The sequence below is a fragment of the Aulonocara stuartgranti genome, assembly GCF_965226115.1.
Source record: "Aulonocara stuartgranti genome assembly, chromosome: 16".
Lineage (NCBI taxonomy): Eukaryota > Metazoa > Chordata > Actinopteri > Cichliformes > Cichlidae > Aulonocara > Aulonocara stuartgranti.
In genome coordinates, this window is record NC_138952.1 from 8,620,359 (window position 1) to 8,692,447 (window position 72,089).

Sequence of the window (72,089 nt, forward strand, 5' to 3'; positions counted from 1 at the left end):
TTGGGTCTATGAAGGGCCACAAAGAAAGCGCACCTGCTCATAGTTCACAGTGTCTCTCTTTATCTGCAGCATCTCGGTCAGTAGAAATTGTAAATATCCAGTGCTTACAGTTGCTCTTAAACTTTCACGATGTAGGTGGGATGCACGTACTAAAGAGTCGACTTGGAGATCTAATGAGGAATTACGCTTGTTGCCTACAGTTTGACAACAGTAACCAGTGTAAAAGTTTAGATAACAACACCAAAAGCACATAAAAATTTGTTGTTGTCTTAAAGAGGGTAAGTCATGATACTTGCTGATGGATTTGTACTGCTAACTCAAGTGTTATCAAAGGAGTGCACCATCAAAACAAAGTAGTGAAATCATCTGCACAGAAAACTGAGCCATTGTAACTACTGAGCCCTCAATAGCGAGTTCAGCTTCAATATGTGCACTAATGGGCACAGACTGATGAAGACTGCTGTGGAAACCACAAGCAGTGAACCACATGCCGTGTAGCTGCCTCTCAGGAAGCTGGAACTCCTCAGCTTCACCAGAGATATCTTAAGAAAAATTACTCTAGAAAAGTTGTTCCTGTTCTTCATCATCAGATCAGCCTTCTTATCTTCTGAATGTGAGGTGTTACATGGTACTTTGTTAGTGCAAACTATCCTTTTTGACTTTAACTTCTTCAGTAAAGATCCCTGTAAAGATCTACAGACCTGTTCCTGCTGCCTCTGATCCCTTGCTTTCTGGTTCGTTGGTTTTACATTTTATATTTGTTTTTAAATCTACATTATTTTTTGTGGAATCAATAATGAGAGGATACCCTTGCAGTGCACACTCCCAACCAGTAGGTCCTCATCTGAGAACGTTTAAACAATCTGGCAAAATTAATAAATGTGAAAGTGAGGCTCAAAGGAAGGCTTGAAACATTCACTGGGAAACTTTAGTTTTCTGGCATTCAAATAGATGTTGCTTTGACATGTAACTATTCCTGAAGACTAAACACACCCCACAATGGTACTTCATAATGGAAGCTGTCTCTCCCACATCGATGATGCATCCTGTTACACTGCAAACTGCTCAGGAATACCACAAAAAAACAAAGAGATTGAATTGTTGACCCAGCCTCAAACTATGTGGAACACACTGGAACAAGCCCGGTCCAAGAAGGGCCTACTCTGCAGCCCACAACATCCAAAAGATCTACTGCCAGCCATCTCAACACACCCCCAGAGATCCTGTGTCCACAGTATCAGGTAGGTGGTTTAAACCATAGCAATCAACCAACACATTAAGATATTAAAACAGCAACATAACACAAATTAAGTATTGCATGCATGCTAAAATTGGGTCTTCATGACCATTGGGCATGCTTCTCTTTCCAGCATACAGGATGTTGGCAGATTAATGAGGAGAAAATTGCGACACAGAAATGCCAAACCTGTGCTTGAGCTTCGAGTTTTGTATACTTTGAAGGCAAATCATTCTTTGTGCTTATAACTGGACCACCGTGCCACCAAAGCATGTGGGAATGATAAACTTAGAGTGTTCCAATGAAAGAGAAACCAGCGGTTCTGTGTATATAATAGACATACTCTTGCAATTTTCCATTTAAAATGCATCTTTAAGTGTCTAGCTCTCTGATCACAACCAAGTCAAATCAAATGTATTAAAAGAAAACAAAGAGAGGTACATTTGTAAAACAGCTACATGTGCTTTATATGTGAACTAAACCTTTGAACCAAACCCAATTTTTGCCTTGATGGCTGTGCAGCATTTAGAGCATTGTTAGAGCTCTAATCAACAGAAAATTGCTCAGTGAATTAATGTGAAATGAGGTTGAATTCAAGTCTTTGTAACTGCCTGACCTTTCACTTTTCAATCAAATTTAGACATAAAGGGGATTTCTTTTTAACAGCTACAACCAGATTTCCCTCAGAAAACATCATCCATGGATGATTGGTGTTTGGGGAGAGTTTAGCTTGCAATAATTATGCAGCAGTGATCACTTTCCAGACTTATAAAATCCTGAGTCAGAGTACTATAAACCGTTACGCTTGAGAAACCTTCAAATTCACCAGCCTGTTACTCAGACTGGACTCCCAGGTTTCATTTCATTTCTCAGTTTGCCTGAAGCATCATACCCCCCACTTACACAACCCCCCACACTGTTTAATGCACAGCGGATTTCAGTCAGAGGTAGAAAATCTTGATTTCCTATACCTTGCCGAAAGCAATAGATCAGGGTTCACTGTGATCCTTCCTGTGTGCCGTCAGTTCTGTGCCTCTGCTGTGTCTCGGATCTTTTGAGCAGCGCTGCATGCCTTTAAAGAGCAAAGTGTTGTGACTTCTATCTGTCCAATCTGCCTTTCAAAAGGACCAAAATCAGCTTCATCATGTCAGAATTATGGATGAAGCTGCTGATACTCAAGACGGTTGGTATCTAACTGGTGGGGATGTTAAACAAGGTTTTGAATTTTTGATTTTTTAGAAACAAAAGCACAGATGGCACATATGTTTGTAGCAACAAAGGACTCCTTCAAGTGAACAGGAAGTGGATGGAGGCTTGTTCTGTTTAGTGGAAAGCTTTGATGTCTGAGGAGATAAGAGCTTCAAACGGGGAACATGTCGTGAACATTGCTGAAAAACAATAAGAAACATAAACCCAAATCAGCACGCTTCATCTGCTGCCTGTACTGTATGTGTTCCTGAAGTGTTTTCATGGCCTCCAGCTTTCATTTTAACTGCGTTTCTTTTTCACTGAAGTCCCTGCACATGAGGTTCGCCCCACAAAAAAGCTGGACAACCAGAGCTTAAATGATAAATCAGCAGCACCCTCGTTCTAATGTGATGATTGCTTTGGGGAAGTATTTCTTGGCTCGCCCCCTTTGAGGAAGGTCATTACTTCACAGTCAGCCTGCAAAACAGGCAATAAAGTGATGGGATAATAGTCAAGAAAATTGTTAATTAATAGGAGTTAAACATTAATGGCAGCATGAACAAATGCTTCTAGTGAAGAGAGGTACTAATGGAAGAGGGAACATGGTAGAGGAAGGAGAAGCAGAGGGAGAACGAAGCCCCTCCCCCCAAAAAACCAAAAACTAAATGCAGCAAACAAAAGCAGATGGAGGCAGAAGACAGAATGATGGAGAAGTGGGGAGAACAGATGCTGATCAATGCCTGAGCTCCTGCAGCTTCTGGAGTCTTGGCTTACTGCTTCCTGCCTCGAGTCGCAACACCGCCAGAGCAGCGCTTTCCCTCAAAACACCATCACAGCGACAGCAACAACATGTGGCCGTCCAGACGCTGTTTCTGAGATGTACCGCAGCTTCACTGTAATCTAAGGATGGATGTGTGACGTTTATCAAAAACAGTAAAGTCTACTCTGTCCAGTCCGGCAGACGAAGGAAACTTTTTCCTCCACCATGAGCAGCAATCGGGCCAACAAGTTACTGAGATAGACCCTAAACAACACCACGCCCAAATTTCTAAAAAGCAACAATATCTGTGGCACAGTCTTCTAATTTATAACTAAATAAGTGAATATTCAAAACATACAACAAACCATTGCGTAATAAATGAATGCAAAATGAATAAAAGATCCAAAATAGAATAAAAAAAAGACAAATATGTGGAAAAATATAAATGCTAATCCACCAAAATGTCACTATAAGTATTACCTCAGTAATTCATAATCACTGGTCTTGAAAGCTGTCTGTTTCAGAGATTAAATGTGCTTCCTCTTATGGGTTTTTAAGTTGAATCCAAATATCACAATTAAAATAGTTTATTAGCTTCCAACATATTACATCTTTACCTTTCACACCACCGTACTTTGTTTAGATTAAAATTTATCATAAATTATAAACTTATGTCTTCTGATCTGTTTATGGTTGCTTCACATTTTGAAATTCAGAAAAAGGGCTACACAGAGATGGATTAATATGAAACATTATGTTAGAAACCATAACAATGTTATTCCACCTTAATTTCCCCCCAAAACTGAACTTAATCTGTTTAGATCCCAGCCTGTCAGACCAGGTCAACATCAGAACTCTGTGACATGAGGATATGCTGGTTTCTGTCCCTGGAAATATCCACAGCCAAACATATTTCATTATTATTTCAATGATGCTACCCACTAATAGAGGAAAAGGAAAGGTTATGTGCATTTCAGAGACTTACACTGCAGCGAACAGTAAAGGAAAATTAAAAATATCCCTTGGATATTTTAATATTCTTAAAAAAAACAACAACTTGCCAACTTTAAAATCTCAGCATTACAAAAGGTCAAATCCAAGGTAAAAGAAGTGGTCAAAAGGTCAAATACAAGTCACATGAGTCCTATTTTAACAAAGTTCACTGAATAATTTGAGAAGAATGGGCATAGGAAAACTATACACCCACTTCATTAGGGACACTGGTTCAACTGCTCAAAATGCAAGTATCCACCCAGCCAATTGCATGGCAGCAGGTCAATTTAGACATGATCAAGATGACCTGCTGAAATTCAAACTGAGCCTCACAACAAGGGAGAAAGTAAGGTAACCACTCATTACAACCAAGGTATGCAGAAGAGCATCTCTTAATACACTGCACATCAACCGTTGCACATTGTGACGTGGGTGTGGTCTCTGGCCCGCTGCAGAGGAGGGGTGGCACAGTGAGCTCCCAGGGCGGCGCGGAGGCGGAGTGAACAAGTGATTGATTGTGACTCTTTATGTGGCAATGACAGTCGAGGAGGGTGGTGAGCGGATGTGACAGCGGAGCGGGAGTGTTTGTGCTGAAACCACAGTGAACATTGTTAATGAAATAAAAGTGCTGTCACCACACCCGTGGACTTGTGTATGTACTACAGCACTAGAAGACCACACCTGGTGTCACTCCTGTGAGCTGGGAACAAGAAATTAAAGCTACACATCATACGGGCTCACAAAAACTGGATAATAGAAGATCTGGAAAAGTTGTTGTTCTTGTTTTAGTCTCAATTTCTGCTGCAACACTTGGATGTAATTGTGCGGCAGACATTTTTTTGCTACAATTTGGGACTGTTTGGACACAACTGAGCACTGTTTAAATGCCACAGCCCATCTGAGTATTGTTGCTGACTATGCCTTCCCCTTTATCTTCGTCTACTGATCCTCAAAAGGCCTCCACACTCATTAGATCTTAATCCAACAGAGCACCTTTGGGATGTGGTGGAATGGGAGAGTCTCATCATGGACGTGTAGCTGACAAACCTGGAACAACTGTGTGATGGTATCATGAGAGATGTTTCCAGCACCTTGCTCACTGAGCCATGAAGAACTAAAGCAGCTCTGAAGTAAAAACCTAATGAAGTAGTTAAGAAGTAACTATTTATAGATAGATTACCGTAGTTGATTTTTATTTTAAATGCCTTTTTAAAGATTATCTGATGTATACTGAGAATGAATTGGTCATAATTGACAGACAAAATGAATGAATTTCGATAAATGTTTAAAGCACTTACTCATTACTCAACCATATATCAGCTCTGATGACATGTTTTCCTTCATTTTCTTATTAATTACTCTCTATTTGCACTAAACGTCATCATTGTTTGACTCCAATCCAACCAACAGGCCCAGATATATATTTACAAACATGACACATCACTGATCTGATAATAAAGACAAATGTCAGTTTTCCTGCATTTTTCAGCCAAATTTTTTTTTTTTTAAAAAGGGCACATTTTATTCGAGCTCAGAGGCAGCAGCCAAACACACTCCAGTAAGTGCTGAATACATCACTGCGAGCCTCTTTGTGCACATGTCTCCTGATTAGAGAATCCAGCCTGGGGTTGAAAATCCTTTTTGTAGAAACCAGACTGTTTAATTGGTCACAGCGTGATTTTTTTGGGGTGGGTAGGGAGGGATGAGGAAACTGTGAAAATTCATGCTACAAACAGTAAGTAGGTGTTAATTAAGCATAGGCTGCCATGCTTTAATTAAATTGTTGTTATATCGGGGGAAAAATCAGTTGACAGCAACCCTGCGATGGGCTGCAGACGGGTCCAGCATGATTCCTCCTCATGTGTGCTGGGATGGCATCCAGCACCCCCACATGACCCTGAAGATGAGGTAGCAGGCAGAAAGAAATCCAACCCACTAAAGAAAAAAAATCCTTGTATCTTTAAAGCTTTATTTTCTGTCTGATCGCCTCTTCTCCACTTCTGGAAGTTTTTTTTCCCTTCTTCTTCATAGTAACATGTAATTTCCAGCGCCCACAGAGAGAAATGAAGCCCTGAGTAAAAAAAAAAAAAATCAGATATAGGTGGAAAAAAAATTGGAGTTATTTGATTTTCACGTCTCACACGGTGAAGAAAATGTGCGGGCTTTCTGACGTGGCATTTTCACTTGAAAGGTCACTTTGTACACTCGACTTTTTAACTGCTGCAGCGCAGTTCGCTCCTCTCCTCTTCCACTTCCATATTTCCGCTCTGCTCTTTCATTTGACCCGGCAGAGGGATAGAAACATCACAATTACAGCTGTACGACTTCCTGACAGATAAAGGGTTATTAAGGGCAAATTGTTTTAGCTGTGTAACAATCTTCGTCTCGCAACTTCAAAGGAGGAAATACAATTACAGGCTTTAGGAGGATTGGATGCAGCTGCACATCTCAGATCTGATCCGTGCTTTGCTTTACATGGTCATTAGACTGCGGGGATGTAAACAAATGCAAATACGATTTCCTGATATGAGCGGTTAATACGCGCTGAACACAAAGAAACAACAAGTATGCGCGCACCCAGCGTACATAACTACAATCGCTGATACTCAGTCTGTGAAGGCTGAGGCAGCCATGAGCTTCTTTTCTTTCTGCAGGTGGGTGGATACAGACACATGTGCTCCAAGGCTACTTTAATAATGGGCACACCTGTTGAATCTAAAGCACTGCAGTAAATACAGGGCATGAACTTGAAATTTAATAGATGATGCTAATCATTTATGAGCTGTTCATTTAATCATGTGTTAACTGGTGAGGTTTAGTTTACAAGATGGATATCATCCCCTGGTTTCAGGACTAGAAAAGTGGAAAGTCATCAGCTAATGACAGCTAGTTTGGCTAGCAAGCTGCATCCACAGCTTACACAGCCTCAGAAATACTACTTTCACTCACCAAAAGTGGAGTACATATGTTCTGGATGATCTCTGTTACATAGCAGGGCAAAAAACTACTTCATAAAAAGGCTCCAACAGCATAAACACAGTCCGGATGTCCAGTTCAGGGATATCGATTATCCCTGGTGAATCCTAGCATGCAGCTAGCAGCTAGCAGCTACCATACAGTTTTTATGAAGGTGGAAAATATCCCAAAAGACCAAAACAGGTTTTTTTGTATCAGACTGTAAATGTATTTATATATTCTAACTTGGGAACTGACTCACTTTAGGAGCCTGTCTCAAGTAGACATTGGAGGAACTGTAGCTATTGTGATTTTTCATCTTTGTAGGCATGACAGGATAACCCACTCAAGTACTCAGAATACAACAGTGTAGTATTGAAATTCGAGCTTTTGACACATTTGATTGCTTTTTCAGTATATTACCAATGAAACGTTTCCTTGTGACAACAGAATAAATAAACGAGGAGATTCCTGATGTATTTGCAATGTTTCTGTCTTGCACCAACTTCTTGGCACGCAGCTGCATGCTAATGGAAGCTATCCAATCCTCACCTGTCAGTCAGGTCAGTCAGCGCAATTGCAGAGAGGAAGGTCTTTAAAGTGTAGAAGTCTTTACATCAGGCTGTCAGCTGCTAAAGAGCTTTCCTTCACATTCCTTCTGGACTCAGTGAAGGAGGCATGCATTCACTTGTTTTATTGAATGGTATTAATTTGAATTGAGCTGATAAGCCCAGCTGACTAACCATTAGCAGACCAAATATCTTTGTAATATGAAACTATCGTCAACTGAAGGACTGATAACATTTAATAACTTGTCATGTAGTTTTTAGACAGTAGTTATAGTATTTAGTCCTATTGCCATCTGAATGTAGACTGCAGCATTTAGAATATGAAATAGGCTGCTGAACATTGACACAAGGCTGCTTTTTAACTGGATTTGAGTTTTTAATTTAATATTCAGGCATTCAGAAAGTTTCAGCAGTGCAGGTTAAAGCCGGAGTGATGATCAGTATTAGAGCCTGGTGCCTGGCTCAGTGCCACAGCGGCAAGAACTTACTGAGCTGAAGTTTGTGACCATCCTCAGACTATTTTTTTTTTCAAATGACTTTAAATTATCTGTAATTTTATCTAGAATTTCATGCAGTAAGGCCTTGGAAACTTGAAACCAGTAATTTCTAATCAGTAACTAATTTACATTCATACAGAATTAAAAATGTCAGTAAGAGGAAAATGCATTTTCGACTTTTGGCCTCGTGTTTGTCTGGGTTGGATTGCGGTGGGCGCAGGATCAGGGTATGTCCTTTCCACAGTAATGTTTTCCAGTTCCTCTGGCCAGGTGAGATATACAGTTATAGATATCTTGGTCTATACCAGGGTCTCCTCCGAGTTGAGCATGCCTAGAAAATGTCCATGGAAGCATTTTGTTAAAATACCCGATTCACATTAACCGGCTAACTTCAGTTTCTAGTTTCTAGCTTCTCTTAACACCCACCAGGTCACCAAAATCCCATCTAGGGTTAGGAATAAGGTGTGGGTTTGATAATCATCCACTCCCTTTTATAGAATTTGTGTCTATTTGGGAGAGTCAAGACTTCATCAGAAAAGCAAAACAAAAACCTAACCCTGGATGGGTCGCTGGTGGCCTGATGGAGGTGAAGAGGTTAGAGTCATTTGGCCGATATTTCTATCAGCTTCCTGTGAAATGAGGCTTGTGTTGTCATCAGAATGAAAGGTGTGAGAAAAACACACAGGCAAACAGCTTCCTCTTCACTTCATTTGACTCTCTAAAGCTTTATTGACACGCATGGGTTGTGCCGCGGGTCGACATTGGTGGGGTGAGTGACTGGCTGCCAGCGCAGAGATGAGGATTTTGGCCTTGGCAAGCCAGGGCATGCTGCCTCCAAGTGTCTCCAGGGTTCATTAGCCCCCTCCTCTCCCCTCTCAATTAAGAGTCCTTCCCCTCGTTAGGGCCATCTGCACTGGAGATAATTAAAAAGAGGCACGCTTTAATGCAAGAGTGCCCTCTTGAATCGCTCCATTGATCTTATGTCCTGGATATTTCCACAGGCAAAAATTCTCCCTCCACACAGATTCCCAACTGTATGCATAATGTGTAATGGCTTGATGTTGATTAGGAAGCTATTGGCATTTTTAATGGCCGCTGCTGGAGGGAATCGCTCGGACCAGCTCGGGCCCAGTCACACAGAGTAACGATCAGCAGCCCCGAGAGGCTCCGACTCGGGCTAAAAGTGTGTATTTGTGAGCAGTGCATTAGTCTCACAGGAAATGGGCTTCTCCTGCGTGGGAGTCCTGATGTGTATCGGCAGAACCGAACCTGACCTCTTTGTGTCCACAGGATTTGGCCATGACTGCTGGAAAACCCGTGTTCACTGTTGCTCTCCATTGATCTGCAGTCAGACTGTGATGCTCTCAATCGATGTCTTACTCTTAGCCACATCAAACTGCCATGAGGTTGTGGAGGAAGGGCGGTCAATACCACACAAAGCTCCTCAACAAAGTTTGTTTACACCGGAGGACTTTTTCCCCTTAATCACTGGTCCTTTACAAGGTGTGCTGCCGTCATTAAGTGAATTAACAGTGGGAGGCTGAGGAGGAGCGAGTAAGGACATGGTGGGGTAAACATTAGCGCTTGCCTGTACGGATATGACGGGCTTCTTATGAGGCGGCATTAGAGCTGATGGCAGGAGACGCAGATGGCGGTGGACATTAGGGGAAGGAGGGATGGTGTGTGCGGCTCGTGCTTTTTTCTCCCGTGATGAGGTGAGGACAGGGCAGATGGGATACAGGTGATGGAAATGGGCCGAATCCATGGTCCTAAGCACCACACGGTGCAGGTGGAGGAAAGAAAAATAAAGGCTGAGGTCAACACATTGGGCGTCTCTGTGGAGAAGGCAGGAGTGACAGGTGTATTATGGCCTGCTTCAGCAGCGAGGATTCGCCGTATGGTAGGCACTTATGTGGCAGAGATTATCCACGAGTCAGCGTGATTCTCCTGTGGTGTTATGCACACTTGAGACTGGTGGGAGGAGGAGGAGGGGTTACTTCTGTGCCTTTGTAGCAGCTGCTGAAAAAGTTTCTCCTCCCCAAAGTTGCTGAAGGAGAAAAAAAAGGAGTCACAACAAGCTGAAAGTACCCACATGTAGCTGCGAGGGACAAAACTTTATTAATGATGCCCGGCGTCTGTGGGCTGAATAATATCAGTCTCTTAAGAACGGCTGACTTAATCTTTGACTTTCATTAACTGTGTGAAGGCTAATGATTTTCTCTCACCGTTGACATTGTGATACTGTCTTTGGAAAAGAAAGAGACATCATTAAGTTCTGTCGTAATACTCCTTGTTCACACACACATCCAGTAGCACTCCAAAGGGGACTTTATTATGGATCATGAGGGCCTGCTCGACCCCGCATAACCAGCCATTCATTTTTCCTGCCAGGACCCAGGTGACAGGATAAAGGTGTGCAGAGGGGCGCCAGAGACCTTGGGCTGTGCAGACTAATTACCCTCAGTGGTAATTATGAGAGTGAAGCTCAGGTCTAACCTTGGAGAGGAGATTTAGTGGCATGCAGGAGGGTCCATTGCATGTAGCCCTGAACAATAAGCACGAGCGGGATGCTGCTGGTAAAAGACACTGTGAACATGTTTGTGAATACATCTGCACATCAGATTAAGACGTTAGATTAAGCAGAAAGCACACATAGGGGAAAAGTGCATGGAGATAAATCATGAAAATGACACATGTGGGACTTTGGCTACATTTGCATTGTAGCAGAAACTGTCCTAATTAGGATATTTAACCAAATGTGAAGCAAAACTCAGTACTCAGAAACATCTCTGTGGTTCAGGCCAGCCCATGAGGACACAAAAGTGGTGCCTTAGGCTTTCGAGTGCATTAGTGAAATTTGTATTTTAATGTTTAAATGAGCAGTTAGAAAAAGCTTAAATATTTTCTCTCCATTGATGTGTGACTAACTTGGTCTGATACATCCAAAAGTCATTGCACCAAGTCATTGTCCCAGCATACAAATCGGGCTTTTGGAGCAGTCTTCTTTACACAAACGCTCATAAAAGAAGCAGGGAAAACTCAACATCTCTATTTATTGGAGATTATGTATCGGAATTTCAGGAGCAGGACCACGCCTCCAAACACACTCCTTCCGGTTGTCATCCATATAGGTTTCCCCAGTTCTGCAAGCTGTTCATTCTCGTTTACGTGTCTCACCCTGTTTAGTACACGGGGATCTGCCAGGCCCAGGAGCTGCCGCCAGTCCCCTTTGAGGCCTTCACCAAACTGCAGCTCAATTCTGGTCTAAACATTCACCTTTACCTACTAAAATGCTGTTAAACCTAAAATGAGGATGTGGGCCCAGGATGTGGAAAAACGGACCCGATGCACAATTAAGACCACTACACATCCAGACTGCTGAAACATAAATAAATGCAAAACTATTCATAAGGTTGTTTATGCTGAAGAGGTTCCTGGTTTGAATCCCAGAACTTTCTTTGTGGAGTTTGGACTGTGGAATGAAGCTGGAGTACCCAAAGAGAAGCCATGCAGACACAAAGACGTGCCTGTTAATTGGTGGGTCTAAATTGGGCGTAGGTGTGAACAGAAGGTAGATAAAGTGTTTTAGGTTACAGAATAAAGTGCTGGGTGAATATGTGTGATAAAGTAAATGGGACTAAAGCTCTTTGAGTGGTCAGTAAGACCAGGCAAGTGCTCCATAAATGTCAGAACACGGCATTAGGGATCTGCTGCACAAGACTATTAAAGACGGGCTTTATGATGTATAATACAGGAAACTAAACTAATTGATAGACTCCCAGGATACTCATGTATAAGCAATGGGTATATCCTTCCTTATCTGTTCTAAAGTCCGCTTCATTTACTTACTGACATTTTTTTTGAGTGCCAAAATTCTGCACATTTATCTATTATATTTTACACTTTGTCGTGCTCACATGTTCTGCAGGCTAGAACAGGTTTCCAGTTCAGAAGCGTGTGAACCATTTTAGAACCTTCTCATCCCATCCACAGAGACCTTCTTTCAGGACTGTTTCATCTGGTCTGGGATGGCAACTTTCATCAGATGATTATCAGTTTCCACAAAACCAAACACAAAGCATCGTCCTTTGGATTAAACCTTAAACAAACCTGATAGTCATGATGCTTTTGGTTGCAAGGGAACGTTTTTATGCTCAAAGGCCTCCACAGGTGGTTTTCACGCTCTCTTGTCTCTGGTTGTACTTTAACAAGACTAAAGCTAAAAGTGATTAAAGTGCAGCTGTGCTGAGCTGGTTCTGGTGGCCATGTTTAACAAAAATGTGCAAGTTGGTTGTTGTAATGGAGCAAATTAACAATTTCTGGAAAAACAGAAGACTGAAATGAATGATTTGACCTTTCTGTTCAGAAAATACAGGAAGCAACCTTTTTAAGCTGATTTTCGAAACATTTTGCAAAATTAAGACGGCATTTTGCGGTGAATGAACTCATTTATCATGATTATCTAAAAATACCAGGCAGCTTTGATCTGTTATAAAATCTAAATACAGAACTTTTGGCTGGTCCAAAAATAACAGAAAGGGATTTATTAATTAAGTGTTTGCTGCTGTGACCCAGCATGTTCATCTGTTTCCTCTTAGGTCTTATCTGTAAATCTCAAACAAACAGGATCAGGATACAGCAGAGCAACATATCAGAAGAACACACTCAGTGGCCAAATTAGGGATCATTTATCAGTAGATAAAATAAAGATGGCATACAAGCACTGTAGAGACATTCACATCTGCAGGAGGCTATTCTGCATGGTGAAAATGGTGTGTTAATTATGACGTACACTGAGGTATGAATTCTTTTACACTGAATGAATATCCTGTATTATGCAGGCTCTTTCTGCTTAATATTCTCTGAGCACCGGGTTTGCTATAAGAGGTCACAGGTGGAGACAAGCTGTGACATCTGGCAGATGAGGAAAACAGAAAGTGGATCGCTCTTTTTGAAGCTTTATGGCTTCAGTTCAGCAGCGTGACAACACAGGAAGGAGGCTCGATATTATAAACGATTTACTGCAGAGATGCTTGCGTCAGCAGAGAGAACGGGCTCATCATCTGACGGATAAGATGATATTTTGCATTGTTTTACACAAACGGAGTAGTAGTAAGCGAGACACTTACTACTCACCCAGGAGTACCTTTGTTACCTGTTGACTTCCTGTCCAGGTGTCTCCTGCCTTAAGTGAAGCTCTCATCGCTTGTTCCCTAACATAAACGAAAAACCACTGAATCTTCAATTATCTTCAATCTTCATCCATGTGTAGCAAAAAAGTCCTGGATGCAGGGGTTAAAGTTTGTTTCTCTCTGATCTCTGATATTTATGGAAATAGCCAATCAAATTTAAGAAGATATGAGCAGATGCTTCACAAGTTATGATTTAAGACCACTCGGCACTAGTAAGTAGGTAAAACTTTATTTAAATAGCACCTTTCTAGATAAAAGATCAAGTGCTTCACACAAGGATAACAAAGTATAAAACAAAACAGACAACAGTTAACACTACACACACTAGTTTTATATACACTATAAAACTAGAACTAAAAAGCAGAATTCAGTGAGTGAATCTGATCAGCATTATCACTTTAAATAGAAGTGGATTGGTGCCCTTTATCTAACAATACATGAAACTGCTTAGTACAACATTTTCACCCAAATTTTGAATAACACAAATTAGTGTTATTAGTGTTCTTCAATTTGTTTTGCAAGGTGTTTCACTTGGTGAGCAGTCCTTCTCTTCTATCTGACTATCTTTCTCCATCTCTCAGTCTTGCATTCATATTTTTTCTTACGAGCTGAACATTTAGCGCATTCTGTTTGCAGATATTTGTTTGAAAGGTTGCATTTAAAATTACCCGCTACTCTGTTTATCCTCGTCCCATCTGTAGCTAGCTAGTTTGAGGTACTGCAACGGCAACTTTACTTTTGCACCACGAACACGTCAAAAGGAAGAGAAAGAAAAAGGATTTGTTCAATGTATAAGCGAGCTGTTGGGTGTCATTATTCTATATTTATTCTATAAATACCTCCATGCCATCATTGGAAGCAATACTAGGATGTAGGACACAGAAAATGAACTCATTCAACAGTGACTGTCGGATCAGAAGTTGCTGGATCTGGATGATTCTGACCCACTTTAACATCAGAATAGAACCATTCATTTCATTGTGTACACTAAGCTTAAGATCAACACCTTTTCATGGCGAGTAATCCAAACCACACAGTAACATATTAATGACTCATCATCTCTTGGGTGAAGTTTGATCCATTTTCAAGTTTGTCTTTTCTCTTCAGGGAGTCTCATTATGATCATTTATTGAACCCTAGCTTTGACTAAAGGAGTGTTTACTGTAACAATTAACAAGCAGATAGCTCATTATGAACTTCCAGTAACTTTAGCTGCGTGCTAACTCATCTCCTGCTTTGCCAGCTATCACTGCTAATCTTATTTACTGTGTCTGCATGACTGGCAGGACTTCAAGTGCACCAAAAAAAAAAAAAAAGATAAATTGACGAAAGAAAAAAAAATCACTTTTCAGATAAAAGCCATGTTTGGCTTTATAAACAGTGTATGATTATTGTATGGTGAGCATTTGTCCCATTCCTTTTAGTATCTGAAATCTCTGTCATTCGTGCCCTGAGAGTTGTTGACTTGTTGCTTTCAGTTTTTTGACATTTTGCACAGCTGTCAAGCATGTTGTAATAATGACAGGATGATGCCGATGGTCACGGTAAGCACAATGCTTACATTTTATTCTGGGATTTGGCTTTGGTTATCACAGAAACAGCTAATAAAGAGCTAATAAAGAGCATCATTCAACAATGTTGTGACATAACCAACTTTGCACATCTTTAAAAGGATGATTTTCCTGCATCCACTCATTCTCTCTGACTCAAGAGATAAACGGCAGATAATTATTCTAAACACAACTTCCTTTGTTTGCAGAAACTCTTAAGAGCTGCTCAGTGGTTGACCGAGGTCAGTTTAGCAATACTGATACCAGCAGCTGATCCAAACAGGGTTGCACCATAAAGAGTCCAGTCATCACGCTCTAGCATGTGATGACTGGACAGATGCACTGTAGAGTTTCACCATCTGCCCCATGACTATGACTTCGATAAATATTCACACACACAAGCAAGCAAGCAACCCACATATGGTATAGAAACACATGCAACGTAGGAGCAGATGCAATGAGTCAGAACAAAGATATGATAAAACTGCTGCTACTGCTGAACAAATCAATAGTTGAAACTTTCACTCTTATGAACTCTGTCTCACGCATGCATGCACACACACACGCGCACACACACACACACACTACCACCCTATTGCTGTCAGCCTTTGCCTCTCATAGCCGCGTTAGAGCCAGATGGGGTAAAGATTTGCCTCATTTACATTCACATCACATGGCTGAAGTCTACAGTTGGCGTTCGGCGTGTGCGCCCTCGCAGCCTCTCGCCTGCGCTGAAAGGTACCCCGGCATCCTGACTTTAAAGTGCTGAATAATGACGGAGAGGATCAGCAACCTCTCAGCCTCGACAACTCTGCTCACAGGATTTCACGGCTTTCTTTCATTTCTCCATGCATAATGCGGAGAAATGAAATGACTTCGTATTCAAACTTCTCCCTAATTACTTATTATTTTATCATTCTGCCATCCAGCTGAACTAATCAGCCGGGTAGACGCTGAACCAAAAACAGCGAACCTCTTTTGCATCTCACTTCCCGGATAGTGATGAGTGTTTGGCCTACACCTTTCACTGATGGTGCCAACTCAGAGTGAGTCCGGCTGCCATATCTCCAACACAGGTCACATCGTGTCCACATAACTCTCGGCAGTTTTGTAATTAATGAATAAGGAATGTGAATGTCTGTTTCATACAGAATAATGCATTGTTTTCAGTTGATGCTCACTCTGCACATCCTGTTTCTGTTGTAATAGTTAGTTCTTACTCCTTTGTGTTTTTTCCATGTTGGTTTCTTTTTGCAGTGTCTTCTATGTTCCCACTGTCTGTGCAATTGGGGGAACTTTCTGTGTTCCTCTTTTGGTTAATTCCTCATGCACCGTCCTGTCTTTTGAATTCCCTTCCCCTTTATCGCCGTGACTGAGTTCACCTGACCCTTTTTCTGCATTTTCATCAACAGCCCTCATCTTAAACGTTTGGAGAGTTAGCGTAGTCTTGCGGGTTGACACCCAATGACGTGCTACTTGTTGTCATACGGCATTAAGAAGACACCAAAAATGGACCAAACTTGATCCATCCACAACATGAGGTTATTGATTAATCTGGTGTTGTGTGGTTTGGATTACACACTATGACTAAGCCCTGATGCTGATCTTGAGCTTAAGGAGTTAGCTTTTTGTGTCTTCTTTGCAGCTGCACCCCCTCTGTATCGTATTTCATTCCGAGTAATGCTTTAGTCTTGTCTCTGCATATTTTCTGAGCATGGTGGCAGGAAATGTTTCATCAGCGTTGCCACACCCGGAGTGATGAAACCCCACGTGGTGCGTGGGCGGACCGCAATCATCCAGTGATGCTTTCCGAAGAATACTCCCCCCCTGCTCTCCCACTCAGGGCATTTCGAGGTCACACAAACTTACAGAAACTCACATGCTGATGTCAACATGCAGAAGTCACGGTCATTCAGCTGTTCTGGTTTTACTGAAGTTACACAACACACAAACACTCTTCTACACACTGCAGTAGTCTCTCAGGTCAAAGCAATTCATACACACACCTTTTTTCTGGGGTCAGGGTTACACACACACACACACACACACACACACACACACACACACACGGTAGAGCTGCTTTCCCCATAGAGAAAGCAGTTCTACCAATAAGGCCTCAGGTCTGCAGAAACAGCAAAACCCCCGTAGAGACCAAAGCCAATTTATTTCAGTCAGGCTGCTGGTGACAGAAACGGAAGCTTTAACAGAGGTCAAGCTGACCAACCAGCCCGCGGGGAAATACCAGCCAGACTGTATACTGCATTTATATAGTGGAGAACCGAGGCCACAGCTCAGGTAGTTTTACAGTACGTCGAATAGAGAGAATTAGGCCAGTATACAGCAGCTCACCCTCCCACGCAGCTTCTCAAATGGTCAGGTCCTCTTCACGGTGTATAAACGCTCAGAAAAAAGGGCGTCCCATTTACAGAGTTTGAGCTGTGAATTAAACGGTCTTTCTCTTAACCAACGAGCTTAATGTTCATGAGATTTAAAAAAAAAAAAAAAAAGGATTACTCTTACAAACACCAAGCAGGATGGAGAAATGTTCTCAGAAGGAGTCGTGCAAGGAGATATTCATTAACAGGCCAAATGTTTAAAGCGAACACACTAAAACATTAATTTCACAATAAAAGCGCTCCAAGCTGTTTTGTTGGCATTCGCCCACATTCTTTCACTTTGCAGATATAATGTGATAAAAGGGAACTGCATATAAATAGCACGCTGCTGCAGAATATGATCGTGGGATCCTTATATAAGACATATGGATCCTGCTCAGATCTTTACAGCAGGTAAACACACTAAAATAAAGAAATAAACACAAAATGTGTCAATTAGAACATTAAACTTAAACCACTCCTCCATAATTATCCACACCAGAAATAGGTCATGGTTCTTTTTGGAGATAGCATAATTAAAACAGACCTACTCTACTCTGTTATTTCCTGTCATACAAATCCTCTTAACAGCAGTGGCTGTTCATATTAAACATGGACGGGTTTCTAATAACGAGGTCAATGGATGTACTGTGATCTACTTTTGGATCTTTATGATGTAATAAAATGACAGACGGGATCATCTCACAGGAGCTAAAGTGGCTTGTTTCAGACAGAGAGATGTATAAGTTAACGAAGGATGATTTTGAACTATGACTCATGCAAAGCTAGTCTATATGGAATGGAGAATAGCTTGTTTTGCAGGGCAGCCAGACAGACAACATCATGCTGTAAGGTGTGTTAGTCATACGGCATTTTACGATAAAAGGATGAATAAAAAGATTTAAATAAGCTTCAAATAAAATTATAACAGATTTTTCTTTTAGAGAGCTACAAAGTTCAGGAGGTGTGGCGGTGGAAAGTCACAAGGACTGGATTTATGTCCTGTGTGGTCCTCTCCTGTTATATTTTTATATTATTTTTGGACCTAGTTGTGTGCGCTTGGTTAGGTTCCGGCACCAGATCTACTTGGTGGGGTTTAGAAAATAAATCATGGTTTGCGTTAGAGTGGAGCCTGCAACAGCGTTAACCGCACGGTATTGCAAAACTGAGCTTTCAAAAGAGCGCGCCTGCCAAAAAAACATCTGGTTAACTAAAACCAATACGTCTCATTACTTCGGTGCCTTAATGTAGATGAGTACAGACAGAAGATCCAAACTGCTATTCTGTTAAAAAAAAAATGCAATCTCACTCAAACTTTTACTCATAAACACCACCCAAACACAATAAAATCAGTGGATGAGCTGGAAACTGGTTTCATTTGATGGATTCTCTGTACAGATGTGCTTTTGTGTCCATGCCTAGTCCGCTTCACTGTCATTTATTCTGTATTTAAGCTCTTGTTAGCAAAGTTATTTTGACTCTGTGGTATTCAGATGGAAACCAGTTTATCCCCAGCGTCCTGTTTCATACCAAGTTTTTAACGAAGGCTGCCTAAACATGAGGAAATAGTGCAACTGTTAGGGACTATTTTCAGCTGTTGTTCTAAATTGAGCATTACAGCAGCAGCAGTACAGTGTACTGGGATGAATCAAAATGTGTGTGTGTTCATGGTAATGAAGGCTCATGTCACTGTGTGCAACAGTGTGCCTCACTGATGTGCTTTTAATGGGTTTTGGACCACAATGGAGCTCAGAGGAATAAGATATCAGGCTCTGGTTACACACATACACAATAGCTGTTAGTAGGATCACTTTCTTTGTTGGTTTGGGTCTGTTTTTTTTTTTTTTTTTCCCCTTGGAGGGCGTTTGTTGTCAAAAAGAAACATGCAGCAAATTCCTGTCACACAATGGGGAACATATATCTCCCTCCAAATGGTATCATTGTTTCCAAAATAAATCGCAATGCCGCCTCACTAAAATGAGCTATTTAAATTTGATCCAATCAGTCATTTTAATTTTTCCCACAGATGTCAGGAATTCATGGAATGTCATACATTTTCTGCAATAACCTGGTTCAGCCAAACAAACCCAGATAAGGAGGAAGAAAAATGGAAAAACTCTTCATGGACCAGATGCACGCATGACATCAGCCTGCTTTTATTACAACATGCTGATATCTGACCTTTGACCTAATACCATGACGCATTGTATACTAAAGTGCTGTATTTTATTATCTTATCTTATCCATATGACTGGAGCAGAACTGGCTCAAATCTTTGGCCTCTATAAGCTATAAAAACTTGAGATTTTAAGATATATTCATGCAGTGTGTAATTTTGCAAAATTATGGTGTCGCTGTTACATCATAGGGCGTTGTATTAAAAACATAAAAAGTGTGCTGGACAGCTCTCTCCATGCTCTTTTATATGATATATCACCCAATATGGTTTCTTTGACCTTGGATGCTAATAATGAAGGTCAAGGTCAAATGCTAAGCTAAACTAACTACTGATGTCCCTCGAGGTCCAGCATTTTGTTGTGGTTTTTACTGATTTTCACCCACACCCACAAATTTGAACACGATATCTTGAAAACTGTGGATGCTAGACTGCTAACAAACAAACAAACAAACAAACCCATTACATGCTGTCTCTCTTCAGAAAGAGCATTACAACAATGATGATAAAATATATTTATTATATTTATTATTAAAGCACTTTGAGCGGTTAGTAATGTTACATTTGCCATTATGTGCTAAAAGAGCAAAGATGAGCTGTAAGTGGAAACTGCCTGGCCCTGTTCTCTGCTGTTTATCTCAGTTTGACATGAACCCTCGATGAGTGCGCATTACTGCTTTAGTTTTTAAAGTGGGAAGAGTCAGCAGGCTCCTGTCTGAGGATCTCAGGCTGTGGACTGTTTTAAAAAGCAGAGCTGCTTTATATTCTGGGGCCATGAAGAGTAAAAAGTAATCACAAAAACTTAAAATCAATTCTAAAACAAATGGGGAGCCGATGTGGGGACATTAAAATTTGAGTAATGTGCTCATGTTCTTCTGTTCTTGTTAAAAGCTTTTCTGCCACATTTTAATTTGTTATTTTCTGATTGGTAGTTGTTAATGGAGCTCTGTGTGACCACACAAAACCAACGGTATTAATGACGCTCACAACCAGTATGTGAACTGCAGCGATGCTCACATTTGCATAGGAGCTCTATGGTGCCCATATTTGATCCTTCAACTCTTCGAGAGCAGCTTTGCATGACTCAGGCTTAAAACAATCCTTCTTTATATGATGCTGGGACCTGGAGCATCCCATCAGTTGATCATATATCTGCTTTAGCTCCTCCTCCTCCTTTAAGACAGCTATCTTCTGATTGCTCTTCTTGAACACAAGGTTTGAACAACAGTGTGGTGGAGCTGTGCTCTGAGCGTACAGTATTAGGTACGTCCCTCTCTGCGACATCATACGGGTTCAAGAGTAGGAAAAACTGTGATAAACAGTGTTTAGAGAGGTGTGAAGCCTCAGCTCTGGGCTTATTATTTGAAACTTTGTCCATGTTTATTGTTTAATATGAACATCACCACTGGAACAGGGGACAGGTCCAACAGTCAGTCTGATTCACCTGATTTTGTTTTGCTCTGGATGCAAAAGCATGCGAGTCCAAACTTGGTGCATTCTGAGGGTTTTATGTTTGAACGGGAAATGGGTAGGCGTATCTTTATCCCCCCTATACTACAGGAAAGATGATGAATCATTTTTATAATCCCTTCAGAAATGCAGCCATAAACATTTTTTTTTATTGTAACCACGTCAAACAAATCTAGTGTCTGTCATCACTTTTAAGACACTCCTGTCACTTTTTCCTTCTCCAGCTCACCTTTTTCCCATCGCATTCTTTTTTTTTTAATGCCTCCACTCCCTACGTCTTCATCCTCCATGGATTCCAGCTGGTTGACAGTGCAGAACAGGAGGTCACAGGGAGGAATGAACACACAGTTGTTCCACTCACCTTGCTCTCGCTCTCACTCCTCCCTTCCTTTTTAATCCACTTTTTCTCCCTAATCCTCCTCCGCTCATCCTCTGTGGTCTGTTCAGTGGCCACTCATTTGGGTAAACTTGGAGTCTGCAGTCTTTATTGCTATGATTTGTGGGTGCTCACTCCCTTTTACTCCCTTTTCCTCTACAGTATATCTGCTCTCTGCTGTGGAAACATCCCATCGACTCCTGAAAGATGATTTTGGCCTCTAGAGGAACTCCAGGGATGTTTTTAAAATTTTCTTATTGTAGATATTTCTGAGCTGTCTCGGTGTATTCCTCATTGTGTTTTAAAACAGCTGTGCCTCTTCACATATTTCCCAGCATCCACCTGTGTCAGGACACCCTCTGCTCTTTCTTTCTCTCTGGGTGAGTAAAAGCTCTCAGCACGTCCCTCTTTCTCCAGCAGCCGCCTGCAAAGTGATCAAAAGCTCAGTGGGTTGTAGCTCTCTCAGATAGCATCCATATACACCTTGCCAACACACACATCGAGCAGCAGTCGTAACTCTCTGCAGCCCCATCATCACCCTGCTTCCTCACACCTGCACTAGTCAATCAAACTGCAGCCCAAGGCTGACTGGTATCCTCCATCAAAGCCTGACCTCTGACCCCCTCCTCCGCTCACTCTCTCCTAACCCTGACCCGGGATCCGGCACCTTGAACTGCTTTCACGAGCGCCATAAAGCACAGACTTGCTGACACTGTGGCGTCCCCTGTCACTGCTCTCCCTGCGGCACTGAGGAGACTCCTCAGGAGGCTAAGTGCTTTTCCTTTCTCTGAGCAGAGGCAGCTATCACTGTCAGGCCCTCTGGGGACGCACAGGACTGTTCCAGAGATGACTAACCCACAGGGCTGAGACTCCTCCTGGGAGCGCTTTCAACATGCTGTGATTCATATTGGCGTTTTGAGAAATATTTCTACATGGAGCCATAGGATGAGTCTTTTGAGAGGCAGGATTACTGTTTGTAACAGTGGAATAATGCATTACTTTGTGTCAAGGTCTGCGGAGGCAGACCGTGCGGAACGGTGTGTGGTGGACCCAGGTGCGAACACAAACGAGGATGCAGGAGTGGGTTCCAACAAAAACGAGCCTTTTATTATGGCTGAAAAACTCATAGAAAAGAACAACAAAGTAACTGAGGGAAAACCTGAACATAGACTGGGAAACTAAGACTCTAATGAGATTTAGACAGCAAAATGCAAACTATGGCTGGGATACTACGACAAGGGGTAGGGGAGATACACAGACGACGCGACACAGGCTACATGAAACACAGAGACTAAATACACATGAGGGATGATCAGGGGAAGTGGATGCACACGGGAAACACAGGTGACACTGATAATCATAACAAGACACGGCAGGAGTGAACATAACACTGATGGGAGATGGGCAAAGTAAAGCAGGACGTACACAAAGGTTCAAACAGGAGGAGGGAGAGCACGGGGAGAACGCAGACATAACGGGCTGGGGAAAACATAGAATAAGGCACAAAGGGAGACGAGGGCTCATAAATACATAGAGGGCACACAGGGGGGAAGAGCCATGAAGGGAAAACACTTAGGGAACAACACAACAGGGCAACTCAGAAAACATGGCCTAAATAAGGAACAAAATACAAAAATGCATGAAAACTAAGAATACTGGGCCCACATGGCCCAGGACCATGACACTTTGAGCTCATCTTATACAAAAAAGAGAGAGGCAGAGAGAAAAGTCCAAAGTGAATAAATGATTAAAAGTAATATTTCTCCAGTCGCTGGTCGTTGGTTTATGAAGATGTCCACTGCTATGAGACCCTGGTGAAAACAGTGATAAAGTTCATCCAAATGTCAGATTAGTACCTACAAAAATGAAGCAACTTCATCTTTTGTTGTTGTTGTTGTTGTTAGAGGTTTATGGGCAGGAAGATGGGATGAGTAGTTTCCATGTCTGCTTGGGTCCAGGTGGCATGAATTTCACCATCAGATGGTGATCGTGCGCCTGAGTGGACATCTGCCTGTCCACCATGCAGACTTGTCTGCAGAGACAGTACACTACTGTGTGTGTGCACCCTTCATTAAAGAGTGTAACTCCCACTATAGCAGCTTGCCATTTGCTCAGAATCATTAGAAGTTTCTTCTGATTGGAATTTTATTGTGATAGGAAAAGGAAATTGGTTGTGGATGTTACTATTGGGCAATGAGAGTGATGCTGCAGGTTTTGTAACTGTTTTACTTTTAAATGTATTTAAATGTATTTTAATTTTGTGCTTTAACAATGCAGCAGATCAGCACAACTGTGCTAACCTCAGTCCATCTCTGCGTACAGGATTTGTGATGAGAGCGACAACAGGGGAGCTTAGTTCCTGCTTTCCATCTTCTTTCAGTGAGAGAGCATAACTCACAGTTAGTGTTGTCCAAATCTAGACCATCTTCATCCATCTTTAGGGAACATAAATGGACAGATATCAGCTGAACTAATAAAAGAGTGTTACATTATAACATTTTGCCTCGGTCTGTATTCCTTGTTATTTGTTCATTATTTTTATGTAGGCTCTCTTTTCTATTAAAAATAAATAAAACGAGTGATGCACAGAGCTGGTGGAAGGTCAGATTAACATCTCAGTGGTCTCACTTGAAGTAAAATGTCACAGGAATCAACTGATTTCCTAAAATGTGCTTTTTGACATTGGTTTCATCATCTCCTAGTTACTGTACATATCAGTAAGATCACAGTTGGACTTTTTTCATTGTTAAGTTATTTCCTGTTTAGTTTAGAAGTCATCCACTGTTCTCCAGCGTTTTCCTCTCACCTAAGGTCAATCAGCCAATCACTTACTTATTATATAACCTTACTAACCGTAATGCTCTACATCTCCTAGCTGCCTTGCTATCATTTTTGTTTCTGTCACAATGGACGGAACGGACTTAGGTGTAGATTTTGAGAGAAGAGTTCACAAGTTTATTCACAAAAATCACCAAAGTCCAAAATATATAGAAAGTGTTGGGCGGGGGAACCACGAAGGTGGAAAAGGGGAAACCATGAACACCTCACTCTTCCTCTGCTCACTCACGTCCTTGCTTCTTACACTACACTCTCTATACAGAGAAGAGTTTTAGGACGAGCTAGAGATTCATAGAAAGCACAAACTATGATTTGCCAGGGCTGCACCAACTCAGGTTGTTCAACTCTGAGCCACAGCCTTAAGTAGTGGCCGAGGAAACAGGAACAATCAGCAACAGGTGTTAACATTTAGAGCAGGTGGTGGGCCAAAGGTGGGAGCCCAATAATGAGCTCCGCCCAGGCAGGAAGGAGACAGCGAGGAAGAGAAACACAAGATCAAAACAATGACCTGTAGTCCAGAGTGAGCCTGCCCAAGAGACACGGGGACCATGATAGTTTCTATCTTTTCTTAATTTTTGTTAGGAAAATGGATTTGTTAATCATGTTTTAGCCCACTTCCTGCCTGAATCATGTATGAAGTTAACCGGGGGTTCTACAGATTTAATTTTGGGCCTCTGTCTGCCTCTGGTCTCTTATGTAGAAATTCCGAAATCACATTGAAACACATTTAACCTCAAATCAAACTCATGAAAGTGCGAATAGCTGAACGTTTCTTTGAAATGTTTCTTTGCACTCACAAAGCCCTGCCCACTATCACTCGATCCACTTAAAAGTGATTGATGTATCTCGTGTGTATCTCGTGTCATGCTGCCCTTCCTGTTTACTCTATTTGAAAAAGAAATCACAGTTTATAAACTAAAGAAGTTGAGTTTTCTGTTTAAACGCATATAGAAGCTGTTTTGTGCTCTGTTTTCATCTAGGCAGATAACAGATTCTTCAGATATGTGGGAAGATAGAGGATAGATGAAAACAGGTCCATATATTCTGCTCCCAGCCAGCTTCAATCAGCAGCCTTCTCAGATGATAAGCGGCGTACGTTTATGTGCATCAGAAGAGGAGGCGATGTAGGCCGTGCAGTCGTGGATGCCTGTAAACTCTGTGTGAAAAAGGATGCATCGCAGAGATAAATGGGATGACAGGACACTGCGCCCTTCTGTGGGGAGGGGGGACGTGGCCTCTGCTGCCTTTGATCAAGCTTGAAAATAATTCAGTTTATTTATCGTGCTTTGATTTACACTGGCCTCTGGAGGGGTCACATTTTATCTGTTTGCATTTCACAGCAGGCAGCGGCTTGTTGTGCACTGTACTGGTAGTGTAATGCATTCTCTTTGAATATGTGATGCCAGAAGATGACTGCAGGAGTGCAACTGTTTACACAGCCTGTATTCAGATGACTGCACATGTGGAACTGCATATAGACCAGGAGCCCTCAGCAGAACTTCTCTGCGCTGGTGGGCATCATTAGTATGAGGTATCGAAAGCCTTCTGGAAGTTTTTTTGTCTGGAAATTCATTTGGTCTACCGTGTTTCCCTCATTATGAATAATCCATATTTCCACCGCAGTTATTATTTCCTCCAAATCCCAGATCGAGATTTACCTGCCCGCAGATAACAGGCCCAAACAAGCTGCAGGTTTCACTAGCAGGTGTTTAAATCAACAGCAAAAGCCAAAAATGTTTGTGAGGCGACTCTCACAGAAAGTCTCTCTGCTTAAAGGTTTATAGATTTAATTAGGATGTAAATACCACAAAATGAATCAAGAGTTTCTCCTCTCAGATAGAAAAATGAGGGTGTTAGCCGGGACCCAACAGCTCAAACGTGTCCTGGGGCATCTCAACTCTTTTATTCTTACTATGGTGCTATGGTGTGGTATGCATTTATGTCTGAACATGACAACAACCAGCAATCAGACAGCAGCCTTGAACCCATTGGCTAAACTGCTGACTTTTGCCTCCAGGGGAAATGCAGTTTTGCATGGTGGTGCAGACAGTGGAAATCCAAGCCAAGACCCTGCACTAATCGTTGTTTATGAATGCAGACATAATTTAAAAGCTACGCTAAATAATCATCAGACAATAGACAATGGTTTCAAACTGCATTTTGGAAAATGCACAATGTCTTCTGCTCTTTATGTGAAATGTTTACTTAAATTAACGAAATGTGACTAATCAACAGACGCTTGCAACAAGCAGACTACAAATGGAAATAAGATAGCTTATGCATACAGAAGAGGTTTATTAGATGTTGAATGGAATGGCTTTCGTAAATGGACTGGTTGTTAAATGGTGCTTTTCCACCCCACATCCCATATGGAAAAGAAATAGAAAAAACTTACATCAAATTTGGCTTGCTTCATATAGTGAATCATATAAGGTTCATATGATTTACTCATTAAAGGTGCCAATTTCTCATTAATCTCATATACTGTTTTAGGAAGTATCCAAAACATACAAGTTTCATTTATATAATTTTTGAAGGGATCTTATATCTGTTTTCACTCTTGTATGCTTTTCATACAGGTTTCACACAAGACAGATACAAACTTTATAAGATTTATATATATCTTTTCCATATGGGATGAGCACTCAATGCATTTTACACACACAAACAGGTTTATCTATCTAAGACTACCACATATTTAGAGCAATTTGAGGTTCAGCATCTTGCCTGTGGATACTGGAGCAGCCAAGGATTGACCCACCAAACTTCCACTTAGGAGATGACCTGTCCTACCTCCTGAGCCACTGTGAAAAAATCTGAACATTACCTCAAAAAGAGTTGTTGACATTGACATGGGCTCCAAACCAGTGACGCTGGTAAAGTTAAACTATCTCAGAAAAATCTGACCATAAACTGGTGACAGGAAAATGACGATTGCAATGTGATGGTCCACAGTGGCTCCAACTCACAACTCGGATCTGCAACAAACATGGCAGACACCTTCTGAGGTCTTACACAGTCTGTGTTATGGCAGGTTGGGGTAGTTTTTGTGCTACATGAAGGACAAACTGCATTTTCATTGCATTCATTGCAAATCACTGCAGTTCTGTGTGACTGGAATCCAACCCTTACTTATATAGTTACAAGTTTTGGTTATAAATTGTAAGTGCAAACCACCAAAATAAGTTAGTGTGTCTCTCAGAGGCAATCTAAACACTGAGGTATTTTTAGACGAGCTTAAAGAAAAACATTAGCTTAGTTTAGTCAGGGACCAAGCCATAAAAACATTTTTCCCATAGGAATTGAGACGCATGATCCCAGATTTAGCCATGTGCTAATTTGCATCTGCACCCTGTGGGCTTGTAGGTATAACATTAAATTAAAAATTACAACTACATATCCAAAGTACTAGATACAAGCAGGGTGATAAAATCAAGTATATTTACAGAACCTGTGCCAGCACCTAAGTTGGATGCCTCCCAGAAAACACTCCCAGGAAAAACTTTAAATAATTCATCAGCCCATTACACAGGAGTCTCGATGTTTTCACGATTTCCATCCCCATCAAATTCTAAGATTCTCCTCATGACCTGCAAGACCTTCAGGTTTGGACAGAGTGAGGAGATCAGCCTTTTTGCCGCCGCTTGCCTCGGCCTCCTTTTAGTTTCCTAAAGCTTCTTTAAGCTGCATGAATCCGTTGGATGGTTAGCATTTATCTAGTGTTTTTCATCCTGCTGAATCACTGTAAAACCTCCTCTCTCGTCTTCTCGATACCTCACATACGCAGTGTGAGTTGCATGTCATTGGGAGCCATGTAAAGTTGTTAGAGGTCGTTCCGGCTGGTCGGCAGGTTGCGGGTTGGTATTTGCTGGGCGGTCACGGTGGCAAAGTAATCTGGAATCTCAGTGTGTGGGAGCAAGTGATTTATGGGCTCCGTGTTTGTCTGTGGAATTACCGTTTGATTGCTTCATTCCTTCCAGGGCCCTTGAATCCATGCTAATGAGTAAAGTGCTTATCTATCAGAGCATTAGGGGGTAAATCCAATTGAGCTTGTTAAAAAAAAGCCAAGGGGATGCACAGAAGTACAGTTTCAGCAAGTCTGCTCGACTCCTCAAAGATTCATAATTTATCTGGATATATTAGGTTACTTCTTTATTTAACCACGCTGATATATTTGACCATTTGTATTGACTTGACCTGCTGATAGAGTTAGGTAATGCTGTTGGAACAAGCTGTTTTCATTACTCTGCATGCAGAATTTGTTAGATCAACAGAGAAAGAGAGGGAAAAGAAGTAGGGAGAAAGTGAAAGAGCAGCATGGAGGACATGCATCGTTACTCCCTCAAGGAAGGGAAGCTGCCTCGATGTTTGCAAGGAGCATTACCCTTCAATTACTTTTAATCTGGTCAGCAGGACTTCAGCCTCTCACCACAGAGACAGGGTCAATATCAAGGCCAGCTGCCCAAATGAGTCTGGGACTGACCGATCGTCGGGTTCGATGCCTGGCCGTCCTGCTCTGCTTCACACCTGTCTGATAAAACAAAAGCAATAAATACATACCAGTTCTGTTTGTTTTATTTTGGACTTTAAACTCAATAGACTTTCAAACTTTCATGCGGGGTGTTTCTAATGCCTTTTTTTTCCATATTGCTTTCAAAGTTTTAAGACTGTAACAGACTAAATTACATATCCTTCTAAAATCAAAGCACAACAGAACCACATCACAGCATCACAGACTAAGGTATTAATCTTTTTTAATAAGGGATAACTAGCTCTAATCACTTGCACTAAATGGAGGATCGTCTTCAGAAGAGCCATGCCAAGAATAACTACTACTACTGAGCAGACTGCTAGTGTTCCTCGAGCAAATATCTTTTTAACCCTGGATGGTTTCCAGGAATCAAGAAGCACAATAACAAAAACAAAGAAATGCACACAGGAATGAAACTATGATGAAAATTTAACAGAGGAGTATCAAGACTTTGTTTAACTGCTCTTGTTTCACTGACATGCTCTCAGTTCTTTAGGTGTTACAGCCAAGCTGTCAGTCAGCATTAGCCACTGTTTGCCTGACAGGTACTGCTGCAGGAGCGTGGCCAAATGCTCATATTCACCCCTAACAGGCTGCTGTAAGTCTACATCAGATCTTCAGCATCCTTTCCAATTACCATTAATCTCTCACATCACATTTGGATACACTGCACACCTCTTAGTTGGGCTTGTGGGTGACTAGGCTAACGCAAAGTATTTGGTACGTTTTCAGGAGTTGCTGACAAAATTAAATGGAACTTGTTTCATATCTTAACAGAGACCCTTTGATTTTATCAACTTTTGCAAACATAGGTCCACACCAGTCCAATATTTCTTTAAAGTATAAAAAGCAACTTCTTTAAAACTAGAGAAGCACGGTCAAACGTCTGTTACTTCAGATCCACTGTAATGGTAAATAAATGCCAGAAAAAATTGCTGATACCTGAGGTTTGGTTTCAATTCAGAAGCAAATGCTTAATAATTTCTTTTATTTCAGGGAACTTTGACACGCTGAGTGCCTCTGGACATTTTAATTTGAGTGAAAATTTGAACTTTAGCTCTGACACTCGGTTCTAGCTTTTATTTAAAAAGTCCCCAAAGGGAGATAAACTCTGGTTTCCTACATGGACTAACTCACCACTTCGACTACTGCTGTTCCTCGGCTTGGACCTAGTGTCCACATATGTGGACATCGCATTTTGGGGTATTTAGTCCAAAATACTCAATTTTGCTCTACAAGGGCCTGATATCCACTTACGAGGAGATTATACTGCCACTGTTCTCTCAAAATTTTAAATGAATATCCTCATATGTGGCTCTCATTTTTCTTAAAAACAAAAATAAGGTAAAAAAAAAAGAAAATCTGGTAATTCTTTGTTTTTACATTCATCAGGCCCCAATCAGCCCAAAGACACTCCCCAACAAGGCCGTTTAAAGAGACGCTGCTAATGTTGAAAGTGTTGTGTGATTTCAGGGCTTCTACTTCTTTCTGCCAACACTTCTTACCCTGTTGCTGCAACCGTTATTGACATTAGAAGACTGTTCATGCCTGTACTGCTCTGTTTTGTCATGATGAGGGTTTGGAAAAGAAATCAGTGTATTTATAGGAAGCTATTCCAGGTAACCAGTGGCAACTGTTATAACTAAGAGAGGCAAGGATGCAGAAGTGACACCTGGGTCATACACCCAGCAGCCTCATTATAAGGCACGCGAGGACAACGAAGGTGAGGTCTGAACCTTGGAATTTGAGTGTGGAATTTGCGTGACAGCCAGAGAAAGATAAGAAAGGAAACGATTAACCTGACCTGTGAGGCTGGAGCATTTATCAGCGAGGCTATTCGCCCTGATTAAATCTCAACATTTGATCACTGTGGAAGGGAAATGGAGCACGATTCCAGCCAAGCTGTTGGGAACACACATGTGCTCAGGTGGACGGAGTGAACTTACTATCATGTTTTTCCGTCTAAATTTTTAATTTCCTGATTAAGTCCTATCTCTTGGGTGATATTTTCAACTAAACTGGTAACCCATTCTGCAATTTGGGAGCTCTGCAAAGAGCTGGATCTCCGTATGGCTGCATTAACTCAGATTCTGACACAGAGAGCTGGGGCAGATGTTTCCGTCCACAGCTGAGCAGCTCAGATAAATCACACGCTGACACTACGCCGAGCTGTTTTATGTGTGTGTGTGTGTGTGTGTGTGTGTGTGTGTGTGTGTGTGTGTGTGTGTGTGTGTGTGTGTGTGTGTGTGAGAGGGAGAGCGATAGATCCACCACAATCCTGGAGTGTGAAGAAATGAATCCTTTTAGTATTTATTACAGTGTTCGGGATTGTGCTGAGGTGACACCACAGAAATGTTCAGACTGGCACAGAAAATCTCTCAGCTCATATTACATATCGTACTTTTGCCTGCTGTTCGTGTTAAATTAACACCATATGTTTTCATAAAGGATGATATGGGATTTTGCTTCTACTGATGGATTCCCAAATGTCGGCACATTTCTAACCACCTTCTTAAAACTTTCCTGATCAATATTTCGGTCAGGACCACTAAAGTCAAAGAAGATTATTTTTTATCTGGGGTCATTTATATTTGTAGTGAGACTCTATTCCAGGAAACATTTGAAGTGCATGCAAGAAAAGCCCAAGGACCAGGAGGGGATGAACATTTTTTCTAACATATTATTAACTTAATCCCATTTAATTTACTAGATATCTCATAAGGAACATACAGACTCATCAGCACGCCTGCTTATTCATGCAACTACCCAGAAAGCCAGTATTCACCTCTAAAATGTGTCACAGTGTGATCTCAGTGACACTGACTGTGGCTTTGTAGGTGGGACGCAGCTGGTTTGAATAAATCTGAAACTGCTGATCTCCTGGATTTTCACCAGCGCTGCGTTTACTCAGAATGGTGCGAAAAACAAAAAGTATTCAGCAAGCAGCCGTTCTGCAGATGGAAACTTGTTGATGATATAAGTGAGAGTAGGATGGCGCAACTCTTTGCAGCTCAAAATGCACAAAGCAACCTGTGATGCTTTCCCAACCAACAGAGAACCAGTTAGCTCACACACCAGTTCTTTTCAGGAACCATAGGACCAGTCACCCTGGAGCAAACCAACAGAATATGAATGAAAAACAGGTCTTTAGAGAACTATGCATTCTCCAAGTGAAATTACGCACACAGTGCAAGTTCAGTTTCAGCAGATAATACAAGCATCAGATTCACAGAGTGTTAAGTCCACAGAAGTCTGAGAAACGAATGGCAAGTCTGTTGGTTCCTGGTGTGAATGCTTCTCATTGAATTCAGATTTATTCCAAAAACTGAATGTAAACCTCAGGTTTTTTGAGATGACAAATACATTGGCAGCACTTAAAGTGCAGATAAATAAAGCCTGATCACATATGACTGGTTAACTATGGTTAAAATCCACGAGTCTTCTAGTATTAAAACCCTTGTACCATGCAGATATTTATTCATAGATACCTCCCTTTGAGTCATCCTGACCCCCTGGATCCAGCTCTTGCTGCTAACAATACCTTAGTATCCAAATCAACCTGTTTAGGTTGAAATGCCCAGAAATTTGTCAGCAAACTGGAGCCAAACCATTTCTCTGACATCATCTGACCCCTCTTTAAATCTGTGCTGAGAAAAGCGCCTCAGAATTCATTCACTTGACAAACCTTGAAGTGAAGGCTCTCCAAATCAGAAGTCCACTCCTGTCCCCGAAGAACAGAAACCTAAAGACCTGAAAGAGTGGGTAACTTCAAGAATAGATCTATAATAAATCTCAATTTCTGCTGAGGCTGCAGATGGCAGGCTCAAAAACTGGCATCAAGAGCATAAATCCACAGACCCCACCTGCTTTGTGGTGTGGGGGATAGTTTTGGCACAGTTTGAGACCTTTAATGCCAACAATCAAGGTTTTAAGGCCGTAGTCGTTCCAAGTGTTGCTGCAGACCATGTTTGTCCCTTTATGTCTACCCTGTTTTAACGGGTAAGCAAACAATGAGAGGTTTCAAACTGGTTTCATTGGTTTGGGATGTGGTAGAAGAGAGGTTTTGTAGAATGCATGTGCAGAAATGATGTGATGACTTTTTCAGCATGGAGCAAAATCAGACAAGACGTAGCCCTACACCAAAACAGCTCACTGGAAGAACTCACACAGATGAATGAGTGTGTGTGTGTGTTTGTGTGCAGAACCTTTTCTTGATTTTTCCACAGGAATCTGTCTGCTCCGTTATGCTTTCCATTTTATTCAAGCTTTCATTACCATTAGCATGAACGTTTTTAGCATCAAACCCACTGTAACCTGGCACTTCAAGCCTCTTGTGAAATTCTCAGCAGATTTACGCTTCAGCTCGTGTTTTCATTGTCTCTGTGACTGACTGAAAAGTTTCCCTTTTTTGCCTGGAAACCTCTTTAGATTCAGCAGGCGTAGCAGGCAGACAGGAGGGGATATCCAACAGGTGGAAGTGAGATGGAACGGGAAACAGAGTGCCCGCAGAGACAGCCTGAGGCTCACCGACATTCCTCAGCACCAAAGGCCCACATCGGGAGGTTTTGCAGAGGAGCTGGAAGGAAGGGATCAACTTTGAAATTATTCAGTTAGACTGTCTGCTTCTCAAAGTTGCTGTAAGGGTTACTGTGATTTTTCTTCACTATTCCAGGAATTTAAAGGAGTGTCATTCATACGGACTAATGCAGTGTGACCCAGAAATTCTGGCGAGCGCTCTCACGATGTTCTGCTTTGTAAGTTTGGAAACACTGCTGAGAAGCATTTCGTCAGCTCTGTTCTGAGCCGAGACAATGGATTTAACTGTATAGAAACCAGCGCAATTGCTTCTGACAGCTGATGCAAAACACGAGCGATCATGTTTGAAATTTTGTTCTGCTTTAATACCTACTTTTAATCCCGTGTGACGCCGCTGTGCAGAGAATTCTTGCCCAAGTGCTGTTTCTCCTCCCCTGAGCTTTAACTTTCAAATTCCATTCAGGCAAAAAGCATTTTCCCGACAATTCAAATCCTCTCATAATGCCGACTCCCCGGTGTATCACCCCTAATGTAGCCATTGCCCAGACAATGCCTTTGCCTATTTATCACCAGTAATGACGAACCAAAAAAGCAAAATGGTGGTACAAAATGAACATTAGAAAAAATAAAAATGAAACGATGTGATTGATGTTGTATCCTCAGAAAGCTGGCACGCTGGGGAGCAAAATAAATGAACGTCAAAGATTCCCTTCTGGGCAAGAAGCACAGAGGGAAGAAATCTAAAGCACTTTAATGTCTCTGTCTTCATTTTTCACCAACATCTACTGTAGATACACACACACAAGCACGCGCGCGCACACACACACACACACACACACACACACACACACACACACACACGGAGAGTCCTCCGCCTCTCTGTAAAGACTTTTATGTCTGCGCTCGTCATTTGATTTGCAATTCATTCCTCTCCTTTACAATCTGCTGTAGTCTTCGCCCTCCTCCTCCTTCTCCTCCTCCTCCTCCCCCAGACTTCCCTGACATGAGCTTGCACATAGAAGCAGCTCCAGTAATGCTGTTGGCAGACATCTGGAAATGTTTTGGCCCCGTGCTGGAGGTCACTGTCTCCACCAATAGAGCCCATACCTCAACCTTCGCAATGTGACAAGTCTTCATATATCTCCGACCGCGTGCACTGTATGGAAACCCCCTCTCACCTCCACCCCCCCAAACACGTTCTTTCCTTTCTGCTTATTTCCTCCCGCCCTCGTCCTCTCACTGTGTAAAACTGTATTTTTTGTCCATCTGTCTGTGCCTCCGCCTGGATCTTCAAGCCACGTGAGGAAGAGCAGTCGACAAAAACGCACTTCAGTCCAGTCAGGACCGAGATAAAAGGGGGTTTGACTGGGGGGTCTCATCATTCCCGTCATCCCTCTCTGAAGGATGAGGACAGTTGCACCACTCTGTTGTTGCCGTGCAACAAACGAACCAGCTCTGATGTGGCGAGCCGATATGTTTTTATTGTGCGCTTGGTGCAGCTTTACAAAAAAAACCACACAGCACAATGACTCATCTCTCAGAACATTTCTGCTTTAATATACAGCACATAAATCAGCTGCTGTAATCCCAGAAAGCACAGAGAGATAATGCAAAGCTGCACCGACCGCTGTAAAAAAATGGTGCAGGGCACGTTTGTGGAGAGCTAACCCAGGTTGTTTTTTTATAGCCACAATTTACTGTTGACCCTGACAAGTCAGTGTTTTAAAAAGAGGACAGATGTAAGGATTCGCTCACTGAATGTGCGCTGATTGTGGGTTCGTCTAAACAACATCTGAGGCTGACTTAAACCATTTGTCACAGGAAACAAAAGACAATAAATAAATCACATGAACTAGAGAACATGTCCAGATGTCTTTGTGTTTTATAGTCTTCGACCATCAGAGGGACGATGTGTCTGTAGAAGTCTGAACTTTTTGGGTTGTGCTAATTTCATTTAAGTACTTTTCACAAACAGTCTCAAAGCACAAAAAGAGTTAAATAAATAAGAAAATCAAGTCCCATAACAGTCATTCAAAGTTTTAGATTACATGTTGGATATGTCCGACCTGACGTGGCGCTGTCATTTTGTCTTTATTGTCATTGCAGATGTGCAACGAAATTAAATGCAATCCACAGTGCAAAGGTCTGAGACAAAAGGCTTAAAAATATGCCCATAATAAAATGCATATAAAAAGTCTATTAAGATATATATATATATATATATATATATATATATATACATATATATATATATATATATATACATATACACATATATATATATATATATATATATATATATATATATATATATATATATATATATATATATATATATATATATATATATAATAGTCTAAAGCTCCAGAAGTAAGAGACACTTCTACAGGCGCACTTTGCTGTTGATTGCACAGTTCCAGTAGTGTTTAGTGTTCTAGCTTCTTGAAAATGAGCTAATTTATAATCCATTTGTTCTGTAAAGCCAAAACTAAATATGTTCACTTTTGTGTCACCTTTGGTTTGGAAGCCCAGCAGCACATTCTTTGTGTCTTTGTTTCTTTTTCTCACATTATTAAGAGATTTTTTTTTTTTTAACTGGCGAGAAAGAGAAACACACAAGCAACAGTTCAAATCTTTGGAATTGGGAAAATGTTCATTAGTGGGACTCAAAGTGTTTTGTTCTGCAGGGTTTATGAAATGGAATAAAAACTCTAAAATAAAATATCAAAAAAGGAAAAAAAAACATTACTTTTGTAACAGAATTATTGTGGATACATAATGAACTCAGTGTATATGATTTTATTTAATGTTAAGTTAAATAATACACATGTTCATCAAACTGAATCTCTTTAGCCTGATTTAGCTGATGAGCAGACATGCTCGTGTCTGACTTCAGAAACCGACAAAAACACAGCGGGACATCATGATGGCTACATCCATCTTACATAATGCAGATGCAAACTTTCATATTTGAACTCTTAAAAAGGACAAAAATGGCTCCAGATTCAAATTCACTGAGCCATCATCATTTATCTGCCGTGTATAGTTGATATGATGCAATTTGTTTTAAATTGCTTTTCACTTTCACTTCCGAGTAGCCCTCAGGTGACCCTGAATCCTCTTGTAGTTTTGCTGTAATAGTGCAACGGACCACGGGGTTTCCCATGATGCACACAGTATTTTTTTTCTTTTCTCACTATGTCTTTATACACCACTCAGTCGTTAGTTATCATTAATGTCTGGCTGTCTTCTACAGTTGACCTTACGCAGCCGGTCGCAGCTGATGGGTTTCTTCCTGTTAAAAGGAAGTTTTTCCTTCCTACTGTCACCAAGTCCTTGCTCACAGGGGGTCGTCTGATTGCTGGAGTTTCCTTCCAATGTAGGATCTTTACCTTACAATGTAGAGCACCATGAGGCGACTGTTGTTTTATTTTATATAATTTTATATAACTGAATTGAACAGACAGCTTTATGTCTCTGTATCAAACGCTGCTGTTGCTAAAGCTCAAGGCACGGACACCTCGCGAGTACCTCTGTGACAGAACAGCTGTATTTGACACCCTGGATGATTATGTGTTAGCTGAACAAATTTAACTGCCAAAAAGACATTTTCAGAGCATCGAGGACTAAGATATGAGGGAATTATTTGACAGTCATAAAGGTATTAAATGAGAAAATATTAAGAGGAGACCTGCACAAAGGAGAGAAGACGGACACGTGACTCGAACAAACGTCTGGACTGATCTGAAATTTCTTTCATGCCTGAGAGAAAATTAGCCTGCGAAGCTCGGGGTCTTTCCATCTTTATGGCTGCATGTGCGCTGTTAAGATTCACTCTGTCCTTTGTGATAAATTTAAAATGCTGACTTATCTTTCCTGTCTTCCTCCATCGTGGCCTCCTCCATCACCCGCCACCATGTCCAAATTCCCCTCCCTTTTTTCTCCCCCTTCCTTCCACTGAAAGCATTGCGATGTCATATTTTTAAGAGGCTGTTTGCTTTAAGCTATTTATCTGCACACTCTTGAAGGAGCGAGGCAGGGTGGCATCAGAGATTAGCGGGCAGAGGCAGTCGAATTTACTTGGCTGGATCAGCATGTGGGAAGCGGGACTGTTGGCGGCACCGCCGTTTGTCAAAAAACATTGACCTTGTGCGGGAGAAAGCGTGCGTTCTTTGTGTCGTGTATTAGATATTAGCCTTCAGTACTGTTGTCAGCTTAACCTGAGTGTGTCTGATATGCAGTGGTGTAGGCGTGTTATTTTTCACTTTCAGGGAATGACAAAATATGTATGTTCCACGTAGAGAGCGCTGGGAGAGGATGTGAGAGAGCTGCAAACCATTTCCCTCAGCTGCTGCTGTAGCAGACATATTTTTCAGGATGTAGCAGCATGTGGGCCCGAGCTCTGTTTGTCCAGGATGACACCCTTCACATCCATTCATCAACGTCCCGTCAGACCTTCACTGACCTTGGGTCTCTGCCTGTGTGGTGTGAGGAGAAAAATGAGGGAGAGACGGGTTCGGAAGAAGTGATGGAATGTGGTCGGCTCCACGTTCTTGGGTGCTATTTTAATTTCTGTCTCAGCGGGGCAGCAGGCCCTGCTAACTGCAGACACAAAAATAAATAACATCCAGTTTCAGGATTCAGGCCAGAGAACCGGACCGATCAGAGGTGACGAGAAGAGGAGCACCTCCTAAGTGATGCTTCTTTATCTCCTCAACAAGCCAACAACGTGGGGATATTCATCTCCCTGAAAGAGGCGTGAGCTGCGAACCAGTCGGTGTGATAGTGTGAGTCAGACATAACCAGGCATTTGTTATTCTAACATCTTAATGATTTCACCTTTTAAGCCGCACAAGACTGCAGCCCCTGCAGGTGCCCGGGTGACAGATGGCGAGCACGGGCGGGGGTCCCTCCTTCTGCAAGTTATAGATGGACACCTTGTCTCAGACTCTCTCTCTCTCTCTCACACACACACACACACAAGGAGAAAAAAGCAATTAGGGCCAGCGCAGAGAAAAAAAGGCTGATGATGATAGAGTTTTACGTTCCACGCCTTTCATCTTGAACACTCTCCTGCACAAAGGGACAAGCTGTGGTTTTTCCAAGGGCAAACATGAGGAAGATAAATTAGACTGACTTGTGCGTATCACCAGAAATCAGTTCGCTTAAAGGATTTGGGGCATTTGATTCAACATGCATGTAGTGTAGGTCACAGAAACACATGGTTTTCATTTATGGACGTACTGCAGGTCGAGTGCTCACAAGAGGAACACAAGAGGAAGATAAAGCCATTATTCCATGAGAAAAACAGCTGCTCGTGAGATAATGGACAGAAAGAAATGTATTTGACACATGATCATGTAGCGCCGCTGGAAAACACGTCAACAGAGAGATCATATGATACTGGAAACACCTGACACTCAGCTGACTCCCCGCTGAGGATGTTGATGCGTTTTCTTCCTTTGAGAGAAGAATTCAGAGTCTGTTTTGTTGTCACTTTCAGTCACCTTGGGGCAGCTCTTGTTGTGAATTGCCATTAAATGCATAATAATGACATGACCTGAATGCTAGCGTTTGACTAGTAAGTCAGAAGGAGCGTTTGTTTTCTAAAAGACAAGCTGTAAAATATCAATTTAAGCTCATTCATTTTTTTTCTTTCAAATGAATTAAACTCCCACGAGCACGACCTTCCTCTGATTTTTACCAAGAACTGAGAGCATATATTAAAAACCTAACTTATTTAAGATAATTGCAATAATACGGGTAATGTTCAGCAGCTATCACAGGCAGGCTAAGCTAGGCCTCCAGATTTCCTTCCATCCATCCATCATCTGCATCCAGCTCGAAGCAGAGACCTCCCCGTCCAGCCACCTACAGACCTTCCAGGGGAAAACCAACACATTTCCAAGCCAGCTGAAAGAAGCAGTCTCTGCAGCATGTCCTGGGTCTCTGCCAGGGTTTCCTCCTGAGGGGTGTGCTACGAAGGAAGTTCAACACAGCCAGAATTTCTTTGCATTAGCTGGCGTAACAAAACCTAAAACCCCAGCTGGAGATAACAGGTATCACGTTTTTTGTTAAGCCAGGGTTTTTTTTAAATAAAATAAGCAGTTCCATGTGTCATATCCCTGCAAGTGCTGGTGATATAGGTGATATAAGACAAGAAATAAATGCTGCAGAAAATTATTGATCCTGGGATTTATCACACAGAACCATAAAATAAACATTTGAATTCAAACGAATGACTTTAATGCTTTTGGTTATTCGTAAGTTGACAGCTGCACATTAGAGATCTGAAACTGTAAACTGGATCTGCTTAAATATTTGAGCTTACTGGCCCACAGCCTAATAATGGAGATGTGGAAACTGCTTCAATTTGTCAGCAGATCAAAGGGGAATTCCTAAAGAAAGATTTGCTTTCACTGACACAGAAATCTCTGACTTCAAGCTACTTAAGCCATTTATTTCGCTTCCTAGCACACCCCTCAGGTAGACACCTCACCTATGAGGGTCCAGTAGGCCTCTTCGACATCTCAGCTGGTGTATTTTGATGTAAGGTGGATTCCCCTGAAGCCCCCGACAGTTGACAGGTGAGCTAACTTAGCTAACTCGGTTCAAATCACAACATCAAACAATTTTTTATCAAAAATCAAGTCTTTTCAATTATTTTGGACACCTAATTGCTTTGTTTGCTCGTCTTTGCATAGACTTGTACCTGGCATAAACAAGTGCGAGGATGGAGGCACAAACTGGTGCCGACATTCATGTTGGTTAGATCTGCTTTTCTAGCTTAACAAGCACACAAACATGGAAATATACTAAAATATCATGGCAGCATTGTTTGTGTCCTTGCACCAAAAAGTCTCTAACAATATAGCTTGCTGCTTGAGCTCACCAGAAGAAAGAAGTGGTATATTTCTCAGAAAAATAGGGCAAGAAAAATAAAATAGTTGAACCAGAAATGGAAATTATTGCTAGCTTGGTTTGTCCAAGTAAATTAGACATAATCATTACCAAGAGGTTTGACGTATTTCAATGACAAAAATATATCTTGAAGTGGCTATCCTTGAAGTTTTCATCAATGTTCTGTCCTATCCCAGTCTCTCTTCTTCCTAATGCTTCTCTCATCTCTCTTTGTGTTTCTATGCTGAGCTGAGAGCGGCTCAGATAATGACAGATGCATTAGTCTCTGAGACTGAGCCTGATTGATTATGAGTCCCAGCCCACAAACAAATTAAAAGACTTCTATCGGGTAAATCTTGATCACGGATTCTCTTTGAATCTTTGAAGTTTAGCAACAAAGCATCCAACCTGTTTATGTAGAAGATGTATGTATTAATTGCAGAAATAAATCCACATTTCCTTCAACAAATCAAAAAAAGTCACCTCTGCAGGAAAAGTTCCTTGTGATTGTGAATAGGAGGGAAATGAAACGCTTTGATGAAGTTTTCAGGCTCCTGGGGGTGTAAATCATGCTGGTGCTGACCTGTATATTAGCTCTTTATGTCGTGTTTACGACCGTAGACAAATCAGTAAGCCTGCAGGATATTTATTCCAGGTCCCTGACAGCCTTTCTTAGGCTCAGTGGTGCTTAAGCTCACTGCGTGATGGTTAACCCTCCTCGCCCAACCCCGACTCACCCCCAAAACACACACACACACACACACACACACATATATATGCTGTCCCTGGGTCCAGTTATTTATGGTATAAGCGTACAGCCACCTTCCGTCCAATTAAAGCTGAGTGCTGGCTTTGTGCAGCGCCCCGTTCATCATGTCCCTCACCGGGGCTGTTAGAGTTCCATCTGACCTGCTCTCTGGGGGTTAGGAGCGTCTGGGTTTAAAGGAAATGCCACCAAATTTCATCCTACAACTAAGCTATCCCCATGTTGTTCCCCACGGTTCAGTTTGTACAGACTAATGTTAAAGGGAAAACCAGCTTGGTTTATTACAGGCCTTTCTTTGAGCCCCAGCAGCTCGTGTCCAAAACTCATAGAGGCATGGGCTGATATTTGGGTGGTTGTAGCTCAGTCCAAAGTATTCTTGGGCAGGATAACATCCCCAAGTTGCTCTTTGATGCGTTCATTGGACGGTGAAAGTGTTTAAATGCTGGATAGAAAGCACTTGGTAGAAAAAGCATAGACAAAACTGCTTTTGTGAATGGGTCATGTAGGTGTGCTCAAGTTGATATATGTAGCTATATAAGAACCACGCCATTTACCATATTAACAGTAACATAAATGAAGCCTCAAAAAAATACCATAGTGATTTAACCTTGGCCTTCATTTTACTTCAAAGTGGTGTCCTTGTAGAGCCAGACACCTTTTCTATCACTGCTTGGATTATCACATTAAACTTCCAGGAAGTACAATGAGCACTACGTGAGACATCCTGGATCTCCTTCACTGTTTCAAAACCGATTCTTCAAAGTAAAACTGATTTTGAGAAATAGCACAAACGCGTGACGACTCAAATCTGTGGACCAGGGTTGGTGGAGAGAGAAAAAAATTACTGGCAAACACCAACAGGAGGTTTGGGAATGTGCTAGATAACAATCTCCACCAACGTAAGATCATCAAAATGTGGTGAAGAATGCTGTTCAGGCTAATCAATGCCTAGACCAACACTTTATTAAGGAACTAGTACGCTATTCTTTTATCTGTCTGCATGCACACTATGAAGCCAACTATCATTGATCCTACTAGTTACTTCTGCAGAACAGTAACTGGCAAAAATCAGAAAAGTGATTTTCGATAACTGATCCACTGGTTGTGTCTTCACATCGATGTCCTCTCACTGTTGACCAAAGAGTAAAACAAACATTTTAACTTCCTGTTAAAAAGGATTTCTTCCAATGAAACCATCCCCCTGTGCTGCTCATAGCGTCTGTTCATCTTTACATTACCGTGTAAATCCCCTTGAGGAAGAGGAAACTGGTCAGCACTTCAACTTCTGGACGACTGAGCTTGAATAGAAACCTCTAATTTTCATGAAGGCATTCAGAAGACATTTTAAACTCAGGCTTGCATCATTTAGTTTCCAGATTAAATTAATTTAGCACGAGGAAAAAAATAGGAGAGTACTTTTAGCCTCTTAGTGTCCATCAGTTAATTGGTGACCAATCTTAGATTAGGGGTAGGGTTTCGTTAATGTTCACCCCACCTTTTAAAGAGTTGGGAACAGGCAAATGAAAAAGCTTTTAACAGAAAACTGTAATGTCAAAATATATCAGGCTTAATTCTTTAGAAACTAATATTTTCTGGTTTCTGAAAATGTGGGTATTTAGTATGTGAGTAAAACAAAACCCAACGTTAACCTTAACCTCAACCCTAGATTAGATGGGGTCTCCGGTGGAAGTTTTTACTTTGTAATACTCTTTTAGCAAAATAACTGGTTTATAATCTTGTTTTCATACATATTACATTTCATAACCTCCCGCTGAGTAAAGATGCCAAAAAGACAATAACAACTTGACAGCTGACTGAAAGCTAAATTAAAAATTTCCTCTTGTTGTAAACTTTAGGTGGTGAAAAGTTACACGTGAAAGTGAACAACCAAGCCGAGTTGGTGAGGAATTATATTTTTGTTTGGATCGTCTGTCAAAAACATCCATTCAAGGTCGCAGGAGCCTGTGAAATCTGAAGCGTCTTCCCTCAAACCTGCTTTGTTTTCTCTACAGTGCGCCCGTACACGTCAAATTTCACCGTCCTCCGTGTGTCTCTCTCACTGTCTGGAGAACAATCCCCCTCTTGTTGCAAGCAGACGGGAATTTTTAGAGGTGAACGCAGCCAGTCAAGCCTCAGATCATTAAAATCAGCATGCTGTCTGGTTTCTGCTTCAGCCACTAGAAATCCACATAAACAATGCAAAGCCTCCTTCGCCCTCACGGCCTGTAATGTCGAGTGTAACTGTCTAAACTGACAAAATTTATACACGATAATAAACATGCAGCGCAGGGAAACTGTAAGAAATAAAAAAAATCCCTGCATGATGATGGTGATGGTGATGATGCATGCTGGAGCCTGTCCGAGGCTGGAAGGGTCAGACGATGGTGGTGAAAACTTCAAGTTTTTAATGACAATTAATGGACACAGATGGCTCGTCCAATAGGCTTCCTCTCAGCGGTGAGGTGAGAGGTCGTTGCCGTTTGTGGAGTGAGCAGGGACAGTTCCCTTACCACCTGCACATACATCACGGTGAGCTGCGGAGGCCCCGGAGGGCATGACCCACACTGGGCGGATGCCTCAGAGCACCGAGCATGTCAGCACCGTAACCTTCACTCTGGAGGATTTAAATGGAGCTGCTTTCTCCCTCCCCTTTGACTCAAGGGTGACCTCCACCCCTCTTTTGCCTGCTATTTTACTTCATTTCAAGTTTTTGTTTCTCATGCTGTCTCTGTCTGTATTTTCTTCCTCGTTTTTTTTTTCTTTGCATGTACAAGCGAAGTTTAAAATAGATCCGACTCGGTGGAGCCGCATTCCCTGTTTGCTTTCTCACAAATATGGCCGCACAGTTTTGTAAATCAGGAAATAGGATAATTATCCAGAATATTAGCATTCCCCCGTGTCGCATAAATAGAGCTTTCCCGTTAATCCCCCAAACTGAAACATGCATTTACACAGACCATTAGGAAAACAGACGAGTTCACTCCATTCGCTGTTTGTCAAACAATCCTACGGTAATCTCCCCCCGAGTCCCGCAAAAGGCACCAAACATTTCTCTTCCTCCAGGGGCCACTTTAAACTTTTGTGGTCTCGGGTGTCATAGTCAGAGAAGTGATGACTGCGCGAGGGAGATGATCCCAAGCCCTTCTGCAGAGAGGCCGCGCACGACCACAAGAACTGAAAATCAAACAATAGCCCACTTCTCTGACTCCGAGTAAATACAGGAGGACAGGGGTCGAAGATCTGCTGCTGTTCCGAAGGCAAATATGTCCCCTTTGAGTAAAATGATGACCTACATGTAATAAAATCACACAAAACAAGCAAACAGATTTTAGACCTTTCGTTCCCAGCTGAAATGTAATCACAGTTCACTTTATTTATTGCTTTAATTTTCTAACATTTGCTCCATGTGAAACACAGATTAATGTACTTTTCAAAGCACTAAATCCAGTGTAGCAGCAGAGCCACACCAAATCATGACTATAAAGTAGTTTTATTAACCACTAATTAGTTTCTATTCTTTCTACTTTTCTGTAACCTTGCCCCTGGGGGCCTCAAGCCAGTGTAGCCCTCCCATCACTCTCTAGCCTGGGTAAATTGAGAGGGCTGCATCACAAAGGCCATCCGGGTGAAATCATTGCCAAATCAAACCGGCTGGAGACAGATGATCCACCTCTGCTGGATTATTTCATTAGTGTTCAGCTTGCATCCACGAGCTCTTTGCATCAGTAGGGCTTTCTGTGCATCTGCGTGGGCGCTCCAGCTTCCTCCCACAGTCCAGTGACATGCATGTTAGGGTGATGAGGGATTCAAAGTTTGCAGTAGGTGTGAACGTGACTGGTGACCTGTCCAGGGCCTGCCCCGCCTCTCTGAACTGGAAGAGCAGAAGAGAATATGTGGATGGGTGGCTTTTAATCTGAAGCATCTTTAGGAAGCACTGACACTGACATTAACTGACATTAGATCGACAAGCCGGTAAATCCAAAGCAATTCATTGTTGTAGAGCAGCCGAGTGAGTGAGTGCACCATGACAATGATGTGTGGCTAATTAAAGGTTAGATTTGGTGACGTTAACACAGCTCAGTAAACCTCTTAACATTCATCAGGTTACCAGCGACCTTTTAAAGTTTACATCAACTCCATTATCTGGAATTTCCATCTATTTGTCACACCCACATTGAAATCTGATCCAAAATTAATGAAAGAGTGATAATTTGGTCTTCTGGGCCGACATTCACAAAGCTTCCTGATATTAAAGGTAGCTCCTAATGACCAAAATGACCTGAGTGTAAGAAAATTGTCAGAATTAAGATGTTTTTAATGAATTTCCCCTTAGTGTTGAATAAAAATCAATATAAAAGGCATCCACAAAGTAGAGTCCTTAAAAGAGTTCCTAACTTTAAAAACTGAAGAGGACATTTATAGAAGCTTAAGATCTTATTTTGATACACAGTGAAGTTGAAGTTGTGATCAGTGATGACCCTAACTCTGACCCCTATTGTGTTTCTTTTAAATCCATGTCTTCCAAGTTTCTGTGTGGAGCTTGCAGGTTTTGCCTCCTCCTGGCACAATGAACTGGATAAGTGGAAGAAGGTGGAGGGATGGGTGGATGGATGTTCTCAAACGTTTTGGCAATAAGGGGATTAAAAAGCAGTCCAATTGGCAGGAAACAATTCATTCCAAAAACATACTTTTTTGCTTGTTTTCTGTTCTCACGTTCAGGGCTGAGGATGACTTCAACCTCACAGAGTTAAGAAGAGGAGGAAATGTTGGAAAAGGTGCAGCCAGTGATGGGATGACTGTAGAAAATAAGTCAGTCGAATTGTACGCATGCACAGGTCATCTGTGAATCTGGTTTTGTAAACCAAGAACACCAAACCACAGCATACTGCAGGACTCTGTTCTCTCCCATCCAATGCAATAACACAATAACTGCACAACAATGATGATCACGACACACAGACTGCTGAAAACTGGAAGAATGTATCAGTGAGCCAATTACAACACATTCACAAACTCACACTGTGATGCAGTTTGTTGCAAAAAAATGTCCAAACTCAGATATTTAACTTAAGGCAGTGGGAACGAGACGTTACTCGTGCAGTCTGCATCGTTTGACTATCAGCGTTTCCCTGAGGATTTTCACGTGTACACACTGTGTGCGCCTGGCTTTCATTTGTTTCCTTATTTGCCTGTCTAGACAAGACCACAATCAGTGTGTAACTCTGTGTGTGTGTCTGTGTGTTGAGTCAGGACAGGCTATCTGATGCCTCTCTGGGACACACACATTAGCCATCAATCATATCTGGGAAATGAAATGTCTCACTTTGCCTCTGTGGTTTAATTCGACATAGAAAGCAAACACAAACATACACACACACACACACGCGCGCACACACAGGTGACCTCAGTTTCATCATGTTATGATACCATCTCCTCTCTCATCCAGCATCCCACAATTAGTCCCTCCATTTCCTCTCCTCCTCGTTTCCTCCGTCACTCCCTTTTTCATTCCCTTCACTCACTCATCACGTCGTCTTCCTCATTCCTTCTCATCTTTCTCCCACACCTGCTTCCGCCTCCACTTTTTCCTCTCTTCTTTTCCTTCACCTCCTCTCTCCTCTGCTCTCCCTCTCCTTCTTTTTTCTCCTCTCTTCCTTTTCTTTCCATTTTTTACTCTCTCTCGCCTCCTCTTTTCAGTGAAGTGAAATCAGCTGTCAAAGCTGTAGAAGAGTGACGAGTCAAGGTGGACTGGACCCTTTCCACTATTTAGCTGTCATTCAGACTCACAGTGTGTGTGTGTGTGTGTGTGTGTGTGTGTGTGTGTGTCGGAGGGGTGGTGGGTAATAGCACTGACACAGCAGTCTGAGTATGAGAGCAGAAGCTGATGATTAGATTGCCTCGACTCAATCAAACGGCGGATGTTGTCCTCAGCAGTCGAGGAAATGATTCGGCCCCTTGTGTATCTCCGAAAGAAACTCCTTGGAACGAGAATATAAAAGGGAGCCAATAATTAATTGAGGAAGTACAGATAGAGGGGAGGTGGTGGAGGTGGTAGGAGGGAGATGGGGGGGGATTACAACCAAATGTCACTGACAATTAATTTTCCATTGCACAAAGGCAGAAAATGAAGAGAGGCATAATCTGTTCAAGTCAATCAGATCCTAAATCCCTGTGACAAGCACAATCTATGATTAAGTGGCTGCTTCGTCGCCGAGGTGCCTTAATTAATCTATTTTACCTTGTCATCACTTTTGCTTCCTGTAAGTCGCTAGCAGGGTACCTTTAATAGAATAACGAGCCGCTGTTTAAGAGACGCAGGCCTTTCCATCACCATAAATGTCAGTCACTTGGAGAGGAGGGAAGTCGCCTTGGTGCAATCTGTCTGCAGGAGCTGGAGAAACATACAGTAACTCATCTTTCACTTAACGCCACATCGCTTTTTCTCTCTGCTTCACGGTGACTTTTATAAAAGACGTATCTTTAGTCTTCTCCTTAAAACTATTACTCACCGCTAAGTTATGCGGTGCTCTTTATACGCAAGGTGTTTGCCAAAGATAAGTCATCGCATGCCCATCGCTCCCCCAGAAAGTCCCCAGACAGCCCTGATAAATGCTCCATTGTGACTGCGTGTCATCGCGCTCATGCTTTACATGCAAAGTACAGTGAAGGTCCTTTGTTACCTCTTAACATCCACCAGGTCACTGCCAACCCATCTAGGATAGGTGTAAAGGCAGGAAGACTGCTTCTTTTGAAATGTAACACATTCTAGTTTCTGAATATTTCTATTTAGTGTGAGCCTAAACCAAAACCAATCCCTAGTCCCAACCCTGGATAAGTTGCCAGCTGCCCTATCGAGGTGGAGTTAAAGATTATTTTACACTTTCTAAGAACTAGAAAACAGGACGCGATTCACCGACGCTTCCTTAACTCAACCCATCTGGAGGCATTTAGACAGTAAAGCAGTCGTGGAAACCTTTTCCAGTCCGAGTTCAGCTTTATTTACTCTGCTTATCTGCCCTCTGGAATCAACACAGCCAGGCTCAGAGCAGCACTGTTTATTCAAAGCCAGCAAAGAATAATAGAGCTCCAACCATCAAATCCAGAAGCCTGAAGTCATTTGTGTGTGCACTGGGTGTTTCTAATGGCTTTGCAATCCAAAACCACTTGCTGGACCTTTGTTCAAACTCTCACCTACTAAATGCAAACTAATTGCTTCTTCTCCCCCAGTGGAGCTCCCTCATTCCTCTCCATCCATTCTTCGGTGATTTTTCTGATTTGTTTTTCTTCTTAGGTGTTATTTGCTGTGAGGAGCTAGCTATGTTTCTGACTGACCTCAGCTGATATTGTCCAGTACCCAGTCTTGAAACCAGTTCTTCTCTGTTGTCTACATAAACTGGGTTTACTGCCTTGATTACTTGTTGGGTAGAAAGACAGGTGTAGATTAAAGAATGTGTCTGCCCGTCCAGTGCGGATGAGGTATTTTCTATTTGTCGCCGTGGGAGGGACTGCTCCTCTTCTTTGTGGGTCCTTGTGAATGCCCCTGCCTTGCTGCTGATTAAATTAAGGTAAGCTAACAGATTTTCCCAGGTGCTCTTGCAGGTGCAAGAAGAACACAGATGTGGTTTGCTTGGCATTTCTTCAGTTTAAGCTTGACACCTTACATTTAATTAATCAAATATGCTCAAATGTTGTTGACGCACTCCGTTTTTGTAATTGTTTCATCAGTTTATGTTGTTCTAATATTTGTCCTGATCCCCACTGTCGTATTTGCTGTGGGGCTGATGATGTCTGAGTGTCAGCCAGTGTTGATACGCCATCGGGTGGCCTATGTGTTCTGGTCAGCTGTGTGTGTCGTCAGGTCAAATAATAGCTGACCTTTTAATAGAGGAATCTTGACACACTCAAACAAACAGCGATTCTTCTGAACTCGAGCACATCTCTCATACTCTGACATACTTTTCTGACAGCAGTTGTATTTTTTTTCGTGAGATCTTGGTCGGTGGGTCTGTTCCAATGTTGTGGTTCAAACTGATAAGGCCGTCAGAGGAAGTCCCGTCCCAGCGTCAGAGGGCCAGAGAGGAAACAGGAGGTCAGCCCGCGGGGTCAGATAAACTACGGTCCTCTGCAGATAACTCCGGCCTCCAAAACTGGCAAATACTCCCTGCGCTCATCAGGTCCAATCAAAACAGGGAGTCAGCGCTCAGCAGAGAGGCGGAGAAACGCGAGGAGAAGGAGGCAAGAAAACTGGAATGGGAGGAGAACGGAAGAGCGGCAAATCGCCATTATCTCAGTTTCATGGGCAAAAATAAATAACAAAGACAAGAAGATCACTAACCTCAAAGTGAGGTTATCAATTTTTTCCAGCCCGACTCGAGTCTTGTGTAGAATTTAAGAGCTGGAGGTGAGCCCGTTGGCACTCATCACTCCTGTTTGTAAGGAGTCAGTTACCTGTGACTCACTGCCTCGCTGCGCACAGTTTGCAGGGTGATGCAGTACGATATGCTAAGCAGGAGATGCATCAGTCAATAAAACACAGAAAGAAGGAAGACAAGTAAATAGAACATTTTTCAGGTGTTTTTGCAGCTCTGAGAATGACTGTCTCTGTCCTCTTTGAAGGCCGTGCGTTAAATTGCCCTAACAGACTCAAAAGCTGAACCACACCAGCCAAAGTTAGACTGGAGGTGTTTAGCTTTATCCACTGTTTTGATTTTCTAACTGCACCTCAGTGGCCTGGAGTTAGAGGACAAGTAGTCTGCACTTCAGCTCATGCCTCAGATAACAGCTTTGTTCAGTAGATTAAGGGTTGAACTTTCAGTCTCTTCAGCCACAAGTTAAAAAATATCCTGCTGTTGCTCAACAATAAAAAGAATCCACTAGAGGTCTTCTTGTGAAGCAGCTGTAAGAAAAGCTAAATTCTTTTAGCAGCTTCTCCTTAAAATAAAAGCATAAACAGAAGAACAGTGTTTCTCCCAAACACTGCTGACTGCGGATCAGACTCCTGGGACTGCAGACTATAAAACACATCATCCACAAGATGCAAAGTTACATTTTGAAGCCTTGGTTTTCAATTCAATTCAATTCAGTTTTATTTCGTTAGTGTCATATCACAGTAACAGTTGCATTATGGTGCTTTACATTGGAAGGTCCCCATGAATCCAAACTGGGAGCTGTTTCCACAGAAGAGGGGCCTGGAAGCTGAAAGCATTTCACTTTAAAAAACCCCAGGAAACACAAGTAAACCAGTAGTTTAAAAGTAAAGTGCTGTATTAAGCTTATACAGTACTATGATGTTTTTCAGATAAGATGGGGCTTGATTATTCAAGATCTTGTATGTGAGGAGGATTTTAAATTAAGTTCTTGAGCCAATGAAGAGAAGCCAATGTGGGAGAAATATGCTCTCTCTTTCTAGTCACTGCCAGTACTCTTGCTGCAGATTTGAGCTCCTATTATGGCTTTTTTGACCAGGTGTGATCACATTTAGCTTTTCTAGTAGGAAACTACATCAATAGACTGTATTGGAGCATCACACAGACATCCAACAGACACATATACCTGCTATTTAGTACTCAGTAACAAATAAAATGCTTGAATTTCAATGAGAAAAACTGGAGCATAGACTTCTTGGATGGTCTGTTAGTACAATTATCCACACAGCGCCCATATTATTGGTCAGATAATTGCATTAAAATGCTTCAAAAGGTTCCAACAGCATAAACGCGGTCTACAGATCCAGTTCAGCGACTCCAGTTAGCTGATGTAAAGCCGGGCAGACTGTGTCACTAAAAAATTGGAAATGAATATTAAGGCCTCCAGTGGACATTAGAGGAACTGCAGGGTTTGGGAATCTGTATAGTGGAGTGTGTTCAAACTTTATTCCAGAAAATAGGGTGTGGGGGAAGGAACATCCTCAAAGACAACTTAATTCTGGTTTAATTAAAGTTCTTTTTTCAGGCTGTGAGCTAAATGAGATTCAGCATAAGCTCAAAATTTGAACATATGGTTTAATTAAAACAGAGTTTAGTGCTCAAAATTACATTAAATTTAATCTGCCGAAAGAGAAAAAGAGAAGAGATGTGTGTTAGATTCACAAAGGGACATACTGTTGGTGATGATGCTCAGGATTAGCTTTGCCAGTTATGCAAATTAAATGCAAAAGAAGCTAAAATGGGTTTTGCTCTGTTTTTTTTGTGTTAACGTCCACTAGAAAGAGGATGTAAACTCAAACTCTAACAGCCTAATCTCTCACTGACAGTGAGCCTTTGTCATATTCTCAGAATAGGGAGTCATCATGCAAATAAGAATACCCTGGTTCCCACCCTGCGTGGACTCATCCACGTTACCTCGACCTCGGCTTGGACGTGTACTGACGCGACGCTGCGCGCTTCAGCCACCGTGCGCGGCACCTGATGCTGCTCCGAGCCAGATCCCCACTGAAATAATTGGCTCATTCATGGACCCGATCACTCTCTGTGGGCCTAATCATACAGTCAGAAATACATTTGTAATAAAACATGCATCAGCAGTAATTTAGTGCCTCTGAGGCTCATTTCTAACCGAGTTTATCAGGTGATTATTGATGCGTGTTTAAATCTCATTACTGGCTGCCAGAAAACAACCAATTAAACGTACCCTTTTTCAAAGTCACACATGTACACTTGATATGACTCTAAATTTCACTATAATAATTATAACCAGCAGCATCCAAACCTATCTGAAAACCAAACCGGCACATGAACGCTCTGGTGTTTGTCTGGTGGGTAAGGTGTGAGTGCACACACGTGTGATCGTATGTAGGTGCCACTGTGTCCGTACAGTACAGTGTAGATAAAGGACAGGGTGACACTGCCAGCTGACTCTGCTCATTCCCAGCATGATTTGGAGCAGCTGTGGTCATGGCGCTGCAGCACAGGCAATCTCTCTCTCTCCTCCTCTTTCTCCCGCCCAAAAGATCACGGTTTAATCCCTTCAAAAATCTTTTTTTTTCTCAAGGTTCAGGTATTATCAGAGTTGTGCTGAACCTTGATAGTGTTGTTTGCATTAAAACTCTGGATTTAAGACCAGAGCTGAACATATTTCACTAGCAATCCAGACTTTACTTTCCATTTTTGATGAGAACATTATATGGGATTTATCGCCACTGCATTAATGAATCATCTCAGGTCTATGGTAACATTCTGGCAGTCAGACAGGATCTGCACATTTCAACACACTCTGCTCTGCTTTAGCCCTTTAAACCAACAAGTCTACTAACCCTGCCTTGTAGTTTTCAACCAGTTTTTCTTTGAAAAGTGATTGATTGGTAGTCAATGGTTTCACGATTGCATTCCACCTCATGGACTCCCTTTTTTCTCTCCACATGAACAGTTTACCTGACAGCAGCCAAAGCGTGCTCAAAGGTTATTGGAAGAACTGAGACTTCAAATGGAAAGCAGAAAACGTCGAAGAACACAAATCTTCACATCCTCGCATCTTCATATTCATGTGCAGATGTCTGTTTATTGAGATTGTCTCTATATAAATAAATTGGAACAGAATTAAAAACACTTTAACTTTCATTGCATGCAAATGAAATTTCTCACAAAGAGTAACTTGAGAAAAAAACACTGCAAACACAATATGTGCAATAATTACACACCTCTCTTTAATTGTGACACAATGAGAGAGCATGGAAAAAGACAACAATGAAGATCGAGTAAATTATAACATCGGAAAATGTCTCTTTTGCTCGTTGGTGGCAGTGCTACTTTTTATTTTGCTGCTATTATTTCAGTCAGCTGGAACTCTTTGTTTGTGAAAACTCTTCATGTGTCCTTACAAAAGATTGTGTGTGTGTGTGTGTGTGTGTGTGTGTGTGTGTTGGAATTATTTTAGTGGAGTTGGCGTGCTGTGAATTGATCTCAAATTAGGTGCAATCTCAGTTTCTTTGGCCTTGCTGTGAAACACGTTAGATTACAGGTGGTCAAAATAAAATCATCTATATTTCATTTACCAATGTGTGACCATAACTGGACCACAAAAAGGGCTGTAATTTTCACTGTTCCACAGCCGTTCACAGAGCAGAGGACACTGCAGTTTGGGTTTAGACTCAGAGTTTTCAGCTGTTTGTCTCTGGTTTTCTACAGATATTGCTGTCATGAATTTGTTGACGCTTAGCTAGTCATAATTTGAGCTACTATGTGTTAGAAGGTGAGATACATGCTATGTTTATGTCCCATCAAAGGTATGATGGTTAAGGTTGGATCCATTTCCAGCCTGCAATGATAAGGGGATGAGGGTGCTGGTGTTTTCAGCTTAATAGCACTTTCATCTGGATTGAAATAAACCATGCTCTAAATGTTTTGGCTTGCTGTACAATATGAGAGCATGTGCCAGAACCATTTGAAAATATAACCATAAAAACATATAAACACTACATATTCAGCCACTGTGAAATCACCCACTGGTCAGTGGTAGTGTTTTCTACCCATTTATTGTTATGGTGATCGAAGACGGCAGTTGGCTGCATCTATATGGGTGCATCACACAGACACAGATACCTGCAACCTAGTATTCAGTAACATCATAATAAAATCGAAGAATTTTACAAAAACTGGAGCTCAGAATTACATTACAAATATTCCAACAGAACAGGTGCAGTTCTGATGTGCAGTTAGCCAAGGTGAAGCCCAGCACAGCTTCCTGTGTCACCAACCACCTGTCAGTCAAAGAGGCCGCACCTCTAATAATGCGAACTTTAGGCCTTAATACGATTTTAAAAAGTGAGTTATCAGATGATTAACCCACTGCACAGAGGTTATGAAAAAAAAAATTATCTATAGAGCCCAAAGCAGCTTTATTAGGCTGTGTAAAAAAAAAAAAAGTTATTTCTGCTGTAAAGTTGGACATTTTTAACATGAGGGTCTATGGGGACGGACTCACTGATGGAGTCTCTCGTGGACGTTGAAGGAACTGCAGCTTTTCAGACTTCCACACTGTCTGTCCTTTTCAGTCCCATCAGGTGCTGCTCAATTTATTCCAGGAAGCCATAAGTGAGAGCCATAAATGAGAGGCATAACGTGCTTCAGACTCATTATTTTCTTAGCCGTGGAGGTTACTACTGAGAATAAAATTAAGAACAGCACAATATGGACAGGCTGCTGATTGGAGGGGCAATTTGTGTCAGAGGTAAGATGACGATGCAGGGCATCTTCGTCACCGTTGTGCATGTTAACAGTGTAAAATCACATTCTATGCAAACAGCTTCTATCAGAATGAGAAATAAGAGCAGCTGCAGCCTCCTCTGAGCTCAGGATTTATTCGACTTTTTCATTTTCTGCTTTATTCTGCACACATTCACTCTGATTTTTCTACATTGCCCCTGTTCTTCAGGTTTCATATGAAAGATGAATACAGATATGTTTTCACCCACCTCTTTCTGAATGCATCAAACCCAACTCAGGGAGGATCTGTTTATTATTTGCCGGCTAGAATGGAGGGAAATTGCCACATGCAACAAACACTTCCAGGCAGGCCTCCATCAGAATACTGAAACATTCTGGAAAAGCTTGTTAATTGATTCTGGTCACAGACCGACAGCTCTCCTCATTTAACCGACCATTATCCGTTTCCCATTTGATCACCAGACAGGCGGCAGTCACTCGTGCCGGTTACGGGGGATGCAAAGCCCTGTGGTGACCTTTGCTATACGTGGCCGTGACTTAGCTTCTGTCTGCTAATGAATGCAAATAATGTCATGTGTCAGCCTATTAGCAAAAAGCCATCGACAGCCTCGGCCCTGTGCACACACACTCACTCTCGTCACTGTTTGTTCACGTCCTGTATACCTAATGAAGAAGAGCTCCATTACACCTCCGACATGTTTGGCTCCATCTCTCTCTCTCCCTCTCTCTCACTAACCCTCGGTCTCTCATTATACTGCAGATTGCTGTCTTTTAGTCGAGGTAAACACTTAAACTACGGATCTGCCAGTGACACCCAGACTTGTTTTCTTCATGGTACTATCATGCTGAAGGATCATAGACCAAAAAATAACCACAAAGGGATGCAAATCGCCTGCAAAGAGGAATAACATGATTACAAAGAACAACAAAGATACACAAATTGGCACATAAATGATGAATGGCCACAAAGAGGCCAAAAAAGAAAACCACACAGAGATAAAAAAAAAAAGGCCTCTTATAGAAAGATTTGACAGAAATAAATGTCCAAAATGACCAAAAATGACAACAAAAAGAACCATGTTAGAGTGAAAAACTGCTACTTAATGTAAAATCTTAGAAGCTATTGGCACTTAAAAAACATTATGCAAACTGGTTGCCTTAGAAAAATTAACTACAGTTAACTTAAGGCTGGCTAAGTTAAGCTATCTTGTTTATTGTGAGTGTACAGTACATAGAATAACTTGATTGATCTGAGCCAGCAATACTAAATGAATTAGTTTATCTGATGTCAGCTGAAGTAATTCATTTAGTATTGCTTCATGATTCATTTAGGATTGACAGATATCGACATGCATGTACCCCACAAGGAGACAAAACCCATGAATAAAAAGATGCAAAACAATGACACAAAAAATACACTAAAAGGAAACAGTGTTAATGTTCACAAAGGACAAAAATGTAATAAAAAGACAAAGTATCTGTCAAAAAAACAACAAAAAAACCCATTATAAGTTGATGCAATATATACTGTAAAAAATCCATACAAAAGCAAACACAATATATTATCTGTTTTATTTATTTATTTTTATTTTATTTATTTTATAATATATATATATATATATATATATATATATATAAAAATTCCTTACTTTTAAAAATCTGCCGTGTGCCTTATTTTTACAGATTTTTTTCATTTGTTTTTATTGTGTATCAACAGATAGAAAAAAAGGTGAGACCAAAAGAAATAAAATCAGGACAGAGATGCAGAATAATAACAATTACAAGGAAAATGTCCGTAGAAAAATCCCCACCACAAGACACAAAAATGGACACGAAAGGGAAAAAAATGGAAAAACAGAAACAAAGATACAAAAATGTCTGCGGGCATAAAAACAAGCCAAAACTACTTTAGATGCAGGAAAACTTGTTAAACAGCAGCCTCTGCTTATTCCTGAAGTAACATATTTGACTCTCACCTCTGGGGTGTCCTTTTGTGTCAGTCTGACTCATCGTGTTAGCATGAATGCTGCTAAATGACCTCTTCACATAATTTTTCACCATATAGTTTTAATGTTGTAAAAAATACATATTTTAACCCAAACTGTGTTCTTTCCCCAAACCTAACCCATCTGACAAGTGAGTAAAAACAAAGAGAACCATAAATGTCTAAACAGGATTTGTACTGTGGTTCCACTGACAGTAGACTCTAATCCCACCTCTAATCCGGACTTTGTAACTTTTATATCTCTCAGTGTTGGATATTGCTGTGACCGGGTGGATAAAGGGATGATATAACAGACGAGTAACGAGAAGACACCCGTGTCAGATGACACCAGCGTCATCTGAGAAAACTGTATCATTTCTGATACACTGGGATACAAATGTGTTGGCAATGCAAAGAGAAAAAGCACAAAAAAAATCCACAGAGAAGCAAACTGAAAAAATAAAATAAAAATGAGAGAGCAGTGAAATCAGTGACAATAAAATGATAAAAATTATCCACAAAGAGACAAATGATGAGTACAAAAGATAAAAAGATGGCAAAATTAAACTGCACTTATTATTTTTATATTCTTGACATATTTAAATCCATTATTTTACTTTACTGTACAACAAGAACCAGGTCCAGAGGTGTGAGGATACCATATATATCTTTTGCATATTAAATACATACGTTCATCTCCAAATCCAGTAAAGCCCCGTCCCCATTGAACGAAAGGTTTCTAATATCACCCTAACGTTGTTTTTCATCACCTCTAAATCAAACTATGTCATTTATATCTGAAGTCCTGAAGTAGCTATCAGCCTCATGAGCATCCAATAAGAGGCAGAGGTAGTAAAAAATGCTTTGCTCCCTCTTCTCATCCCTCATTTTCTCCTCACCTTGTTGTGTCTGAGACTTTGGGGAAGGAGGTGGTGACATACTGAAGCTGTCGTTCCCTAAGAGGAGCCCTGGCTTTGAATATTTCCCCCTTTCTCCATTAATAAAAGATAAAAAATGCAAGAGATACTTGGAATGTAATGGACACCTGCACCCGAGAGTACCGTGATATCTCTATCTATCTCACAGCCTCCCTTCAAATAGCTGTAAATGTGTCACATGTGGCTGCACATAGGCCCACACCTCAGGCCTCTCCCCGCATGTGTGGTGGAAATATGCTAAACAAAACCCATTGTCCTTCCAAGGAATGTACCTCAGAGTCTTCAGATGGTGAAATATGTGCAGACTAGCAGCGAAAGCCTCGACTGTTGATGGTCAAGGACGCTGGTGGTGTGTAATGACATGATCTAAAGTTACCACCTGCAAATCAGGTTTAAACAACAGCCACGGTGAGTTCAAGGTAGTAATGTGGAGCTTTGAGCAAAGGTCATGGGTTCATGCAGCACAAACTGACTGCGGATGAAAATCTGTTTTTAAAAGTGTGTGCTAATGAGGAAATGAGCCTCTGGGTAAATATTAATTTGTTGCTGGTCAGCTGTTAATGAACATTAGGCTGTAGGGAATTCTGCTTTCTGCCAAATGACATTGGTAGCAAATAAAAATTGTAGAGGGCCACCTCAGAACAGCAATTATAGTCTAATTCAGCCTGAAATGTCCCAGCTGTTGTGTGTCCAATCCCACTTTGTCACTTAAACCCTCGTCTGTAATGCCTTCGTCTTTTAAGGCCTCAGGGAAAGTCGAGTGTGTCGCCTCCCTCCCTATCCCTTCGTCTCCTCATTTTTCCATCCACTCTGTGAAACTCCGGAGCTTTATAGAGCTGTTTTACCGTCCTGCTCCCTCTCTCCTTTACTGACTCGGTAAATGCTCACAGTACTATAACAATCAGCGCTCATGCTCACGAGTTTTTTTATTTCATGATCTGAGAATGTCACCTTCACCAAGGTCAGCTATTTCTCTCACCCACAACTTTAAAACCACCAGCCTAATATTATGTAAAACCCCATTGTGTTGCCAGAACAGCTCCCATCGGAGCGTGGACACAGGATCTCTGTGATGTCCTCTGTTTGTGGGTCCTTTGGGTCCTGTGATTTTGCAGGATAGACCCTCCATTGATCAGTATTGTATCAGCAAACCTCACCAATTCAGTCCTATTGGGATATGGATTGTTTTGGTTACACCTTGCCTCCTTGTCTTTGAGATGTCCAGATTAATGTCAGGACAAATTTTCCACTGGGCCCAGATCACCGTATTTGAATCCTCAGTGTTTTTGGGGAGGCTGAAATGACTCTAACCTTTTTTTTTAAATTTTATAAACAAGCATCTCTTTTTAGTGTATGTGCTTTGATTGTCAAGATAGAAAAAAATATGATGTATCCATCCGTCCATGCATCCATCATGTCACAGTAGCAGAATGCATGCAGGGAGTTCCTGATGTCCTGATACGTAACAAAAATGTAAAATTCTTCCATAGGCATCTTGAAACACTCCCCAACTGCCTTAGATACTTGGCAGTTGTGGATAGCTGGAAAATCTGCAGAGAAAGGTATTGAGGAGGCCTCTTGATTATATTCTACATCAACTCAACTATGAGCTTGCTTCTGATGTCTGGACTCATAACCGCATCTCCAAGGCCACCCCCACCAGAGGAAAGTTATGTTGGTTGCTTGAAGTCAGCACCTCGTTCTTTCCATGACTTCCCAAATCTTATGACCAAAGGTAAGGGACTGGAACACAGAACGAATGGTAGATTGAACTCTTTTGCTTGTGGCTCGGCTTTCTCTTCACTAAACCTCTCTTGCTGCATTAGTGCTGCATCTGCATCGATCTGCCTGTCCATTTCTTGCTCCGTCTTTAGAATCCCTCCCGTCATTTGGGACATCAACTCTCTCTGTAATCCAGATGGAAAAACCATTTTCACCATCCATTTCTTTCCTGCAATAAGAAAATGTGCCCTTTGGAAATATACCAGAATTATCCTTTAAGCGTCAAACAACAGAATGAAGCTTTAATAACATCAACCCCATGAGAGTGACCCATTCACTGGGTGGTTAGGTTGCACACTGCTCAGGTTGTTTGCTGCATACCTTGACTATAATTTTCTTATTTTACTTTTCTTATTCTACTGTATTATAGCAAAAATGCCCCATATACCAATCTTTAAAAAACAAAACAAAGAACACCATGTAATACAGGCAGCTCATGACTACTGATGTATGAACTATGAGCTGGCTTTTTACCTTTCAACAAAAGCTGGGTTGTAAATCCTTTATTGCTTGAGTTATTTATAGAAAATCGAACACACTCCAGAAGGCAGAAGCAAAGGTCCCCAAGCTTTGGGCTGGAGTGGCTGTGAGCTTATTTCATTTCTAAATGTGAAAAACTGACCATTTCAAGGGCTGCTTTAAGTCCTCCAAGGTGAAACTCCAGCACTCTTTGTAGTTTGGAGAAAATAATTATTGTTCAAACGGACTCTTTCAACCTGCAGCCATTGTGTGGGGTTATCTGAGAACACTTTCAAACAACATTTTAAAAAAAGGACTGAAAAGTGCTGTTTGGTGATTGTGATGAAGATCTCAGGCCTAAAAGTGGTGAAAATTCAAGCAGTTCTAGCCTTCTTGCCTGAACAGCTGCAAGCTGCTTAGCAACCCACCTCCACCACTGTTTCTGACTAAATTATTGTCATATACTTTTACTTTATTTACGCATTGTTTACTTTGGTGGTCTTGCTGGTCTTCTGCATAATCATATCAGATATGAAAGCCCCACATTCAGGCCGTCTCCAGGTCTCTTTAGTCAGTAACCTAATTGAAAACAGAAGGCATTTAGCCTCAGTGGGAGATCATAAACTGTGCAATAAGTACAAGTGTGCTCAGTTCTTCACTTTAACCTACAGGAGACCGTCTGTGGTTCATCAGTCAGACCCATATAAGGTAAAAGTAGACTACTTGAATTCACAAGTGGAAAACCATTTTTATCCTTTGAATCACTCAGTGGGTGGAGCTGTGGAACAACAACCACAACACTGGATCATCAGACCAGCAGCCTCTTAATGGAACATGCACGTAAAAAAATAAAAGTAAAGTAAAATCCTGGATTTTTTTTTACAGTCTCATGAGAAAAGAAGATAATACATTAGTAATTAAAGAAGTAGTTACTAATGAGAAAAATGTTACTTTGTTTTAGAGGCTCACAAATTTCATTCAGTCTGTTTAGTGTACAGAGTTCATGCAGGGAAGGATAACTGACCAGGCTTCTCAAGAGGTCTGAGTGGTGAGAGTGCCAGTGGGCAAAAAGGACATTTCTTTAAAAGTCCACAAAGAGATGCAAGAGAGTTACAGGGAAGCTACGGGGAAGAAGAAAACCTCAACTAAGGCACAAAATAGCAACCTGTACAGAGTACACCTCAGGGATAGGCTGCCACCCCCTGTGGCCCTCAGTGGACGAGTCGTTAAGACATGGATGGAAATACAAAGGTGAAACAGTAAAGAGAGAAACAACCACACAATAAAAAATAAATGTAAATAAATTGCCCATAAAAAGTCAGAATGAATAAAAAATGGCAACAAGACAATCACAAAAAACAACACAAGTTTGTGCGTGTTCTTCCTGAGAGACCATCGTCTCTGTCTACACTTTAGTGCGCATCAGTTCTTCCCATCTCCACACCCATATTTTTATTTTTAGTCTCTGCTAGGGCTTTGCATGATTTACAGATCACAATAGTCCTTCTGTATCTTACACTGTCTGAAACAAGCAGTTTGGGCTCCTCCACCTTGTGAATGGTTGCCCATCATAAACAGAAGGTTTGAAAAAGTGAGTGTTTAGAGCAGTGAGAAGCCCGAGCTGTTGGCTCAGAGGGATTACTATACATACACTGAACTCATTACATCAAGCTTCAGCTTTGTTATTATGTTAATATGAACACCCACGGCTGGAAATAGATATGTGAGGCAGAAAATAAGGAAAGGAGATTCTGTATGAAACAAATACACTCATGTACAGATGTTTGCACACTTCCATATGGCATGTAGACTCGTCACGGCACCACCACCAAAAACAACAGAGCGATAAATCCACCCCTACACAAACTTCCCACTGTACAGCAGCCCTGCATTATTCACACCGCTGGCAGATGCCCTTGTCCTGGATCGACCTCTGGTTCCAGTCCCACAGGCTGCAGTGGAGAACATGAAAATCTGCTTACACTGTAGCTGCAGAATGCAAACTACAGCAGACACACTGTAGACAAGGAGGATCTATCTCTGACACACACGAACGAGCACAGGAAACACACAAACACACACTCAAGCTTGCACCAAAATTTGAACAAATACACAATTTCAAACGAGTAAACACAGGCACACACACACATATACTGTAAATATATGCAGGCACAGACACTAACAACAACTTCAGGTGCTCAGGTCAACAGCAGAACTGATAAAATGACAGGCCGGTGGAAAGGTAAATGTAATTTTCATAATCCCTGCTATCAGCCAACAATGCCGTTATAATGTGCACTTTCTCTCCCATGTGCTGTTAGCTTTCCCACCACCCACCTCCATCAGCGCCACGGGGCAAAGGTACACAAACAGGCAGGTCTGAATTGGCGCTGACAGTCAAAACAAATGAGGGGGATAAATGCAGCAGCTGTTCTCGCTGCTCGATTTCGCTAAATACCCCTTTTCATAAAGGCAGCAAAAGAAAAATAATAAAGCGACACAATTAGTGAAGCACTCACTAAAAACTCTCTGTCTCTCACAGGGCTAATTATAAATGATCTGTAAAGAGACGCAGGGAGAAAAAACACAGAGAGCGAACCTGCAAAGCGAGGTCAGGCGAGGTCGCTCCATCTGCAAGTACAAGTAGTTGTTGTCAGGGAAGAGGCAGCCTCCCGGAGAGTGACCAGCGGCGGCTGAACGGCCAATGAAAATGAAAATATAACAGGTAATTTGGATTTAGGTAATCACTCTAACTGTCAATGGCTAATTTTGTGCTAACCCTTGAAGCCCTTTTTACTCGCTACATTAACAAAAGGTATTGTGAAGCAAGCGGCTTCTAATGTGTCTAACAATGCATTTAATGATGTGATTAAGTGGCTGAATTAGTCGGGGAAAGCTTTTTCTGCAACGTGTCAACACAAGGCCAGGCCGCACAAGTAGGAAAGATCGACACAAAGAGGAACAAACAATGAGACATGCAGACGCTCATAAAATCCGCTTAAATCCTGATGGATGGCCACATTTCTCAGCACATTTCTGCAGGTTAATGGAAATATCAGGAGTACAAAGGACAGTGAGAATCCCGGTAAAGTCCCTGGAGCTTTCAGTCAGTTGGTCAAACATTTTCGCCTAGACTAAATGACTTGGTGGCTGGCAGAAATTTTCTTTACATGAATATGTTAATTTAGTTTAAACAGCAACACAAAAAAAGAAAACACAAAAAAGAAAACCACTGGAGCAGAAAGAAAATGAATAACAATTTGCCAACATTCAACCAACACCGCTCAAAAAAGTCCACTCCAAAAATAGGATTTCTAATCCTTTTCTTCACCTTTCCAATCTTCCTTCCATGAATTTGCCTTATAAGGTGAACTCTCTGAAGTACATGATATAAACAGAACATAAATTCTGATATTGCAGAAAAGGTCAATCTCACATCTTGATCTCAGCGCAACCTGATAGGTGTAACTGTAATCGGTCCGATTTGTATCGTCTGCATAGAAAATCACCTCCACATTTGCTGTTAGTAGTTAGCAATAATTTAAGAGTTAGGTGAACTTTGGTTAGGTTAATTGAAGGCATGTGCTGATATGTTATGCACCTCAGATTTAAGAGGGCTTAGATATAAGTTAATCATTTGTGTTTCTGTGGTTGGGATGACTAAGATCCAGCTGAATGCTGGTCACATTTCCTGATTCTTTGCGCAGGTCAGGGTCTACTGAACATCCTCAGCCTGAACGCAGAGTGTGGACTGACAGGGATGCTGAACTCCCTGCTCTGTACAAGGTAGTGGGATCTAGGAGGGCATCCGCCAGACCCTGTGGGAGTTGTCGGTTTACTCAAAGGGGCAGTCAACCTGTCGCACAATTGGCCTTGTCCTTTTTGCATGTAGGACACTGGACTGTTTCACTATAATCCATTTTTTATCTAAGTACTGTAGCATTGACTATTCCACCTGATTTTAGTGCTTCTGTAATAAATGTTTTTGTTTTAAAAATGTCCCTTGTTAGCCCTCGGTTACCAGACTCTACTGCGACAGAGCATACTGTAAAAATTTCATTTAAAGATTCATTGGCCCCCTGATGAATTACCATTTATACCGACTTTTTTTCACCCAGCACCATTATCAGGCCAGACTATTTACTATTTGTCCAATATATTAGTTTATGATTCAAACCTGTAAAATCAAAAACAGGTTAGCGTCTATCCTCTGTGCGACAAAATGTGGAGTATGAATTTAACATATTTGGGGGCTTATCCGCGATCCAAAATTACAGGGAGTGCAGAATTATTAGGCAAATGAGTGTTTTGTCCACATCATCCTCTTCATGCATGTTGTCTTACTCCAAGCTGTATAGGCTCGAAAGCCTACTACCAATTAAGCATATTAGGTGATGTGCATCTCTGTAATGAGAAGGGGTGTGGTCAAATGACATCAACACCCTATATCAGGTGTGCATAATTATTGGGCAACGTCCTTTCCTTTGGCAAAATGGGTCAAAAGAAGGACTTGACAGGCTCAGAAAAGTCAAAAATAGTGAGATATCTTGCAGAGGGATGCAGCAGTCTCAAAATTGCAAAGCTTCTGAAGCATGATCATCGAACAATCAAGCGTTTAATTCAAAATAGTCAACAGGGTCGCAAGAAGCGTGTGGAAAAACCAAAGCGCCAAATAGCTGCCCATGAACTGAGAAAAGTCAAGCGTGCAGCTGCCAAGATGCCACTTGCCACCAGTTTGGCCATATTTCAGAGCTGCAACATCACTGGAGTGCCCAAAAGCACAAGGTGTGCAATACTCAGAGACATGGCCAAGGTAAGAAAGGCTGAAAGACGACCACCACTGAACAAGACACACAAGCTGAAACGTCAAGACTGGGCCAAGAAATATCTCAAGACTGGTTTTTCTAAGGTTTTATGGACTGATGAAATGAGAGTGAGTCTTGATGGGCCAGATGGATGGGCCCGTGGCTGGATTGGTAAAGGGCAGAGAGCTCCAGTCCGACTCAGACGCCAGCAAGGTGGAGTACTGGTTTGGGCTGGTATCATCAAAGATGAGCTTGTGGGGCCTTTTCGGGTTGAGGATGGAGTCAAGCTCAACTCCCAGTCCTACTGCCAGTTTCTTGAAGACACCTTCTTCAAGCAGTGGTACAGGAAGAAGTCTGCATCCTTCAAGAAAAACATGATTTTCATGCAGGACAATGCTCCATCACACACAAGTAAACGTCTCTGAACAGTGTCTGGGAGGCTGTGGTTGCTGCTGCACGCAATGTTGATGGTGAACAGATCAAAACACTGACAGAATCCATGGATGGCAGGCTTTTGAGTGTCCTTGCAAAGAAAGGTGGCTATATTGGTCGCTGATTTGTTTTTGTTTTTGTTTTAAATGTCAGAAATGTATATTTGTGAATGTGGAGATGTTATATTGGTTTCACTGGTAAAAATAAATAATTGAAATGGGTATATATTTGTTTTTTGTTAAGTTGCCTAATAATTATGCACAGTAATAGTCACCTGCACACACAGATATCCCCCTAAAATAGCTCAAACTAAAAACAAACTAAAAACTACTTCCAAAAACATTCAGCTTTGATATTAATGAGTTTTTTGGGTTCATTGAGAAAATGGTTGTTGTTCAATAATAACATTATTCCTCAAAAATACAACTTGCCTAATAATTCTGCACTCCCTGTATAGTCCCTAAATCCATTGCTCTGTGAACCCAATATATGAGATAACACAATGTTGCTGCAGTTCATAAATTTTTAATATTTTCTTTCAAAGATTTAACTCAAAAAGGACAGAGTGGCAAAAGAGCAAAAACAATGAAAAAAGAAAGAAAGATCACGAAACAACCACAGAGCAGGCTGTTAGACTCAGGCTTCTCCCCTAAACTAAAATAAGTAAATTATGAAAACAGGGGGAAAAAGGAAAACATGGAGTGATGGTACTCTGATAATTAATAAGGCTCCAAAAAATAACAGGAAAAATACCAATGCTAATAGAGCAGTGGAAAAGAGAGCTCATGCTCCACCTTCTCTGGGTTTATATACATGCAGGTGAGCTTCTGCAGGCAATCAACACTGTGGGATGAACCACAGAGGAGAGAGCAGGTTAATAACGATGATGGAAACAAGCAATAATCGTATGGTAGATGTGCCGACAGAATGAGGATATGCCAGTGGCTACAAATAAAAAAAAATTTTCTCTTCTTGCGTGTATCATATTGCCTTTTAATGCGTTACTAAGCATGACTTATGCTCACTGGCATGTCGGGGGGTGTTCTGAGTTATATGCAAAGTGTTGTATATGTGTTTAATAAAACATGCTGCATTACATTACAGGCTGTCTGCAAACTCTGGATGCAAGACAACAAATGAAAAGTTGGTAAAACGCACTTGAAACGTGGCTGTGTGTTGGAGTTGTCTCTGTGCAGTTTAAAGGAGTAATAGAGCTGAATGAGGCAAAGCTTGGCTGTAGCCCTTAAACTATGCTGATGTGGGTACTATATCATTACAGTATATGATTACAGCAAAGGCTTAGGGAGGTGTTTTGGCGAACCCGGCTGCCAATGTGACTTACTGCTGGTGAAAGATTTTCTGCATGAATGATGTTTCTAAATCCTTCCCATTTGGAGGTGGCATCACTTAGATGGAATATTTGTTTCTGGAGCATATGAGAGGTGCCGTGTTAAATTTGCTCTTTGCCAGATTCGCCTAAGCTGCTGCTGACTGGTCGATCCGAGCTGGAACATATCGTGTACACAGGGCTCAGAGCAGGAAGCGGCCCTGCGTCAAGACTCCGATGAAGGCTCGGAGCTGGAAGTGTCTGTTTGAAAAACAAGCCCAACCCTGTTTGACCCTCCAACTCCCTGACCGACAACTTCTTACCTCATATCTGACACCTCAGTCGGCCCACCCTCCTCCAGACATACAAGAGAGTGCTCACATAGCGGATAACACCCTCACAAGGGTCATCCAAACTTTTTTTTAAGTCAGCCCTCAGATAGCGAGCTGTATTAAAATGACTTCCCCTTGTTTATTATCTTTAAGCTTCAACAGAAAGGATGAAAAAGATATCTGGCACAGACGAGGATGTGCTGCTCTGGAAACCCTCTCTGCTTCTGTTCTGGGCCAACCTCTGTGGTGCAGGCTGCATGGCAGAGGTAGCTCGTGCCCAGCTGGAATAATAAGAGCCTGGATGACACTTCCTCCATAAACAGCACTGGGGACAGGTCAGGATGGCTGGGGGGATGGGAGAGTGCAGTGAGCATCATCTGGAGGAATGCCTGTGACATGGAGCGCCACTCACAGACAAAAGGTGGAAGGAGGATAAAGGACAGAAGAGCTGTTGGCACCACTTGAAACGCTGTCCTCTCAAAATATGTCCTTTAAAAGGACAAAAGAGATAGAAACCCCCACCTCCATGTACCGAAGACCCACAGAGGGCCAAATCTGTATGTGTACAAGGGTCAGGTCAGTGTAATTATAGCACATATGAGCATATATTTTAATTACGGTGAGAAACTGTCAGCTTGTGAGTTTGTGCTACTTGTAAGTGTCATCATGCACTTCTCATATATGTTGCTTAAGCTACAATATCATGAGACTGGTCAGCAAATGAGCAAACAACAACAACTAGCAGCTTACAATTGTCTTATTTTAAACTTTGTGAAAAAATATGTTCCAGTAACTCATTCTCCTCTTCTGGTTATGAACCTGACTACATGGACTTATCCTGCTTTTGATTATGTAAGATACAAAGACCACACCCTGATGCATCAGTACACCAATTTTAAAATAATTAATGAAGCCATCCAAAGTTTTACCTTCATGAAAGGGAATTATTTATTTCCAGCACTTTTGATCCCTCTTACATTTAAAAATACAAAAATAAAAACACATTTAAGCTCTGTTAAAACAAAACAAAGCGAAAATTTTGACAAAACGACTATTAGTATCATGGGATCCATCAATAAACAAGCATTAGTACCCTGGATGTCTGATCTGATAATTTGCTGGAAAAAAGTGCAAATCCAATGTATCATCACGCAGAATCAGTGGTTGCACAAAATAAGTTGGAGTAAATGAAAGATCTGCTTTTTACCTACATGTTGATACCTGATTCTATATAATATCCTTATATCAATGTGAAACCTCCAAACGGCAGAGAAATTCATTATTGCTCAGCCTGTACCTTCATAAATACATATACAGCCATATCCTTGCTTCTTGACAGTAAGCAAAAAATGTTTCTCATTAAAGGTAATGATGGATTTATGAATCTAAAACTCGCAGCACAAATCTTCCTGGTGCAAAATGTGACATGAATGTAATGAAAAGTCCAAAAATCCTTCTCTACTTATCTGCACAGCCATTCAGTGGGCTGGACTGGGTCCTTTGACAGGATGTATGTTTGACACGTCTGCTCTAAATACAGTCACAAGTCCTTTTCTTCCCCTTTTCAAAGCCGACTAAGGACCGTGGCGGAGCTAGGAGGAGACTTTTGTTTTAGTTTCTTTAATAAAGTGATTACAATCAGTTTGAGGCTTGTTCTTATGTCTACTTCTATATTAAAAAGGAAAAGAAAACCCAAACGAATAAAATGCTAAATAAATGGCGATGCAAACATGGGGTAAAACAGCTAGCACACATGCTAATAGCTTTCAGGAACAGCATGCGACAGCAGACGAGACCACCCACACCTTCCTTTAGCATACAAACTAAATTAAAACACTTCCCAGGGGCCGCCGCACTCTCATAAAACCCAAACCACAAATTTCCCAACTGTCTCCAGCTTTATCACCTACTGTAGGCACCGACATCCCCCCAGCTTGGTGGTTTTCATTAACTCGATATCCTGTCAGGCCCCCTTTTTGACCTCCTGGGAAACCCCCCCCCCGTCTCCTGTGCCATGATACTGTGTGATGTAAGCAGGGTTGAGCTCACCTGTGGCTCACTGTAATGAGATATGTGATGAATTTCTATGGCACAGTCCCAATCATGGAAGGGAGGGGGGTCCTCTCTCTTTTTTTTTTCTAGTTTTTCAGACCAAAAGAAACCCGTAACTTTTATCTGTTTTTTAAGTGGAAACTTTTTTATGTCAAATTCATTTTTGAGCTAATTCCACACTCTGTTGATAAGAAATAGAATTACACCATTTAGTACACATGACTTGAGCCTGTAATGTTTTATCACCAATCCGGGAAGCAAAAGAATCCTAATTGTGTTTTTCATTTGGACAAATTTGTCTGTGGCCCCTGCAAGAGTAATTATCTCCCACACGCGCAGGCTTAATATCACTTTGTAAAAAGTGCCTTATTAAAGAGCTCTGTGATGAAGTCGCACCATTAAATCTGTTGGCAAGAGGGGAGCGAAGCACACCGCGCCGACATTTCAGGACACCTCCACGTCCTCGGCTTCGGCTTGCAGTAAATTACTCGTTTGCGAGTTCATTAGCACGGCCTAAAACAGAGGAGGATTAAATGAACGTGTTGATGTGGAGCTACAGCACAAATGGTCCTGATTGTAAATTCGCAGAATAGACCGATAATATTGTGGTTGTGTAAGCTTTGTTACACCTATTATACTGAGATCACATAAGAAGTATGTCACCGCTGAGAAAGAAGATAAAAGTCAGTTAACCTCCCTTTGAAGTCGGTAATCCCTCCCAGATATGCTGGAAGGTACAGGATTATTACTGATATGAGAAGTGAAGTAGAGCTGGGGAATTTATCTCACTCATTCAGGGTTTGTTGACAGCTACGCTCTGTACATGTTTTCCTGCTGAATAATCCAAAAACAACCCTGTACCCACTGTGTTTATGATACCAGCCCATAGCTACGATGGATGCCACAGAAATTGAGATGGTTAAAGGTGACACTTAAGACGAATGACTCAGTAATGCCCTCACATCACTCACTGCTCGTAAGCAAGAATTATTGCTGCTTTTCCTCTCGGCTGTTTTAGCATCAGCTGCTTCGGTTGCATGGGCCACACAGAGTCTCAGTTAGCAACAAGCTAATGGAAAAAAGTTAAGTCTCAGCAGCTGCAGAGCCAGATGTTTTTCCCAGGGGTTGGAGGAGACCAAAACACAGCTCTATGATTTCTGTATATTTTTCCAAAAGTAAACAGTTTTTCCAACATGTTATCTAACAGCAACAAAATCAAAAGAGCTAAAGCAGGTTTGTTCTACTTTTGCTTTTATTCTGCCATGCATGCTGTTGTAAATGTAGCCCTTCATATTCAACAGGACCAAAATAATAAGTTTAAAATGTGTTTTACGTCTTACTCGTTGCTTACTGAGATAAATCAAGAAGCACAATCTAAGGCTGAAAATTGCAGTTTCTGTGGAAACTCCAAAGCCTGCAGTGTCACTAATGTCCACTAGAGGCTCAAGCAATGAGTTAGTCCTCATAGACTGCAATGTTAAAATGTCCAACTTCAAAGTAGAACTAAACATGTTTACAGCCTGCTGCAAAAACAATTCTGATGTCTGTTGCTAGTTAACCTCCTTTGTAATAACTGTAGAGATCAATCTTTTATAGTACTTAACCATATGCACACTGGCTTAAAGTTGGGGGTGTGACCTCGTTGACTGACAAGTGTATCCGATTATTAAGTGATGACGTGACGAATCCTACTTCCGGGCCTAAAGTAGTCTGCGTTTAATATGGCTTTTGTGTTGTTAACATGTTTAATGCTTTGTATTTTCTTCTATTTAATCTCAAAAAGCTCCTAAAAAAAGTCAGTGATCACTGTTGACCTCCCTCGGCTTTTATTACCGCTAATCATTTATTTAAGCTCAGTTTTTAAAACCTTAGGATGTAACTACAGCCCAGCCCATGCAGCAGTATATGAATGACTAACCTCGTATTGTGGATGGATTATCTCAGTTGTTCTCCTGGCTGAAGTTTGGTCCTTTTACAGCATCCTGCCATGCGATTACATTTGTTCCTGACCACCGAGAACACTCACGTTAACGTTTATCAAGTCGAAAAAAAGTTAGCTTGTTTATATTATGCTAACATAGCTGTGTCGCTAGCGGTCACGTAGCACATCGTTATATACCAGCTAGCCCAACTTCAGTAACACTACAAACGTCACTGCTGTTTAGTTTTCTGTCTTCATTTATGTTGGAAGTGATAGCAAAGCTGTACGTTTTAATTTGTTTCCAAACCGCCGCAGTCAGGACATGCTATATTGTATTTAGATGGAAGCTAGCGAGCTAACTTCCTGCTAACTTCTAACTCCGTTAAATGTCATAAATTCCGTTTTCATGGATGCCTGGATGTTAAACTCAGTTGTTACACCTGGTAGAGCAGAACGCTGATAATTTTACTAAAGATGAAAACTTTAGACAGTGTTTTAACTCTCAGTAATGCCACAGTGATCATTTGGTATATGGGCCTGCAGCAGAGTTTAGGCCCAGACACGGCTAGTGACGTCAGACTGAATGATCGGATAGCGACATAGGCAGCTGTAGCTGCTAGCTGTCTGCTAGGCTTCACTTCATCTAATTGGAGTCCCTGAACTGGACATCTGGACCATGTTTGTGCTGTTGGAGCATTTTGGAGCATTTATAATGCAATTATTCGACTAATAATATGGCTGCTGTGCAGTTAATTGTAATAATAAATGATTCAAGAACTCTAAGCTCCAATTTATTCGATTGAAATGTGACCATTTTATTTGTCATGAGCGCTAATTAACAGGTACCGTTGCTTGTGTATTGCTCTAGTTTCCTAGCAAAGCTAATTGTGATCACATCCGGCTCCAAAAACCAACATGGGAGCTCTTTTCAAGGCTTAAAAATTTAGCTTTACAACCATCTGGATGACGTGTTTTATAGTTTACAGTTCCAGGAATCTGATCCACAGTCAGCGGTGTTTAGGGGAAGAATCAATAAAAGTCCATAGGTTCTTGTGTCAATGCTTTTATATTAAGCAGCACTGCTAATAGAACTTTTGTTACAGCTGCTTTACAATAAAGACCTCTGGTGGACTTTTCTAATGGCTGTGCTGTAGCAGGAGTGAAATTCTAGGATTTTATTTGGATGTTACTGAGCACTAATTATCTGTCTCTGTGTGAAGCTCTCATTGCCATTAAGTATGCAGCTTGCTAGTATTAACAGATTCTACCCTTTCACCTATATACCGTCACTTCTGGCTTGTTAAAATCAGAGAAGTGAAGCTGTAAAGGTAAAGTTTGGCCTCACATTTTAACGGTGTCCTCATAGCAGCTACATGTCAACAGTCTCTGTTGCATGTTGATGATCTTACCACATTGGGCTTTGTGAGCATCTGCAGCTGAAAAACATCCATTTGTGTCCAGTTTAGTGTTTGGTTTTGGCTCCCAGAAGCCGGCAGGTGCCCAGCGTGACCTCAGACACCTGGTTTACCTACTGGTGCCTGATGCCTCTTCACCTGCGACATTTAACCCCACTGGAGGATTGTCAGACATCAGCTGTAGCTTCTTTGTAGACACTTCCACAGCCAGTCTGACTGAGGGACTCGCAGTGCTGTGTAGCATCCGTGCAGATGTTTGTCATAAATATTCATAAAGCTGCCTAATGACAATCATTACTCCAGTTCAGTCTGTTTGCCTTGGCAGCGTCACAGTGAAGCCCGTTGCCAGAGCGGCTCTTGAACTCTGCACTCCAGTGGCTGGCATGATTGATTGGGACTGTCATCACAGGAATCCTCCCGTCGTGCTCGCTCACACAGCCGGCCAGACAAACATATGACATGCAGCACAAACAGAGGTAAGACAACGTCATGAATAGTCATTCTATTCACCGATGTGAACCGCCATTAATCTCCGAATCCCTGTGAGCGCACTTCCTCTGAGGTGTTCCAACA